The sequence below is a fragment of the Enhydra lutris genome, unplaced genomic scaffold (genome assembly GCF_002288905.1).
Source record: "Enhydra lutris kenyoni isolate GAN:26980312 unplaced genomic scaffold, ASM228890v2 scaffoldscaffold15, whole genome shotgun sequence".
In the NCBI taxonomy this organism is placed as follows: domain Eukaryota; kingdom Metazoa; phylum Chordata; class Mammalia; order Carnivora; family Mustelidae; genus Enhydra; species Enhydra lutris.
This window is the reverse complement of record NW_019154099.1, coordinates 50,151,971-50,224,059: the sequence shown is the minus strand read 5'-3', so window position 1 is coordinate 50,224,059 and position 72,089 is coordinate 50,151,971. Positions and strand designations below refer to the sequence as shown.

General features: G+C 40.8%; 1 protein-coding gene across 3 annotated transcripts; it reads right to left on the bottom strand.

The window, feature by feature from the left end:
* Window positions 1–32,103: 32,103 nt before the first annotated feature.
* On the bottom strand, window positions 32,104–66,779 carry LOC111147015 (RAP2A, member of RAS oncogene family). 3 transcript variants are annotated; one of them, XM_022502860.1, is made up of 3 exons: window positions 66,614–66,779; window positions 66,435–66,562; window positions 32,104–35,082 (listed from the first exon to the last, which is right to left on the bottom strand). In XM_022502860.1, exons 1-3 carry the CDS (start codon window positions 66,746–66,748, stop codon window positions 34,845–34,847), a joined length of 501 nt encoding a protein of 166 aa, XP_022358568.1. In that variant the 5' UTR covers window positions 66,749–66,779; the 3' UTR covers window positions 32,104–34,844. The 3 variants fall into 3 exon arrangements, with proteins under 3 accessions (XP_022358568.1, XP_022358569.1, XP_022358567.1); XM_022502861.1 differs by having other exon boundaries at window positions 66,689–66,779; XM_022502859.1 differs by having other exon boundaries at window positions 66,435–66,779.
* Between the last annotated feature and the right edge of the window lie 5,310 nt (window positions 66,780–72,089).

The following is a 72,089-nucleotide window of genomic DNA, read 5'->3' as shown; positions in this document are numbered from 1 at the left end:
AAATAAATAAATAAAAACCTTAAAAAAAAAAGAATTATATCTTCTCTTTAAAATATGGTTTCACTCGTATGAGGAATATAAGAACCAGCGCAGAGCACCACAGGGGAAGGAGGGAAAATGAAATGGGAAGAAATCCAAGAGGGAGACAAACCATGAGAGATTCTTAACTATGGGAAAGAAACTAAGGGTTGCTGGGGGGGTGGGGTGTGTGGTGGGGGACTGTGATAACAAAGTGATGGACATTAAGGAGGGCATGTGATGTGATAAGCCCTGGGTCTTATATGCAACTCATGAATCACTGAAATCCACCTCTGAAACTAATAATATAGTATTTGTTGTCTAATTGAATTTAAATAAAGAAATAGAAAAAAATACATGCCCTCACCTGTCCCACTTCTTTTAGTGTTACTTTGTTTAGGGCTATACTTTTTCTACAGGGAGATATTGAAGGGTATTTATCATAAATTGGAATTTCATGAAATTATTGATGATCAACCATTTTTTAACCTACAAAAATGGCAGTTTCACATTGTTTTATCCAATTCTTTTTGGTTTTATGTATTTATTTAATTTATTTAAATTCAGTTAATTAACATACAGCATATTATTATTTTCAGAGGTAGAGTTCAGTGGTTCCTCAGTTGCATACAACACCCAGTGCCCATTACATCACGTGCCCTCCTTAATGCCCATCACCCAGTTACCCTGTTCCCCTACTCCTCTGACCCCTCCAGCAACCCTCCGTTTGTTTACTATGAAAGAGTCTTTTATGGTTTGTCTCCCTCACTGATTTCGTCTTGTTTTATTTTTCCCTCCCTTCCCCTAAGCTCCTCTGTTTTGTTTCTTAAATTCCACATATGAGTGCAATCATATGATAATTGTCTTTCTCTGATTGACTTATTTCATTCAACCTAATACCCTCTCGTTCCATCCTGTATAATCCAAATCTTTAACGACATTGTTTCTTGCTTCTAAAATTGGGGTTCATCATTACTTTGTTTCTTAGCGATTTTCTCACTTTTAACTTCATGGTTAATCAAAATGAATTTTTACAAACTTCAAAATAGCTCCATTACCTTCTTCCATTTGACTGTTACTATAGGAATTTGAGCCCCCTTATCCTTTACCTTGACCTTTTGAAGTGTCTTCCTACCTGGCTTCCAGTCTCTTGAAAAATTTGACAGTTTTTCTTGTTGCCAGTTTACCTTCCATCATCACAAGGCTTGACCGCCTCTTAAGTCAAGACCAGGCATGGGAGGTTCACAAGACACACCAATTGTCTCTTCTCCCCTCTGTCCCTCTTCCTTTGACCACTGCTTACATCTTGAGTTAATTCCGAGTTCATTTTTTGGTTACTTACTTCCATCTTGTTACTGAACTTTCCTTGCTTGGTATCGTATTTGCTTCTAGAGCAATCTCTTCCTCCCCCAGACCACAAGCTCTTTGAGGCAGAGAGTGACCTCCTTTGAGTTTGAAACACCTGCAGCGTCTAGTATGATGGGTCAACATGGCCATGCAGGCTTTAGACAGCCCAGTCCCGGGATGGCTATTCTGAGACAGTGGTAAATGGCTCCCCAGGCATCCCGTAAAGAGATAACCGTGTTTAGCACAGTCACACACATGGGACAGATTCCCCATGTGTGTTCACAACATTTGGTTGAATCTAAATTGAGATTCAGCTATGAAAAGTGCTTCTGAAGCACTACATCTCCTACTTTCTAACCTGCACTCGCACTCTGGTCTTAAACAGAAGCCGACGGTCCCGGGAAACATGCTGAGGGCAACAGCTCCTCCCAGTTCAGCCAGCCTCGGAACAGCAGCAGGGTATGTTAACAATCTGTCCAAGATTTGGGCATGTCCCCAGCCTTTGGCTCCTCAGAATAAAGGGCTAACCTGCTGCTGTACTGTGTAGGGGTTATCTGTCCTGTGGATACATGGTACCATTTTCTGGCTCCTGGGACTGCCTATGATGACCCCGTGAAGCTCAGAATTTCAGCAGAGATACGTCTCACTGGCTTATTCTGATGGCTGTCAGGCAAGATATGAAATGGTTGGTTATATTTTCTTTTTTTTTAATATTTTATTTATTTATTTGACAGAGATCACAAGTAGGCAGAGAGGCAGGCAGAGAGAGAGGAGGAACCAGGCTCACCACGGAGCAGAGAGGCCGATGTGGGGCTCAATCCCAGGATCCTGGGATCACAACCTGAGCCGAAGGCAGAGGCTTTAACCCACTGAGCCACCCAGGCGCCCCATGGTTGGTTATATTTTCTGATGGGTACCCTCTTCCTTCAAAATAAAGAATAAATGCTGTGAACTGACCCCCTAGAGTGTTCTAACTGGAACCTTTCCCCATGGGCATCCTCCACTTCTGGTTTATCTTCATTGACTCCCTATTTCCTTTTGCCATGGTGCATCATGTGTAACTGGAAGAAGAAATCCTGCCAACAGTTATTGGCTTTGAGGGTTCCATGGGGTTTGGGTTCCATGGCCATCTCCACAGGGAGCCCTTAGAGCTGCAGTCAGGAGAAAACGATGAGTTTGAACCCAGGAAAGATGAACAAATAATGGGGTCCCCTTGGCTTTTGGAGATGCTGCTGCTGTATGAGGAGGAGCTCAGAACAAGGCAAAGAGCTAAGATTTACTGACCCAATCCGAGAACTGGCTGCCACGGGTCATGAAGCACAAAGGGAAGGGTCTTGCATCGCTATGGGGTGTCAGACTAGGAGAACCATCCATAATGGGCAGCCCAAGGATTTGCTCAAGAGAAAAACACAGGGGGGAGATGATCAATTCAGGAATGCACACTAACTGTAAAGTTTCCTGTGGGAAAAATAGGCAGATTATTTAAAACATCAGAAAGAAAATGCCCTAGGGAACTTCAGCCTCTCTTAAATGAAATATGTCTTGGCAGAGGTACCAGAAGGGGCTGGAGTTAATACTGTCCCCACACAGGGCAAATGTAGCCCAAATGGTCAACTCAGGCAGCTGGTCCCATCCAAACTCGCTCATGGGGAGAACAAAAGCAGTGATGCTGTTGATTTGTATCTTTGAAATTCTTAAGAACAATTTTAGTTGACTGGCATTCAAATTTGGAGTGAGGGTAAGAAGAAAAGAAGGCGAGAAGCTAGGGGTGAGAGGATTCTTTTTATGCCTCCAGTGTGGGAAAGGGCAACGATCAACGCAGGGGCCGTGCTGCGTATCTGGGGGGCTCCGAGGGCTGCTCTGTGGGACCAGCTGAGCTGGAGGAACCCGGAGTGCAGAGGCTGCAGGAAATCCTGATCTTTGCTCCTGTTAACTCTGGACTGCATCCCAGGTCTGGGAAACCCTAGTTCCCAGCACCACACTGCAGAGACTTGTTGGCTCCCAGGCGAATGGGGGAGGTAGAGAAGAGGCAGATCCGCTTAAGGCTGTAGGAACCAAATCTCCATCCAGCCCCCTGGAGAGATGCGGGAACCAGTCATCCTCAATGAGGCTGACGTGGGCCCCCAGACCATCACCGAGGCTGGACGACCCTTCTCTAATCTCAACTCCGCCCCTCCATTGGCTCGGTACCTGGGGTTCTTGGCTTGGAGAGTAGATCACGCAGCTCCTTCGCACCCTCTGAGAGGGGGCAGTTGAGATTTTGTTTTGGCCAGCAATGAAGGCCCTTCCATTGTTCAGGGCAGGAGAGATGGTGGCTAGGTGTCAATGCCAAGTTCTCAGTCTTGGTACCATGCTCCTGGAGTGGTTTTGCGAATGATTCAAGGAGCTTGGCCAAACCAATTAAATTTGCGGGTAGCTCACTTGTCATGGTTCCCAGTGTGCTCAGTGTCTGCCTCGAACCCAAGCCCCATCCCCAGGCCCGGCTTCCTTGCAGCGTTTTGCGCCGCTGGGTGTACCTTGACAAGGGCAAAAGATCATTTTCATGTGGGACCACTGAGCATTCTGATCAGAATTTCCAAAGCACTGGGTCTCTCCGTCTGTCTGGAAAATGCCAGGGGAGTAAAAGGAGTGTGAGAGGATCGTTGCCAGGCTCACACAGGTTTCTGGGCCTGCTGAGAAAAATGTCAATATTGGTTTGGCCAGCATCCGTCACCTTCTGTGTACTGTCTCTTGCGTTTCCACGTGGAGCACGTCACCACCTCCACTTGGCCCCGTGTATTACAGCAAAGGGGCCAACAAGAAGGCCGGGGGTGGATTGCCACTAGAGCAGTGCTAACCAGTTCAAGCCCCAGCAAAGCCGAGTTTTCCATAAATGACCTCTTTTCTGTTCCTCCCTGAGATGAGGATCAAAGAGCCAACGACTCTTCTAGGGCAATGGTGATGTTTCTTCTGATAATGTCGAATAGTAAGGAAAGAGCTCATTTCCACACCACCATGCCAGTCAACAGCTATATCAGATTTCAGGTATCAATAGATATTTCAAATGCATCAAGAGATATTCTGCTTGAAGTTCCCCCTCCCCACTCCACTCAGTCTAGCACACTCTCTTAGTTTCCCTTGCTTTATTTTCTCTATAGAACTTATCACTATCTATAGTGATATATGTTTACTTAGCATAAACAAAAACATTTGCCTCCCTCCCTCTCTTACACACACACACACACACACAACCAGAATGTTCATGAGGGCAAGAATTTTATTTTATTTTTGCCTGTTTTGTTCACTGCCACGTGGCCTGTACCCAGAAGAAGGCTTAGCACAGAATAGCCACTTAGTAAATGATTGTTGAATGAATGAAAGTCTTGGATGGTAGTGTTTTTTCTGCCCTGAGAATGTTTACCTCCTTTCCCTGCCCACACAGCAGGAAGCCAGGTCACCTGCCTGGGAGTGAGGTCTCACCCTTCGTAGAGCAAAGCCTAAGAGAGACCCGGCAAATAGCTCAGGGAAACAGTGACTCCTGAGGGTCAGAAGCACTGAGAGTTCTTTGGACAACTCTGGGGTCAGTCTTCATCGACCAAATCAGTATCCCAGACATGACTTGGGAAACAGATGCGGAGAGCAGCCTGACACGATATTCCGTGTTCGCCAGACACAATTGCCAAGTGCCTTTCCTTCTTCTTTCCCTCAAACAGTTCAAATCAGGATTTGCAGCTAACTGAAGGGAAAAGATAAAGAATAAAAACTCAAACAAAGCCAGTTGTGGACAAACGCTATACAAGTTTGCAGCAAACAAACATTTTGTGTGCCTTTAAAGGGAAATTTCCTTGCAGAATGATGGCATTGGGTCTAAGTCCTTCCCTAGGTGGATATATGTTTTGCACGCAAGCAAACGTTCCCTGGGCACCCATTCTGTTCTAAGCTCTGTGCTGTGCACAAAAGAACAGGACAGATGTGTTTGCTGCCTTTCCCAAGATTGAGTCATGATGTTACTGTACATCATCTTCCGCTGTAGAACCTGAATCTAATTCAGGTGCTGGCAAACATTCTTGTAAAGGGCCAGAGAGTGACTAAACACTTGGGGTTTGTCAGCCATATGCTTTGTGGCACAACTAGTCAACTCTGCTGTTGTAGCATGAAAACAAATGATATGTTAATGCATGACCGGGCAGCATCCAAAGAAAACTTCATTTACAAAAATAGATGTAAGCAACACCCTTTGGTTGTTGCTTGCTGGGTTCTGCTCACTGCTGCCATATAGTCGGGTTCTAGAGATGGGATTCTGATAAAACTATTGTTTGGCTTCAAATTCCCATGCCATTTGTATACAAAAATTTAGGAAAGTACAGGTTGGTCAAGGAGGACCAACTCCCAGTTTTAAGATGGGTAAGTTCTGGGGATCTACGGTATAGCATGGTGATTATAGTTAATAATACGGTAGTAGGTACTTGAAAGTTGCTAAGAGAGTAGATCTTAAAAATGTTCTCACCACAAAGAAGAAAGGGTAGTCAAGTGAGAGGATGGAGGTGTTAGCCAAGGCTATGGCGGCAATCGTTTCGCCATATATAAGAATACCAAGTCAGTGCGTTGCGCAACGTTCTATGTCAATTATGTGGCACTAATGCTGAAATAAAGTCAAGAAAATTAAATATTTGTTTTCAGAGTTTATAGGTGTTGTCCGTGGGAAGGTCAGTCTAGTAAAAGTTAGTAAAATATCTTTTTTTTTAATAATTTTTTTAAAGATTTTATTTATTTATTTGACAGACAGAAATCACAAGTAGGCAGAGAGGAGGCAGAGAGAGAGAGAGGAGGAAAAAACATCTTTTAAAAAAGAAAAAGTACAGGCTTATAAATGCACTCACCCTCACTTACAGCTTTTCAGCAGGCATTTCAGTCAGGATGAAGGATTCAGGTCATACTGCCACTTTGCCTCTGTGACCATAACTGTCACATCTGTGGGGTTGTCCCTGGGTCCCAATGGAGATGGTTTCGTTTTCTCTCTAGATGTTTCCTACACATTGTTTAGTGCAATAACCAGGGAATAAAATGACCCACTGGTCCCTAGCCACAGGTTGTATTTATATCTTGAGGCTGCAAGGCTACTTTCCGACCCTCACCTTGCCCTGATTATGGCATAAAGAGAACAAGACTATCTGGTGTTGGTTCTTTGTTCACGGGTCATTGTTCTGACATCCCCATCTCCCGTGCTCCATCTCTGTCCACTGGTGTGAGCTCTCCTTCATCTTCCATCTATTAGCAGTCTGGTTGACCCCTGTGTTAGCCATTTGTCTTCAAATACCCCTCTCCAGATCCACTTTCCTCTTTCCCCACTGTTCTCAGCCCCAGAAGCCTGACTTATGGATGATATCAAAGCCATCTCAAACTTCTTGCTCACTTTTGGGTCCAGCCAAAAAGGATTCCTAAGAGATCTGGGGAAGGAAAGAGTGGGAGGATGGGGTATTAATAAATACCCCCAATTCTCTTCCTATAAGGTCACCTTGGGAAGGCCCATTCCTTTATTGAAGATGAGAGATCCTCTTAAAGCAACCAAGAGCCTTGAGCCTTCTGGATGCTGTTAGCCACTTCCTCTCATCTCTGCCCAGGTCTAGGGGCTGGCACAGGGCTGTCGTTATGAGCTCAGGTGCCTGCCCTCTGTCTGTGCTTCCCTTACACCCCACCCACACCTTTGTACCTCTCACCTTATAAATAAATCTTCTTGGATAATCTTCATTGGTTGGTACCATCTGTTTCTGTGCAGACACTGATTGATGAAAACAGATGCGGACTGTTGGCTGCACCATTACTGTGCTCTCTGGCCGAGAGCCCAAAGTCTCTGGAGAGACTTCTAGAAGCTTCTTACAAAAGCATCTCTAATTGTTGAGTCATCCAAACACTGAATCCCCCTGAATACAGTGTTCTCCCGACAAGAGTAGACACGCATAAGCCTCAAATAGATGACATGTTGATTTGCAGGGTGTGACACGTGTTGGCCAGTCTACAGGGCCATGAGTATGACTAAACCAAACGGTCCCAGAAGCTCTCACTTGTGAGGCAGAACTCACAGAGCCTTAGCAACTCAACACCACTGACTCTCAAGCCAAGCACAGCTCTAAAGCAGCTTTGTAGACCCCAAGGGAGAAGGTAGACTCTAGAATAGTTTCTAGAAACAACTTGCAGCGTTTAGTTTAGCTGGCAGATCTCAGCATCAGGGGCTCCTTAAAGAGGTGGTTTGCATGGTGGTGAAGGACAGACTCTGGAGCCAGCTGTGTGTTCCATCCCAGCTGTGTGTGATGTGACCTTCAGAACATACCATGGTATGACCTTAAGCAAAATGGCTTAACTATCGTCAGTCTGTTTCCTCATTTCTGAAATAGGGGCTGCTGTGAGAATTAAATTGGTTAATATTTGCAAAATATTTGGAATAGTACCTGATACATAGCAAGTACAATAGGCATTAACTATTACTGTTATTGAATGAGAAACTTTCCTTACCATCTTTTGTGTTGAAATCCTCTTGGTTATGCTTGGAAGACCTCTTACTCCCAGATGAACCCTCTTTTTTTTTTTTTTTTTTTTTTAATTAAAGGACCTCTAGGTCCTTTACGGCATCATAACCTGGTATGCTCTGCAGAGATTTTCATATTGTGTCATAATTCCTGGTTTAATTCAACAGTCAGCAAGGGTAGAAAGTGCCCATACTCACTCTGTGTCTTATGCTAGAGAAGGCACCTGTGAACAAAAAAGGCCCAGTGCTGACCTTCATGACAGTGGAAAAACACAGCTTGAGCTGGAAGTCAAATGTCTTCACAACTACGTTTAATTTAAAATCAAGCCACTTGAGAAAATTCAGCTGTAAGCTTGGCCTTCTTTTATCAACCTGAGCACAGGGCAGCTAGCTGCAATCAAGCTGTGACTAACTCAGACTTTTCCCATCAAGACCCTTATGTTCTCTCTGTAGGTTCCCTTGATATGAGAGTAAATAGACTATCACAGGTCCTTAGCACCTCTACTCTGGGAGAGTCTTCTAGAAGCATGAATGTGTTTTCAGTTTAATGTGCTTAGAATCAGGAGAAAACGACTTTGGATTACTTTTTCTATAATGAGCATATACTGGTTTTCTTGGGAGAGCTAAAGATTTTTTGATTTAAAACAAGTTTACAGTTGCAATAGAGAGCATCCTTAGTTGGCACTAATCACACTCAAATAATGTGTCAAAAAACAAATGGGAAAATTCTTCTGGGTCCATGCTTTCTTTTTCAACTTTGAGAACTCAGAGCCTCCAGGATGAAGGGGTAGACAACTGAAGGTCATTCAGGCAGGTACAGGTGAGAAGTAAGAACATGTACAGGGAAGTTGAAGATGTCAGCAAAAATACTTTGACCATAAACCAAACCATAAGATCTGCAAAAAAAAAAAAAAAAAAACATTTATAATGGCACAACATTTCTTCACTTGCTTGGTTTGGAACATCTTGTAGAAAGTTGAAGTCAACACTTAAAATCTAACTAAACCCATCCATACCCCTTCCACTCTCATTCTCTAGCAGAAAAGAAGATACCTGCTTCTACCAAAAGGATCAATGGAGGGTAATGCTTGATTTACCTGGGTCTCCCAGATCAGCCTTTTTTTCTCTTGTCTGAAGTCTGGAAAGCAGAGAAGGTATTCTCCTTATCTTTATGTCCAGAGAGCCATGCATGTGTCTTTACATAGTCATTGTGGAATAATTGTGATGGGTAAATGGATAGATGATAAAATTTGGGATGAAGGAGGCACCAACTTCCAGTTACAAGACAAGTAAGCCACAGAGGTGAAAAATACAGCATAGGGAATAGAGTCAATAATATTATAATAACGTTCTAAGGTGACTACACTTACAGCGGTGAACACTGAGTAATGTAGAGTATTGTCAAAGTACTGTTGAACATCTGAAACTCACATGACATTGTATGTCAACAATACTTCAATAATAAAAATCTGAAAGCCACTAATGTATGCAATATGTTACAGGAATTTAGAGATAAAGCTCAAAATTTATTTATTTTTTATTTTAAAAATTCGAGATTTAGGAATAGAGTTAAGACAACTGAAAGAATGCTTTCACTATTATTTACAATAAAGGGTATAAGAAAAGGAACACATTTTCTGTACCTAAGTGAGCTCTATTTAGGACATAAAGCTTTTGAGGCTCAGGGGGAACATCTATGAGTCCTGGGCAGTTATATACTTCTGGGCTCATGGGTAAAACTGAGGTTTTGGACTAGGTGAGCTCCAGGTTAACTTCAAGTTCTGTGATACTAAGTATAATGATTAAGGGTGAAGCAGACTAGAATTTTCCAAGGTCCAACAATAGTTTAAAATCTGGGAATGCTCAGTGTGCCTGGATAGCTCAGTGAGTTAGGCATGGGACTCCTATCCTCAGCTCGGGTCTTGATCTCAGGGTCATGAGTTCGAGTCCTGAACTGGGCAACATGCTGGGCAAGGAGCCTTCTTAAAACAAATAAAACGTGGGAATGGTCAGTCGTCAACAAGCGAGAAGGCAACTGGGTTTTGATTTATTAAAATATCTAGTTTTCTGATGCCTTCTTCCACTCTACAAAATGGTGTGTGCCATTTATGCTTAAATTGAAATGAATAAATTGATTTATCTTTAGCAGATTGGTCTTTCGATTCTAGTCCAACATATTGCAAAACTGAGCTGGATGTTATTCTTTTAGTATCTGCAGCTGGATTCTAAGAGAGCCTGGGAATGACTACTAAGAAATTTTTCAACTAGGGCAGGCCTGGTGGGTTGATGACCTCATTTACCTCTAAGAGATAAACAAGATTTCTCAAGTCTCTTTCAACCCTTGGATTCTTTGGTGTTTTAGTTTCCACCTTCCACCTTTGAGCCAATGTTTCCACTGTCCAGGCCCTCCACTTTGCAAACTCTATAGCTCTCTCTGCCAAAACCAAATGCTATCATTTTCCTCCCTCTGGACGATTAACTCCCACAATCTTGGACCAAAATATACATCTAGATGCCAGCAGTGAATGCTTTAGCTCCTCCTTTATCAACATTGTCTCTCTGCCCAGGGCTAAAAAAAAAGTCAGAAAGATCACTGCCAAATAATACTGAGCTTTTCATTTTGGTTCTTCTTCTTAAAATTAATTTTGTTACAGACTTATGAATATTTTATGTGTATTGTCTCCTTTTTTTCTTCCCCTTGAGTTCCCTAACTACTTTCTATCTTCTCTAACCCTGTAAAGACAAAGGGTGTGGATTTAGGATTTGTTCTGCCATCTTCTATTTATTTGCCCAAGCCCAGGAGATTTCTGACTTTCTAAAGGTCAGTGTGTACATTTACAACACAAATACCCAAAATAAAAACACCACAGCATTTGACTTTTATTCACTTTTCAAGGCAACTGTTCAAAACAGGGTCATTTAAAATATCCAAGTCCTTTTGTATATCCACACAGTCACCGGGCCCCGCAAAATCTGCCCCAATTTTTTTCTGATCCAGTACAGAAGATTCCCAAAGTATTGTAATTTATGTTTCTTCAATAGCTGTCATTATAACATTTGTTGTCACAAAGTCTTACTCCAAAAGGATACAGAGAGCCATAAAATGAAAACAACCGGGCTTTCATTCACTGTTTAATGCCAGCGGTGTTCAGTGGACAAGCTGAGACCCCGTGAGACCTTGAGCTACCATTGGAATCTACAGAGATTCAGGTACGTTCTGTGATTCACAATCTGAGATTACGTTCAGAGCACTTTCAGATAAGGAACATTTTATTAAGAGATTTGAGTTAGTTGGGAGATGTGTCCACTGTCTTTGGTATTTATGGTAATATTGGTGTATCAGAATATCCAGTTTACCAGAAAACTCCATTTCTCACTCTCCTGGGGAGGAAGGAGGAATGCGGTGGGGCCAGCAGGGCGGGGCAGGAAAACCCCAAAGGAGCCAAACCAGCAAGTCAAGCTTTGAACACACTCCCTGGTCTGTAAATTCCAATTTTAGCCATTTGGGGTTTTTTTGTTTGTTTGTTTGTTCTTGTGTTTGTTTGTTTTTTAAGATTTTGTTTATTTATTTGACAGAGAGAGAGATAGCGAGAGAGGGAACACAACAGGGGGAGTGGGAAAGGGAGAAGCAGTCTTGCTGGGGAACAGGGAGCCTGATGCGGGGCTCAATCCCAGGACCCCGGGATCATGACCTGAGTTGAAGGCAGACACTTAAGGACTGAGCCACCCAGGCACCCCTCGCTATTTGTTTTTTCTCTATCATAAACCTAGTTTTATTTGTGCAGCTGCGAGAGTATATTTTATCTTCTAAATACGACACATCTTTAAATTGCACATTGCTTTCTATCTTTCCAAAATTTTGTCCCCTAAATTTAGTTCTCTGGGGGCAAAGCCTGGGTTTTCCAGTGCTAGCCACAGGTATTCCAGGAATTACTCAAAACAACTCTTAACAATTGTCCTCATTGTTTAGTTGAGATAACCAAGGTTAGTAGAGGTGAACTAATGTGGGCAAAGTCAAGATCTACAGTTACCAAGCGAGTAAATTGGATTTTTCACCAAGACCTGACATATCCTGAGGGCCATGTTCAATGCCTCAGTAGTATAGGAAATTATTATATACAGGTACTCTCTAATTTTCATTTGATAGAATTTTCATTAACAAGAATCCAGATAACTATGACTCCCAATTATTTTTTTAATTGAATTTCTTTTTTAAGAGAGAGAGAAAAATTACAGGAGTGATAACTTTGTTAATAGCAATTAAAACATAAACATGTATATATACAATTTCAGGGAATATTCTGTCATTCCCCAGAAACATATTAGGTCTAACATTCTAGTCTCTAATATTATAAGTATTATAGAATGATTAATATTTTCAGAGAATTCAGAGATAACCCCAAGCCTTTTAAATAACTCAAATCAATGTCAAAACATTAATTAAACTAAAAATATTAACACAGGGAAGTAGTCTTCTCTATTTCAATTCATTTAAAGAAGGTTGAGATTTCATGCTTTTCTTTAATTTCTTGATTTTAGACTAATTGTTAGTCTATAAATGTTACTTTTGTAACATTTTCTATTGTAAACAAATAATTACTTGTAGAATATTTAGAAAACATAGAGAAACAGAAATTCAACAAACCACAGATACATTTATGTTTTCTTCCTGTCATAAATAGATATAGGTACCTACATGATTTTAACTTACAAAATTGAGATTATACAGTATATATATTCTTTATTCTACTGTGATTATGTTATCATGTCATTTGTAATTCTTCACTTGCATGAGTAGAGATAGCCTAAAAATTCTCATGTGGGTATATTTTACTTAGTAGTTTCTTTTTTTTAATATTCGAGTTGATAACAACTGTGATAACACAGCAATTAATATATTTATTCTTATTTTTTTTCTAGGTTAGATTCCTAAAAACAGAATTATCGAGTCAGAGACAGAAGCTTTTTTTGAGGATCCCCACGGGGATTTTTAAATTACTCTCCAGTAATGTCGCACTATTTTTCACCTCACCACACCATTACTGGCAATGGGTATTATCGTAGTCTGTGAAGAGTCACAGTCTGGCTTTGTTGTAAATTATTTGCTTTATCATGTTTGAAAGCGATTCTTTTTTGTTTCATGGAATATTTCCCTAAAGGTTCTGTTGTCTAATGTAATAACAGGGAACATGTGGTAGCTATTATGCTAAGAGATAAAATAATCTCTTAACTCTAACCACCTTTTGTGTGTGTGTGTGTGTGTGTGTGTGTATACATACAATATATATATGTATACATATATATACAAATATAAAATAATATATTATATTACAATATTATTGTATATTTATAATTATAACATATATTATATATTGTATATATAGATATATAAAATATATTATATTTAGATATATAATATATAATTATAATATAGTTTATATTATAAATGATAATATAATAATACATGTATACATATATAAAATAATGATTTTGAAGATGAAAAAAATTATCTCAGAAAAGTTAAGCCACTTGTCCAAGATAACCCAGCTAGTAGTTGGTACGGTTTCAGCCAGGTCTGAGTCCAAAACATATAACATTTTATTTATGTATTTTTCATCAGATTCTTTAAGATCAGGTACCCAAGATTCACACCTTCCAACATTTCTCTTCATTTTTAAAAGGTTCTGATCTCTTCCTTTCCATTTGTTTTCCAGATGAACTATATCATCATCTTATGAATTCCTTCAACCTTGGCATTTGACTGATGTTGCATTAAGGGCATAGATTACATTTAAGAAACGTGACGTCTTCATAGTACTGGCTTTTTCAGCAACGTCATGTCAAGACATCTCTCAGTCACCTTATTTAGTTTGTGGCTTCCTTCTGCATATCTTTATGACCGTCCCTGTTTAGGTGCTTTGTTTTGCTTGCTTTTTTTTTTTCACCCCAGTAATGAGTGGGATCTTTTCTTTGTTGTATTTTGATAGACTATAGTTAACATTGAATTGTGTACATTTGTGTTCCTTTTTATTATAATTAGTTATAATAGTTTTCTAATTAATTTTCTAAGGTTTCCAAATAGACGATGTGCACTTGCAATGTTTTTTTTTTCCCCCTAGGTTCTATTTCTTTCTTTCTTTCTTTGATTTTAAAAATGTATTTATTTTGAGGGGGGAGCATCAGAGGGAGAGGGAGAGAGAATTTCAAGCAGCCTCCGAGCCAAGTGCAGAGCTAGTCACAAGGCTTGATCTCACGACCCTGAGATCATGACCTGAGCTGAAATCAAGGGTCAGAGGCTTCACTGATAGAGCCACCCAGGCACCCCCTCCTAATTTCTCCTTCTCATCTATCTTTCTCTATGTCATTGAATAAAACTTCCAGAACAGTATTAAATATTGATGATACGGTAATTATAAGAAACATCTCTCTTTTTTTTTCCTTTACTGTCATGGAATTATTTCTAGTATTTTGCCTTCAGGTTAATGTGTGTGTGTGTGTGTGTGTGTGTGTGTTTAACTGTGGTAAAATATAGAGATAATGCAGTTGGTAGAAATCCCACCTTGACTTTGGCACTTTTTTCTTAATTTTTAATTTTATTTTTTTGACTTTGGCACTTTGTCAGTTTTAGTTTTCAGTATTTTCATGGCCAATTTAATGGGGAATTAAAAACAGGTATATGGATGTAAAAACTTGCTGCTATTGTAACTCTGAAATTGAACACATAAATTTTAGAAAGATTCTCAGCAAATGGTACAATACATTATTGCCTAATTAACTTAAAAACTCAATTCACTTCCCTAAGCATCTCAGTCTTCTGAGGTAAAATTATAATTGGCTTTTCCTAATTAAATTTATCCCACACTCCATTATTTTTCATTATACATGCTATTTCCACCTCCCACTAGAATGTATAGTTTTCTAGACCTGGACTAGAGGAAGTCAGATTTGGAGTTAATCAGAAAAAAGCTCTTGAACTGAAAGCCCACCATCTATCCCATTCCAGTGCTTTAGAGAACCCACTGATTTCTACTATACAGCAAGAGGACTTGTTTCTGGCTGTTCTCGTATCCTGAGCTTTTGATAACATTGTAGTAAATTCTAGCCACAGGACTATAAGGAACCGTGATATTTTATATATATGTGTGTATATAAATAAATAAATAAAGTTTATATATATTTATATTTCTATATCATATATTATAAAAATAATATAAATATAAATATATATAGTTTAATATAGTTATTTAATATAATAGATTATATTATATATTAAAATATATATTGCTTAAAAAATTTTTAAAAGACTTTATTTGCCAGAGAGAGAGAGGAAGAGCACAATTAGGGAGAGGGAGGAGCAGGCTCCCAGCTGAGCAAGGAGCCTATTGTGGGAATCGATCCCTGGACCCTGGGATTATGACCTGAGCCAAAGGCAGACACTTAACCATCTGAGCCACCCAGGCATGAAATCACAGAAAACTGTGACTTTCTGAAGATAAAAATATATAGGCTTGTCTATCAATGGATGAATGGGTAAAGAAAATCTGATGTATGTATATGTATGTGTGGAATAGTTATATGTTACACACATATGTGTGTGTGTGTGTGTGTGTATAACATATATATATAATGGAATATTATTCAGGCATAAAAAGAATGCAATCTTGTCATTTGTGACCACACACATGGACTTTGAAGGCATTATGCTAAGTGAGATTAGTCAGAGAAAGACAGATACCATATGGTATTACTTATATGTGGCATCTTAAAAACACCGATAAATACAGAGAACAGATTTTTGGTCGCCCGACAGAGGCGGAGGGTGGGGGTGGATGAAATGGGTGAAGGCGCTGAAAGATACAAACTCCCAGTTATAACATAAATAAGTCAGTCGTGTACAGCACTTGGTTGCAGTTAACGATACTGTATTACATATTTGAATGTTATTTAGTCGATTTTGAAAGTTCTCACCATGAAAACAAAAATTTTGTAACTCTGTGTGCTGACAAATGTCAACTAGTTATTGTGATGATCCCTTTGCAATAAATGCAAATATTGGATCATTATGTTATACAGCTGGGACTGATAGGGCGTTATGTGCCAATTATACCTCAATTAAAAAAATATAGGCTTATAGTGGTGGATATATTTCATTATACATTTGTCAAAACCCATAGGATGTGCAACATCAAGGATGAACCCAACTGTGAACTATGGATGCTAGGTGATAATGACGTGTAACATAGGTTCATTGATTGTAACAAATGCAACACTCAGGTGTGGGATGTTGATCCTAGGGGACGCCGTGCATGCGCGGGGGGCAAGGAGTATATGCGAACTCTCTATACCTCTGCTTATTTTTTCTGTGAACCCAAAACTGCTCTAAAAAATTAAGTCTCTTACAAAAATGCAAGAAACATACAATGTTATATATCAATTATATCTAAATAATAAAGAAAGAAAAGAAAACACACACACAGTCCATCTAGACTTAATAACCAGCAAGCACTACCCCGATATCATGCCCAGAGAGCCCATGGACTCCAGCTTGCCTCTGCTGAATGTCTAGCATCTTCTCAGGGACGTCCTCCGCGTTGTGGTGTACGTCTTGGAACCCAATGGGGCTAATTCTTCGTGACAGTTGTCTGCTCCCTCATCGGTCTTGCTGCCTCTCCTTCTGTTTCTTCTATTCCTGCACTTTCATCACACACATTTTCCCTGCACTGAGAGATCTGAGGAGGATCTTTCTGTGAAACAGCCTAACCCCTATAGTCTGAAGCACCTCATGAGGGTCCTTTCTTCATGGCTTCCATTTTTTTTTAAAGCTCCTTGCCATCCGTCGGTAATATTGCTGTGCCTGAAACTAACAAAAACCCTCATTTTCCTGTGATACTCTACATAGGATTATTTGAAAACCTTCCCTTTTGCCGAAGATCCAGAAATTTATCATATAAACATTAAGCATTGAAAAGAAGAAGTGAGTGGTGGGGATCACAAGACTAACCACAGAACAGCCCCTGCTATGTGGTTGATGGTAACATTTGGTATGCCACACAGTGTGTCCTGTATGGGAATCTACAGAAGCTCTCTGGAGCTTAACTTAAGGATGTTTTGAATCCTATAGTTTTCTTTTCCTCTTGACTTTGCCCCCCAGGGACCTCAACATCAAGTATGAAGAGCTCAGCTTTTAGAAACATAGGAGTATCTGGTATTCATTGTGAATAATAACAGTACCCTTGTTTTTTTTCTAATTTTTTTTTTTTAATATTCCCTTTGCTTTTATTTCCTAGTCAGTTTATTTGGTATGATTCCTGCAAGACACCCCCCCACCCCCAGGACATCGAAGGAGAGTGTATTACTTTTTAAAGTGACGGTTCAATTCTCAGCATGAGTGTCTCTGGCTTTGCAAAAATTTTTTCGGACAGTTTCATTACCTACTGTCTTCCCTCTGCCTTTTGGTACATACCTGGGTCATATCAGCTCCCGAAATGCAACACCAATGCAAAGTTAGTTTAACTCAAGCATAATCAGGAATCAAAGTTTTCAGAAAAGCATGTCATGAGGTGAATTCCAGAAGCAAGTGAAAATGACTTGGTTATTTACCACTAACACTGTTATTACCTATGCTATTTTTTCATTTTCTGGTAAGTACATATTTTTGAGAAAAAATAATCCGATGATGAATTTTTTCTGGAAGAAAAACTTCATAAGACAGTACATGAATCAGTCTGAATGTTGCTACACTCATCCTGTTTTTAACTGTTTTTGTTTTAAGGTGACCATGGAAACATGGAACAGCTAATAAATCCTGGATATCCTCCTATCTCTCTCTGCCTGCTTCTCTGCCTACTTGTGATCTCTGTCAAATAAATAAATAAATAAATAAATAAATAAATAAATAAATAAATCTAAAAAAAAAAAAAAAGGGGGCGCCTGGGTGGCTCAGTGGGTTAAAGCCTCTGCCTTCGGCTCAGGTCATGATCCCAGGGTCCTGGGATCGAGCCCCACATCGGGCTCTCTGCTCAGCAGAGAGTCTGCTTCCTCCTATCTCTCTCTGCTTCTCTGCCTACTTGTGATCTCTGTCAAATAAAAAAAAAAAAAAATCCTGGATAATACTCAGGCTGCATTTGATTTTGCTGTCGTCTGTTACCTGCTGTTAATGGGTGATCGCAGTACATAATTTACTGGATGGCAACAGTAGGTCCATGTCCTATAATTTTTTTTTTCAGATCTGTAACAGTGTCTCATATATAATAGATGCTTCACAGTTGTTGAATGAATGAGTGTGAGAATAAAGGAATGAGTGGCTGAGGAGGCTCAAGCTTCAACAGGAGCATTGGCAAGGCTGTTGAAGGGAAGGACGTTCCACTGTGGGCAACTCCGAATCCATATTAGAAAACATCTGTTCAAAAGAGCACCCAGCTTTCTCTTAATGTTGGAGGTGCTGGGACAGAGCTTTAGGCTTTCTGGCATTCCTGTGAACAGATATATTTAAAGCTGAATCCCTGGGGCACCTAGCTGGCTCAGTCAGTAGCTCATGTAACTCTTGACCTTGAGGTTGTGAGTTCAAGTCCCACAGTTCGGTGTAGAGATAACCTAAAAATAGAATCTTAAACAAAACAAAACAAACAAACAAACAAAAAGGCTGAATCTATGGCCTAAATGTTTGCAGGCACCTGAATTTTACCTGATGGGCCAGCTGATCCCCCTCACTCTCCAAGGACCAGAGGAGAGGATGCGGAAATGAACCAATCTGCAGGGAAGGGAAACAACTCAATATTCAAGCTCCATGTCATAGATGCAGGACTGGCTGTATAGCTGAGAAGCCTAGTGGGTAAGTGTCGAGACCCTTTTTCAAAAGTATTAAGAACTGCGAGATTGTGGAAACACAGTAAACCAAGCATGGAGTCCTTCTTAAGTGCAAGTCCCTTTAGGACTACGCAGATTGCAAGCCCATGAAACTAGCCTTGCATATGTGTTCTTAGACTCTTATTATTTCTGAACAAAGAAAATTGAACAAACGATTGTTATTTTATTGCAGTGTCGTTGAATAGAAATTTCTGCTATCTATCTATCCAGCCCAATACATAGTCATCTATCGGGTTCCCCAATAATGGGTCTGTGATTAAAGGAGCGAGACTGATACAAAGCAAAGGTCAAGCAAAGCTTTATTTCATGCCAAGCATCGAGAATCAAACCGACCGTCAAACAGACTGGTTGGGGCCGCCTCTTACAGAGAGGGTGACCCCTCCCTGCCTCACAGGCTAACTTTTATAGAGCAAAGGCCATGTGGTTGGGCCTGGCCACACACAGGTGGCCAATGAGATTGCAACACACAGAGAAAGCTGCACAGCCATGCTAGGTCACACACAGGTGGCCAATTGAACTACAATTTACCCCATAGTAGCTATTTGAACTAGCCTATCACCTTGGTCAGAATTGGCACCCAAAACGCGCCCAAAAGGCGGGACCCACACTCCTTGGTAGCTAGGGAGACAGTATGCTCGCTCCACTGATTGGATGTCTCCACCTGGCCCGACTCATCCCTGCATCCGGGCTCTGTTATCCCTACCTGACCTGACCCACCCTTGTATTTGGGCTTTGTTACCTGGGACTGGTTTCCCAGACTTGCTTTTAAGTAAGTTCCCCGGGGGGGGGGGGGGGGGGGGCAGGGTCAGTTTAAGTTTTGCTGCATAAACAACAAAATCACTGTTTAACCCAGGATGGGGCCGCTCTGGCTAAATAAGTCCTTACACATGGACTACGTACGACTATTGAGCACTGAAAATGTGGCCAACGTGACTTGAAATTCAAGTAGTTCTACTTGCACTTTAAAGAGTTGTACTTTAACTTTATTTAATTTTAGTTAACATAAATTTAAACAGCTACATGCAGATGTGACTAATGGCCGCCATACTGGACACAGAAGTTTAATGAATCAACCAACCTCTACACATAAAGAAAATAGTTCCATATAGAAAGAATTTGTAACACTTTACAACAATGAGAAACAAACAATGCCATTTATACGAACTGTTTTGAGCAATGACAACAGCTAACTTCGCGTGATATCCCAGTGGATGGTGGCAACATAGCTTCTAAACTTCTAAACAGAACAAGAAATTTCTGTAAGATCCAGAACTGTGAAACTTGGAGCAGATCCCTGCCTCCAAAATTTCCCAAGGAGAGAGTTTCCATGGCAACGGAGGATCCATCCAAATGTAATTAAAAGTGAGTGACTAGGGGAACTATACTGTTCAGTTCTAGTACATTTTACCTTTAATTATATTTTTCTAAGCCACTGATGTGCTAAAATGTCAGATGGTATTTGTTCAGAACTGAGGCTGATAAGTCATTGTAGGAAGACAGAAAAGAGGGCACAGTCATCTTGGAGAAGCATTAGGAATTCTGCAGATACAATAAAACAAAAAGAAAAGACGTATTGTTTTGCTGCTCGTTGGAATTCCTTCAAGGAGTGGTGAGAAGGCTGGCCACTACGTTAGGGTTTCCCACTTCTTAGTATGACATTTCCCCATCGAGGGCTCCTACCAGTCCTTATACTCCAAAGACCCTCCTCCCTTGAGTCCTAGGAAGCATCTGCCCTCCTTCCCCAGCCAGGTTCCAGCATCCCAGCCAATCCTGCCCATGGGCTGTGGGTTTCTTCCCGCCCTTCCCTCCTCCATCCAAGGCCATGGCCATGGCAGCTGCAGGAGACCACGACAGAGGAGTCCCGACAGGCACCAGGACAAACATTAATTACCAGTCCTGGTTTAAAGTTAACGACGAGAAATCCCTTCTGTTGCATATGATATTTGTGGCAACAATGAAAAAAGGTTTGGCATTTAACACTATTATACAACAAAATACTACTTGTATGAGTGAAAGAAAGAAGTGTAGAAGATTTTCAGTTTGTTTTGTTTTAATTGTAAATCACATGTCCCTGAGTGATGAATGAAAACGCCCGGAGTTGCTAAAGTGAACTCATTTATTACGAAAAAGCAACTAGAGCAACCACCGGACCAAAATCATTCTCAAGAGGGAATACTGTTCATGACTTAAATAGCAATCGTCTGGATATAGGAGGTGGGACAAAGCCAGCTGCATGGGTCCAGGGAAGATACGGGTGGTGACTGTAGGAAGGACTTTAGGGTTTGAAGCCTGCAGCCAAGAAAGAATTCTTGAGGTGTCTTTGGTGCAAAAATGTGATTTTATTAAAGCACAGGGACAGGACCTGTGGGCAGAAAAGAACTGCCCTGGAGTGGCCCATTATATTCTTTCAAGTTGGGAGGGGATTAGGGATAATGTAAGCCTCCCAGGTGTTCCAGAAACAAGGTTTCCAGGATCCTGAAGAGGCTAGCTATTTTTAGGAAAGGTCGTTTATCACTGCTTAGTAGAAACCCAGTCATGAGATCCTTTCAGATGTATATCGGTAGGGCATATGCCTTGGGGGTCATTGCCAACATGTATCTTGGGGGATTTAGAGATAAAGGAAGTTTCCAAAGGAATTTTTATATGTTAAGTAGACACCAGATCTTGGGGGAAGGGGGGAGCCTCAGGCTAAGATTGCCTGTTGCCCTTAGCAAATGTTAACATTGAGGCAGTTGCATCCCCAGAAGAATGTCACTCTGCCTGTTTCAAGGACTTGTCAGTGGGCTGTAGGTAGTAAAGACATTTCATAAGTTTTCTTCTGCCTTTGTTTCCCACATCAGTGGCAAATGAGACAAAAGGGTGGGGGGGAGGGAAGTAGGGAAGTGGGAGGGGAGGGAAAAGAGCAAGGGAGGGAGGAGGAGGGAAGGGAGGGAGGAAGGATAATGAAATTTGGAGTTGGTTTAGGGGGACAGTTGATTATCTCTCTTAAATAGTTTACTGGGGTTCACAGGGTATAAACTCTGTAAATCGTATATGCTCTCTCTTTTGCCACTGGGCAGTAGTACCCTGGGACATATTTAGTTTGTACTGTTCAGCCATAAGGGTGGCAAAAGTTGGACAATTCGAGCAGGGAATGTTACAGGAGCATCACTTACGTTAAAGGAAAAGCCCTGACTCAATTCAGTGATTCTCAGCAGGAATGGGGTGGAGGGGAAGAAGGTTTCTGAATTTCCAGATCAGGGGAAAGACCAGCTTTTTCTATACATATCCACACATACATTCTGCTGCATTCCTTAGGGGATGGAGCTCCACATTCCTTCTTTTTTTTTTTTTTTTTTGCCCAGACTTCCTGTATGCAATACATTTTTGCTAATGAGATCACATTGTACCAGTGAAGAACAAGGAGCCAGGGAAAATGTTGAGGCACTGTTTCCATTCTTTTCTTCTTAAAGATGTCTCTCTAGTCTTCTTAAATGTAGCATCTCATTCTCACTCTACTATTTTTGTCTTTTGCGAGGAATGTTTCTGAAGCCTCCAGACCTATTCTTGTGGAATGTCTCACAATGTGGATTTGCCTGATTGCTTTCCCATGATTAGGTTCAGGATGTTTGTGGCAAGAACACCATACAGGTGAAACAGGGTGTTTCCCGTTGCTTCACAGTGGGGGCCCACAATGGGTTTCATCCCACTGTGGGGGGTGCTAAGTTTGATCGCTTGGTTCAGTTCCTGTCAGCTTGTATTTCCACTGAAAAGTGGATTCTTTCCCTTAACAATTAAGAAGTACTTTGTGGAATGAAACATTGAGACCGTTTGAAAGGCCCATTTCCCTATAACCTTTCTACCCAATGATCTTAGCATTTTTGATCCTTGCCTGGTTCCACTTTTTTTTTGAAAAATTGCAAAATGATGACTTCTTGATTCTATCAGTCTTTCTATATTTATTAATTAGATCCTCCTATTTAAAAAATGTCAACTCCCCCTTATTTTTAGTGATATTTTAATATATCACTATGGATTCGTGGATTTGGGGGGTTTTTTACCTCTTTTTTGTTGGCCATCATACCCTTTCTCTTAAATATATTTACTAATCTAGTGACCTGTGAAACACTAGTCCTGTGAAATGATCTGAGAAAAAAAAAGTCTATGATCAAATAATTTAGGGACATAATGAATCTAACATCTCTCTTTAAGTGATATAATATACATTAGGATATTAAAGACTCCAAGGAGTTCTATAGTAGAAAACCTGCTTCACTTATTTAACTGGGTATTTCTCAAACTTATTTGATCATGAAATTCTTTTTCTATCTAACACAGACTTAGTAACACAAACTTGGTAAAATACATTTGGGTATACACTGGCCAAGAGCCAAACCTGCCAATTAAATATTTCAATACTTCATCAATAATATGAAACAAAGACTAATTAATGATGGTAGCTCCATCTTTACTCGTTCAACAAACTCTGTATGTTTAAAGTAATTATTCTAGGGGCACCTAGGGATGGTGATTGACTCTTGATTTCAGCTCAGGTCTTGATCTCAGGATGGTGAGTTCAAGCCCCATGTTGGTCTCCGTGCTGGGTATGGAGCCTACTTAAAAAAAAAAGAAAAGTAATTATTCTATGGTGATTCTACACATAAGGTCAACTCAGCACACCAATGAGGAAACAGGTCAAAACAACCCTGAAGTAAAGAAAGATGTCTTTTAAAGAATAAAAATAGCTATACAAGAAAAGATCGGTACATTGCCTTCATTCAAATTAAGGATTTCTGTCAAGAGACTCCAATAAGAATGTGAAAAGGCAAACTTCAGACGAGGATGGTATATCTGCAGATACATATCCAAAAAATATAAAGAACAACAAATATACAAGGAAAAGACAAACAGCACATTTAAACAATGGGCGAAAGACCTAAACAGGTACTTCACAAAAAAAGATAACCAATGGCCAATAAGCACATGAGTATTATCGGCTTTCGAGAAAAGCAAAGTAAAAGCCACAATGACATACCGCTACACACCCACCAGAATGACTCAAATGAAAAACACTGACAGCACTAGGTATGTGTGTGGGTGTGTGGAGTTGGTAGATGCTGTGAGGCACCGCCTGGATTTCCTTCAATAAGGCGATTGTTGCCCCAGTTGCTGACAGTGCTAAAGGCCTCCATCTCCCAGTCCTTCAGAGACCATCTAGGCTGCATCTCATCCAAGGTCACTGTGTCTGGTGGATGGAGGGCATAAAGGATTAGCCAACTTGACCTAAGCTGGGACAATTCTGAGGGGCCATTCTAATTCCCCATCCTTCTCCCAGGTTGTTGTTAACCCTGCATGGCAGCTCGGCCTCTCCTTTTGTCCAATCTTATTTTCTCCTGTAGAAGTGAGAGATCCCAATGGCACTTCCTAATAAAGATTCCACACCCTGAGCTCTGTCACAGAACTTGCATCCCAACAAACCTATCCTGTGACATGTGCAACTGAAGTTGTCACCCATTGCTTGTTAACGTGTAAGTTGGTACAACCACTTGAGAAAATTGTCTATCCAAGCTAATTTACAAGCCTACCTGGGATCCAGGAGTTCCATTCCTAGGTATTTACCTGGGAGAAATAAGCACTCTGCCTCTCCACCAAAGGTTAAGTGTAAGAACGCTCATAGCAGTTTTACTCATTACAGATCCAAACTAGGAAAAACCCAAAGGTCCATTAACTGCAGATTTAATCAATAAAGTGTGTTCATAAACAAGAAAACTATACAATGATAAGATATAACAGACTACTGCTCCATGAACACCAAGACTTACTCTCATAGACATAATGTTGAGCAAAAGAACCTGGACACAGAAGAGTACATTCTATATGATTTAATTTATATGAAGTTCAAGAAGGCAAAAGTAGCCAAAGGTGAAAGAAGTCAGAACAGTAGTTACCTCTGGGCTGTGGGTATTGACTAAGAGGAACACGAAGGAGCCCTCAGGAGGGACAGAAATGTTCTATATCTTGATGTGGTTGGTGGTAACATACGTAAAATTCCATTGAGGTATAAGGACAAGTTTGGGTCATTTTACTATAGGTATGTTATGGGTCAGTTAAAAAACAAACACACCTCAAACTGTAAATTCTTTATTAGCCCATTGCAGAAACTATTTTGTAGACTATTTGGTTTGGGTAAGGTCCCACAGTGACCAGTGATATTGTCATCTCCTGGGATTAGTGGGGGTGGGAGCAGGGTTGGTAATGAAGTAGAACTGATTCGTGCATTGATTAGGTCCTCTGTGGCAGAAAAAATAAACTTTGGTGCTTCTGGTCTGGAGGGAAGAGAAGGACCCTCCAGTTCTAATGGTCCTAATTAGGACAGTTCCTCCCACTCAAATATCTACTACCAGATCTTATCAGCTGCTTCTTAATTACCAAGGCTCTCTGACAGAGAATCTCTGTAGGGAGGAAAATAATCTCATTTCATGGGCCTGTTAGGAGAATGCATAAACCAAACCAGTTAATCGGCAACTGGGTAAATGCAATGAATTGACAGTTAGACTTAACCTGCTTTGTTATTGACAATTACGAACCAAGTCTACAAAGAAAAAAAATCAGATATTGACAATTCTTAAAATTTATTATTTTGTCTATCAGTCTTGAGTAAGAGAGGTTAAAAGTAACAAGTTAAAACTCAACCCTCCCATCCCCTTACTGCAAATAGCAGAATAGCTTCTAAAGTCCACCAATGGAAGAATACTCTGTTGAAATGCTAGTTTATCATTTAATGAAGACCAGTCAATTTCCTTTGAAAACTGTACTGGTATGGTACACGAGGGAATTGTATTTGGGAATTGATTTGGAAATACAAGTTGATAAATATCTCAATGGGTATTTGGGAAATTATTTTACTTTAATCGGGAAAACTAAATTTAACTTATGTCTATGTAATATTACGTACTTAAACATAATTAGTTCCTGTCCTTCTAGTTGGCATTATGGTTGATAAGGGCTTCCTATATGTCTGTGGTGGACTGGAAGTTTTTCCTAGATATAGCAGTATACATGATGGTAGGGGAGGAATTGAAATCAAGAAAATTGGAAAAAAAAAAGAGCACACACTGAAATCCTTAGGATTATGGGTCATAATTTTCTAAGTAGGGTGATAATATGGAATGAAATTCATAATAATATGTAGTAGGCAGCCTTCTAAGGGGGCACCCAATGATCCTTGCCTCCTGATATTCACACCTGTGTTAGTCGTAGGTCTCCAAAGAAACAGACCAATAGGATGTATATACGTAGATATGTGTGTATGTATGTATCTACCACCTATTTATATAGAAACTTATTACATGGAATTGACTCATGAGATTATGAAGACGGGCAAGTCCCAAGACCTGCGTTTGAGTCAGCAAGCTGGAGACCAAGCAGAGAGCCAGTCTGAATCTGAAGGTCTGAGAACCAAGACAGCCAACGGTATGATTCCAGTCTGAAGGCTGGCAGACCCACGGCCTAGGAAGAGCCAATGTTTCAGTTTGAGTCTGAATGTAGGAAAAAGCTGATATCTTAGCTCAAAGCCTGTTAGGCAGGAAGAATTCATTTTTATTTGGAGGAAGGTCAGCTTTTTTTATACTGTTCAGGTCTTTAGTGTCTTGGAAGAAGTCCACACCCATTAGGGAGGGCAGTCTTGATTTATTCAGTCTACCAGTTTAAATGTTAATCTCATCCAAAGATGCCCTCCCAGAAACACCCAGAATGTTTGGCCAAGTATCTGGGTACCCCATGGCCCAGTCACAGTGACACATAAAATTAACCTCCCTGAGAATCTTGTGTGATGTCTTTCTCTTGAGTGTGGGCTGAACATAGACTCGGTTTGAACTAAGCAAATAGGGCAAAAGTGGCGAGGTATACCTTCTGAGATAACACACAAGACAGTGATTCTCTTTTGCTCATATGCCTCTCTTGCTCTTACCTCCCAACTAGGATGAAGCCAGCTGCCATGTTGTGAGCTTCTCAGTGGTGAGGCCCATATGGGCAGCCTCTGGCTGACAGCCAACAAGGACGTAAGGGCCTCAGCCCTAGAGAAACTGAGTCCTGCCAACAACCACTGAGAGATTATAGACGTTGATCTACCTTGAGTGAAGCCTCCAGATGCCTGAATGCCCAGCCCACAGCTTGACTCCTGGCTTGTGAGACCAGAGCCATGCCTAGACTCCCGCCTTACGGAAATTGCGAGATGACAAATGTTTGTTGTTTTAAGCTGCTAAGTTTTGGGGTCATTTGTTACACAGCTATAGGTAACTGATAGAGTATAAATGAACTGAAACGTAGTGAATAATGAAGCAAATGAAATAAATTGAGGGAAAATATATTTAAACTCTACTTACAATAAAGGGGTTACTGGGCTCTAGTGGAGAAAAAGCTGCCCCCTAACTCATGTTGGTTTTCACTTCCATCTCTGTTCCATGCCCAAAAGGAGGATGGCTGCTGGAGGACGTCAGATCAAGCCCCCTTTAGCCATGATGGCACCTCCAGGATAAAGCCCAGGGCCTCCCCGCTCTTCCTTGTTCTCCCTTTTGAAGTGAGAGGAGTCTGGAGGCAGTTCCCCCAGGGCGTCCTCCTCCTGTCTGCTGCCTCCCCTTCCCTCAGTCAGGCCCTGGTGGGGAGGGGATGGGCCAGGGCAGCACCGTGCTAGGTTCTGGACCAAACTTCTTTTCCTCTTTTGGTTCTTCTCACTAGCAGACATGTTCAGGATGTGGATTTGGGCTTCAAGATGGATGCTGAGAGGCCTTTGGTCTGCTTCTCCTTCTGGGCTCCTCTAGCGGACCTGAGTCTGTTGGCGTCCAGGCAGCGTACCAGAGCTCAGCACTGCAGCTTTATAAGGAAAGCTCCAGGAAGTAATTGTTGTTCCCTCCCCCGGTGTTTTATGGTGGGTGTGTGTGCATGCATATGTGTGTGCATTTGTGTGCCTGTGTCGCAGTTTGAGTGTGGTTTCACACGAACTTACACCTCCCCCTCAGGGATGATGTGGTGCGGATCGAGGACGGGATTCAAGGATTCCTGGATATTTTGGACAATGTTCTTTCAATGACACCCCTAACTCATCATTTCCTTATATGGGCCAAGGTCAACGACACTGGTGAGTTAGCATTTTTCAATGTAGTATCTGAACTACAGCTCCCTCTGCCCCTTTCTGTTTTGCTGGTGTCCCCAAACTAGCACAGTGCTTCCAAGGCCCACCTTCCTTGCAGATCCTGTTGGAAGCCTGAGCACTTCCTTAGGAAGTAGACACGCCATAAGAGCAGAGTCCCGGAATCCTGCCTACCGCCATCCACCCTCATCCATCACACTGACTCCTCAAAGTTCCCAGGATGGATTAGTTCAGGCTGGTCGCACAGGATTTGGGAAGAAAGAACGGAGCCAGCTACCGCCTCTGCGGGCTGTGCCCAGGACTGTGGCGTGGCCCAGGTTATTGGAGTTCCGGTATTTATAAGTAGGGAAATAAATTATTTCTTGCCAGGGAGCTCATTTGTATCTGCCTTGATGGAAAGGGAAAGGCCAGTAGACGAGACTGGTACTATAGACTGAATGTCCATGTTTCTGCAAAATTTGTTAGTTTAAACAGAATCCCCAAGGAGATGATATGAGGTGGGGAGGCCTTTTGAAGGGGCTGAGGGCGTAAGGGTGGAGCCCTCACGAATGGGATTGGTGCTCTAAGAGACCTCAGAGACCTGCCTTCCCCATTCCACTATGTGAGGCCACAGTGAGAAGTCAGCAGTCAGCTGGAAGCGGGTCCTCACCAGACACCAAACCTGCCAATCTTGATCTTGGATTCCCCAGCTGCCAGAACCAGAAGGAATAAACGTTGGTTGTACCAGTTACCTAGTTTATGACATTTTGTTGGAGCAGCCTGAATGGGATAAGACAATTAAGATGTCTTGGGTGTCAGGGATTAGATGTCTCTAAGTATCACTGCACCACATCTGATGTAAGAGTTACCCCCTGATGAACAACGGCTGAGTGAACTGGGGCGCCTGGGTGGCCCAGTTGGTTAGGTGTCTGCCTTTGGCTCAGAGCATGATCCCGGGGTCCTGGGATGGAGTGCTGCATTGGGCTCCCTGCTCAGTGGGGAGTCTGCTTCTCCCTCTCCCTCTGCCCCTGCTTATTCTCTCTTGCAAATGAATAAAATCTTAAAAGAAAAAAAATAGCTGAATGAACCTGAAATCAGTGGACACCATTCAAGATTAAGAATGAACAGCGGGAAAAAAATGATCTAAAGTTAGAACTTGGGTCTGCACCTCAACTCTGCCACTTTATCAGTGTAACTTTGGGTGATTCATTCTTAGTACTTAGCGCGTTTCTCAAAGTGACATGGAGTCATTTATCTCTCTACCTGTGTGTGTGTCTCCACATGTACGTATGCCCAGAAAGACATTTACACCAAATGTCAACATGGTTGTATTAGAGATTTAGAAATTGAGTGGCTTTTCCCCTTCTTCTTTGTATTTTTTAATAATATCTGTTTTTTTGGAAATATGTTTTTTTTTTAATTTTTTAAAATACTTTAAGATTTATTTATTTGACAGAGATCACAAGTGGGCAGAGACGCAGGCAGAGAGAGGGGGGCGGGGAAGCAGGCTCCCCGCTGAGCAGAAAGCCAGATTCGGGGCTCGGTCCCAGGACCCTGAGATCATGACCCGAGCTGAAGGCAGAGGCTTCACTGAGCCACCCAGGTGCCCCTGAAATATCTGGTTTTTAAAGATAAAAATGTAAACCATACCCTAAATACTGTCCATGTAAACATGTAATCATATGCTAGAACAATGAAATCTTTCATACTTCTGAGCCTTTGAAATGGGTATTTGTAAAAAAAATTCCCATAAACCAAACCAAGTAATCATTCCTTCAGTTTCTCTAATTCATGTGTACTAAATAGATCTTTGTATTTGCTCTTTTAAGCACATAGTCTTCTACCTTTTTCTTTACTAATAAGTCTTGGAGGAATCTGTAGAAGGTAATCTGAAGACCACTGTTTTAAGAAAACATCGAAAAAAAAAATATCACTTTACCTGGAGAAGCAGCAAATCTTTCGAAAACCTATTATTTCAAAAAAACAAAACAGGAGAAAAGTTAATATTACAAAATGTGAAACCAGCTTACCTAACAAATGAGGTGTCTCTATGTCCCATTAATTTTTTTTTTCTTTTGAGAGAGATAGAGTGCACATGCGGCAAACACAGCTTGGGGGGCTGGTGAGCGGGAGGAAAGGGCAGAGAGAGAGAGTGGGGTAGAATCTTAAGCATGTTCCACACCGAGGATGGAGTCTGACATGGGGCTTATCTCACAACCCTAAGATCGTAATCTGAGCTGAAATCAAGAGTCAAATGCTTAACCGACTGAGCCACCCAGGTATCCCTGTTTTATTAGCATTTACACGTAAAATTAGGAAAAAAGCTAGCAGCTTTTTTATGGAGTCTGCTTCACAAGTCCTGGGGGGTCAGACGGGTTCCAAATTGGGTGGCCCTTTAATTCTCCAGCTACCTATAGTTCCATTCACGGACCTCTAACAATCAATAAAGTGCCACTTGCTCCCAAGTACTTGCTTAAAATACTGCTTTGCAGCCATAAAGAAATTCTCCCAGTTGAAATTAGAATGCAATAGGTTTAAATACTTTACAAATGCTTCAAATGAGATTATGAAGCGAACTAGCATGTATTTATCATACCAAAGCATAGACACATTTTCCTTTAAATATTTGAGATTCTGTCTACAGTGCCCCTGTTATATTCATTCAAATTATTCTGATAGTCTAAAACAATGAAGGCTCTAAACTGGTGGAATGTTGCCAGAGGATTTCAACAGAGTTTGAAGGCGACCTAACCAAAAGGCATAGTTTAAATTGGCTTACGGAATGAATGGGCTCCTTATCAGAGCAGCTGAAGGCTGTCCATAATTAACAGCATCTGCCAACATTCACAGGGCCCCATATAGAACAGACAGGCCCTCCAGCCCCACAGGGAGCAACCTCCAGCTTCTGGCACCTTAAGATCCACCCGACCTCAACAAAAAGACAGTCCAGACCCATCACTGGACTGATACATTCTAGTGATACTAGCAGGACCACAGGGCAACGGCTAATTAATGTTAATTATCTAGAACAATTCTGTTCACAGTAGCACGGAGGCTTCAAATTAGCCAACTATCATAAAAACTATAAACCAGTGGTTATGGAGAGAAGGTTATATTAGTAATTTCTGATTTTAAAGTTTCTCTTGTGTTATTTTTAAGAGGCTTATTTTTAAGGGGTTAATGATCAGTTAAGCTCCCTTTTTATCTGTTGCATTCTTGATTTAATTCAGCGTGAATACTTCTGTATCAAGAGTATTAAATTTGTTCTATGGCAATTTTGGGTTGTTTCCTTACATTCTGAACACATTTCCCTCATGAACATGTACAAAATCAAACTGAATCACACAAGTCCAGAGGAAGTTTCATTAAATAAATTTATTTGTTAAAATAATTTAACTCCAAATACAACTGTTGAATTTGCATTGAGTTATAACTACAATTCATGTTTTAATCGAAATGTCAAGGTTTAACAACTGACATTGTTACAAAACAATAAACTGTTGTTCAATTTTAAATGGTCAGTTGTATTAGAGCTCAACAACTAACTGTGAACTATATCTCTGGGAAACCCCAAATCAATAATGATAAGTCTGTTTCCAAAACCCACTGCAGTCATTCTTGAAACCCTGATCAAGATTTAATAGATGCACAATGACACGTTAATTAAAAAAAAAAAAAAAGAAAAGAAAAGAAAGAAAAAGACCCCCACAGTCTTTAACATTTGATTGGCAAAGGAGACAAGTAAAGCTTAACAGTGCGAACACAAGACGAGTGAGAAGAACAACAACTAAAAAACAGAACAAACCAACAAGAAAACCAACAGCAACAAACAATACGCACTTTTCACATTCAGACATACGCTGACAACATTCCCACTGGAAAACTCCTGAAAACTAACAGCAGACATCCTTAGGCAACATTTCCTTATAAAGAAAAGCAAGTATCAGTAGTTTTACCACAGAAAAGTGATGGCAACTCCTAAGCGCTTAGTCAAAAGTTAAGTTCTACCTCTAAAAACCAAAGGAGAAAATCATCGAAGCACCTTTCAATAGTTTAAGGAAGATTTTATGTAATGCTTTTGATCAATGCTGGCTTGTTTGGTGTAAATGGAACGAAAGGAAAAGGCATCAGTTACCATCACTATCACAGCTTAAAAAACACCCCCCACCCCTCCCCCCAAAAAAGATGCATCATAAAAGGAAAAAAAAAAAAAACTTCTAAAAAACGCTGCCTTTGTCGGAAGTGAAACAAGACAAAATGAAAACAGAAGAAAAGCTTATCACAAACAGCTAAAGAAAAAGTGGGTCTTTGGATCAAACCATAACATTTTTTAAGGCATGTTAGAAAAACGTTCATGTAACTAGTTGCTCGTCTGATCAGGGCATAAAACCAACAGCGATGCAAGGTCACCGACTTTTCTCTGTAGCCACTGTGACGTCATGTCACTTGACCCCCTGTTCTTCAGCTTGTTAGTAACATCTCCACAAACACATTCCTTCAAACCCAGTTATATTCCTACCCGATGAAACACCAACAGGAAGAGCACAAGAGGGTTCCCATGTTTCTGAGGATCTTTGAGGCTCTGTCACTAAGCACGGAGGGCTGTGTAGAAACACTGATCAGGCAGCCAGACCGGTTCTTTGCAACATCTATACAGTAAAAGCCCGCCTTCTTGTCTGACACAAACACTTCCGAATGAAAATCCGAAGGGTTAGATAATCTTTTCCACTTTAAGTTTTTGACATTGCTTTCATATTAACTTCTTTTTCTTGTCTGCATAGCAATCCGTAATGTAAAACTGTAGTCCTTTAGATGTTTTTAATACGTAATCTTAGTTGTCATAAATTGCTGTTAAATATGGAATTCTTAAAAAAAAATCATTCTGAGAAGTTAGAGGCTTCAAATCTCAGCCGATTCACTAGCAAATATTTCTATTTCTGTGGACAAATCATACTTCTTGAATCTCGGATTTCTCTAAATGTTTTGAGTTGAATCAACTGTGACATACAGAGCTTGGTTCCAAGAAAACAGGTTGGAACTTTCTGTCCTGTAAATGAGGTGCTTCCCCGTTGGGGGTTGTAAGAAAACACTATGCTGAAGAATGCAAATATTCACAATTCAAAGCATCTTTCATGATCACGGCCTGGTTGTATCCACGAATCTGTTTTCTCATCTGTGAAAAGTACTATCTACCTTTCTGCCATCCTCTAAACTCAATGCCAGTTTACCAAACACTTGGGGGCCAGCAATGATTTCCATAATGTGTAAAAAAAAAAAAGAAACCCACACAAATAATTTAGAAGGAAAAAAAATGCTTGTGATACACTATATCCTGCAGTACGGAGTCTGAGTATAGGCAATTATCTCTGACTTGTGCCAAATTCTTAGGAACAATAAACACACATGCACACACAAACACACACTCTTCGCTCAGGTACACACGTAAGACCAGAGGTTACTTGCACAAGTGTGTGAAGCCAACAGAACGTGAGGCAAGGACGTGGATCGCAGGCTCAGTGACAGTGCAGTTCCGAAGGCCAAATTTCTCTCCAGAGGATTAAGCTCAAGGTACGCTCTTCAGCATTTACAACTCTGAAATTGGTTGAAAACCCTTCTATGCTTGATTGTAAAAACTTAGGAATAGGTTTTTCCTGTGCCATTAGTCATGCAAATGATAACTACTTCAGGGCTATGAAAACCGAGGCTTGGAGCACCTTTTCAAAACAAAATACTTACTCTAGCTTTATTGGCCACTTCAGTAATCAGGGCAAAACTGTTGTAAGAAAATCTTTATATAAATCCCCAGGAAAATTAAAGATAAAAGGTTTTTTTATGGGTTTTTTTTTGGGGGGGGTCCCTTGCCTTCCACCCTATAATTTATGTTCTACTTTTAAACCCAAATTATTTCACATGGTTATTCAATTTTTAGGTGCCTGCAGTAAAGCTCTGCTACAGGAAACTTGATTTTGAAAGCAGGTTAGCCAAGAATCACACCACAACCATAGCCCTTAAAGGCAAGAAGGAATTTGCTGCTTTGACGAATGTAAAAATGCAAGATATTTATACTGTCCTGTGAGGTTTCCGCAAATGGGAACGTGTGGATGCAACATGGCTTCATTTTCCTTACGCGATGGTACTAGTTCATCGACCAGAACACATCTTGCGAGTAAGGCTAGGCAATCTTCCCGTGATAGTTGCTTCCTTCTTGTTCAGTAAAGTGATTAAGACCACCCCTGCTTCGGGAACAGAGGGTGGGCTCGGGGTTTTAATGGGGATCAAACCCTCTTGAGAGCCTCCATCTTCTGTGGCCAAGCAGGTGGTTTTTACACATTCTAAAGCCAGACTCTGTCCTTCTACACAACCTGTTCTGACTTCTGCTCTGTCAAGGACTGATGCGCGGGTTAGTTCTGCGTCACAAATTAGGATAACATCTACAATTAAGCATCAATTTTGAGAAACGGGAATATGTCAGCTGAGGGAAGATTCACTCCCTGTAATGCTGTCGGCAGGCCAGCTGTTGTTATCTTACTTGACGGGATACATTGGTTAGAAGCACTATCTCCAGTCCTGAAATTCAGTACTCTCCTAGGAAAATATTTCTCCTTTACTTAATTTTTTTTTTTAAGAAGACAAAATATTTTAACTGTAAGCGGTCATAGGGATTCTTCCGGTTTCTCTCTCATGGTTACTTTTAATTTATACAATAGTTGCTTCTGTCAACCCAGCGACAATGCCATCACGGCTTCTGGAGGCAATCACCCTGTAGATCGATCGGCTATGCCTTAAAGTTGCAGGTGCACACAGGAGACGGAGGACTGTGGTGAAGACCGGAGTTCCTGAACCCAAATGTTACTCAGAGATATCAACTGACAATCACTGCTCGATGCTGAATGGGGGGGGGCTGTTTCACTGTGGATTCACACCACACATCCTACGTGCTCCGCAGTCAGGCAGATGAGGTGTGTGTCACCTGTGTGTCCTGTCCAGGACAGCCGTGTTCGAATGCTATTGTATGTTACATGCAGAACAGCACGGGTCGTCTTTGTCGGGCTGTGCCGCATAGTTCATCTGCCTCACGATTTCTGCGAAGAGTTCATCTACCATTGTTTTGCTCTTGGCGGAAGTCTCCATAAAGGGGCAGCCCCACTCTTCCGCGAGGGCTCTGCCTTCATTAGAGGACACTTCTCTCTCACTTTCCAGGTCCACCTTGTTCCCCACCAAGATGACTGGTACTTTCTCATACCTGCAAGACAGTAAACGACACACATGAAATGTGGAAGTTAGCAGGAAGTTCAGTGGCCAAACCACATTTTCTCTTTTGTCGTTCTATTCTACTACACATTATTCCCTTTCATTGAGTGAAAAATTATTTGCTTCACTTGGCTTGACATCTACCTGAGGGCATTCAGAAGCAGAAGTGGATTGTAAATGGGTTTTCTGAAAATGAGGTTAATTCATCAATTATACATCTTTTTTTTTTTTAATATTTTATTTATTTATTTGACAGAGAGAGAGATCACAGTAGACAGAGGCAGGCAGAGAGAGAGAGAGGGAAGCAGGCTCCCTGCTGAGCAGAGAGCCTGATGCGGGACTCGATCCCAGGACCCTGAGATCATGACCCGAGCCGAAGGCAGTGGCTTAACCCACTGAGCCACCCAGGCGCCCCAATTATACATCTTTTAAAATCAATTTACCTTTCCAGATATATTTGGAAAATTATTCTCAGAATCTCAGAATAAGTCCTGTTAGGTGGATTAATTTTAATTTTTTTCATTCTAAGAGAAGCTTACTCAAAATTCAGTTGATGAGGTAATAGCTCTACTGAGTAAACAAACAATTCATAATGGTCAGCCGTTTACTCTGGTCCATAGACATACTGGTCATGCGCAAATAGGTCCTGAATGTGAAAAAAGATAGGAGAACTCATTAGGAGAGAAACTATCAAATAAAACTCTACTCTATGCCTTTATAAAACTGTCATAGACTGGCCAGTTGAAAGACCATCATGAAAATCCTTTTCAGCCTGATAAGGATTAAACCTTTCAACCATTAGCTTTATTTGATGTTGTCTCTTCTTTTCCTTCCTGAACAGAATGGGTGGGTCATAGACAGGAGGTTTGTGTCACCTTCCTCCCTGTCAGATGTAGAAACCTAAGCCCCCCTGGACTGTATTTAAGAGTTCGGGCCTGACGTGGATGGAACTAGAGGGTATTATGCTGAGTGAAGTAAGTCAATCAGAAAAAGACAACTATCATATGATCTCCCTGATATGAGGAAGTTGAGAGGCAACATGGGGAGCTTGAAGGGTAGGAAAAGAATAAATGAAACAAGATGGGATCAGGAGGGAGACAAACCATACAAGACTCTTAAGGTCACAAAACAAACTGAGGGTTGCTGGGGGAGGGGGGTCGGGAGAGGGTGGTGGGGTTATGGACACTGGGGAAGGTATGTGCTATGGTGAGTGCTGTGAAGTGTGTAAACCTGGTGACTCACAGACCTGTACCCCTGGGGCTAATAATACATTATATGTTAATAAAAAAACAGAAAATTATTAAAAAAAAAAAAAGTTCGGGCCTTTGGGAGGTGATGAGGGCACAAATGGGACTCGTGCCCTTTTGTACCTAGAAGAGATAGGAGAGTACTCCTTTGTTCCTACTGCTGTGTGAGGACACAGCACAAAGATGAGTTTATGAACTAGGGACGCGGACCCTCATTGGACCTGGAATCTGCCAGAGGCTTGGTCTTGGACTTCCGGCCTCCAGAACCATGAGAAATGAATTCCTGTTCTTTAAGCCACACAGTCTATGGTACTTTTGTTATAGAGCCAGACAGACTAACATAAGGTGACTGTGAGTTACGACATGAAAAGGATCGACTATAATAAAGATAAGAAACGATATGAAAGGTTAAGCAAGAAGAAAGGCCCTACATCATATTGGTACCTAAAGATGATTCTCTTTTCGATGCTCACTCCCCGTTTAAAAATACATGGTGCTACGCTGCATGTTTATTTACTATTTTTGTTTACATTTTTTGTAAGAAATGTTGCTAATATATTTTCATAAGGCTATCGTTTTTACTCTAAACACCACTTTACAAGCTTCTTGTGATTTCACAGTGTAAATCAATGCATGCTAGTGTGTGTGTGTACTGTCCCCTAAGCAGGGTGCATTTCTAATTTATAAAGGAAGCAAACTGCAAAATTGCACACCAGTGATAACAAACGTGACTGGACACAGCAAATCGGCTGGAAAACCGTCAGGTGGTTGAGACTCAGAGTTTTATTTTTTTTATCATTCAGGAAACTGATTGAGGGCCGGTGGTTACGATTAGTGAGAATACTTGCACAACTCTACCATCCTGCTCAAACGGGTTTCTCCCCTCACTCTAACTTGTAAAGTAAACTATATTCCCGACAAAGGCTCACTTTCTTCTGGGCACTAGATGGAATGGAGAGCAGTTTCAACAAGAGGGCACGCTCCAGGCAGCGTGCCACGTGGCAATCTGGAACATAAAAACAACTGAAACGTGTGGGGATAACAGTATCGACAGTTAATCTAGAGCTTGGGTATCATTTCTGCAGGAAATAGATTTGGACAATTCCCATTTCTATCAGGGACTTTGTATGAATTTACGGGGCATCGACTGTGACGTCGTCCTATAGAGCGGTTCTGAAAACAGGACACAAGAGTCTTTCGCACCTTCCAGGACTCTTATCTACAAACATCTCTGCATAGCCTGTGGCCTTAGGAAGGACAAATGGCAGCAAGAGGGAGCCGCGTTACAGACCCCATGGCCACTCTGCACACAAGCCCTCCCGACCCGCTGTGCGGAGAAGCCTGGCAGGAGCTCCCAGCGCCAGTCCTAGCAGGACAATGTCACTCTCCTATTTGACTTGCAAAGATGTAACTGCGTTTCATTTCTCTCAGGAGTATAGATGCCACAGTATGTTTGACAACACTTGGTTTGGCAGTGAGGTTAACATAAATATTAACACAATTTGGTTAATGTATTAGTTGAATTTAATTAGGTTAAAAGTTAATTTCAACCTCTGTTTACAAGACATAACAAAACGGACAGTGAGAAGACATCCCTTTCTGTTATGAGGTAAGCAATACATACTTAAGAGAATATTTTTTAGTTTAAATACAGTAATATATCATGTTTTATTTGTAAAGAGGCATTTCTCACACTCATTAAAAAAAAACACAAATAGGGGCACCTGGGTGGCTCAGTGGGTTAGGGCCTCTGCCTTTGTTCGGCTCAGGTCATGATCCCAGGATCCTGGGATCGAGCCCCGCATTGGGCTCTCTGCTCGGAGGGGAGCCTGCTTCCCCCCTCTCTCTGCCTACTTGTGATCTCCTTCTGTCAAATAAATAAATGAAATATTAAACACACACACACACACACACACACACACACACAACCCCCCCAAATACGTGGGTTTTCAAAATTCGTAAAAATACCAAATCATTAACAGTTTTATGATACACAGTTTGAATCAAGAATCTTAATGTTCCCAACAGATTCTTCGAAGGTAAACCAGAACACTGCGAACATAGGTCCCTATGTAACGACATTTGATGACTGTCACATGAAGATGACAACTTAGTATCAGGGAGTCTGTCCATCATACCGCTGTTTGAATAGTCAGTGGTCTTTTCTAAGAGCCAACACGCTAAAAATGCTAGAGAGATCCAGACCGATATCCTCAGAAGACTTTCAAAGACTAAATAAGGTCTTCGGGGAAAGGTATTATGTACATTCCAGAAGAGCAGACGGTGAGAAATTTTTGTCTCTTTCTGTTAACATGAAAATATGACACCGGAGAAAAGATTCTAAAGCAGGATTTGGAGGCTCAGCTTCCAGCCCTGCTGCGGAGACTGCGAGACTGGGGAAACCATTCACTCTCCTCACCTGCATTTCCCTTGTCAGTAAAGATGGAGAAAGAGTATCTATTCCCACTCACCTCGAGGGCTGCTGTGAAGCTCACGAGACACCCTTGAAACTCGAGAGTACTCCACCCCTGCAGGGCGGCACTTCTCTCCCCTCCTCCCCCTGCTTCTCCTGGGGTCGGAACAAGAGAAGCTGATGGGCGTGAGGAGCTCCTAGGGACACACGGGCAGAATAGACTAACCCGGAGTCACAGATGGAAGCAGCCACCTGCCACCAGCCTTCCCCGTCTCTGGACCCCATGCCGAGCATGAGGGTAACCAGGGACAAGCAAAGCAGGAAAGCCTTCTCCAAATACGGGTATCCATAGGGGAAGGGAACATGAGTCTTTGGGTTGGGATGGGAGAATGGGTCCCACGTGTGGGGTGAGATTTAGAGAAACCTGGATCTGCGTGAAGGCAGGCAGGTGAGAAGGCAAAAGGAAAGCAGCAGAGCCTTGCGTTGACGGAGTAGAGGAGGGCGTGGAGAAACCGTCCCCACGGCTGGTGCCAAACGGTGTCCTAAAACACCAGGAAACGACGCCAGGCCAGGACTCAGTCCCAGAACTGCTTCCAACTAGCTCTGTAAGTTTAGAAAATTAACTTCATCTCGTGGTTCTCCAGTTTCTTGAACCATAACATGAGCTGGACTAGGTCATTTCTAAGGGGCTCTTGAGCTAAAAATCAGAACTTAGTGGGCCACTCCCATAATCACCCCATGTCATTTACCCAGCGATTGCTGAGAGCTCAGCACTCTTCTCACCATGACCCTGACAGGCCGATCTCTACAAGGGATGTGAAATGCATAGCAGGACTAAGGCCGAAATGTAGGGGAAACCTCAGATCTTGTTGGGGACAAGACCAAGCAGTAGAGGCTTCCAACTCTACCAGTGGAGCGACTCTGGCCAGTGAGCTGGGACTCGGGACTTCAGATGTGGGACAGTCTGAGCTGTGGGACTGTGGAAGGCCCTACTGAAAGCCGGCTGCAGCAGCGTCAAGAACTAGCGAGAAACAATCAAGGCATCATATACTGATGCATCCGCTTAACACACAATTATTTGATAAGAGCCTACTACGTGCCAGACGCTGTTCAAGACACTTAAGATACATCGAATGAGCAGAACAAAGATCTTTGCCCTCACAGTGATGACAACCTAGCCGAGAAGACAGACATATGACAATAAACACAGTAAATAATTCCTGAAAGGGGTGAAGTACATTGGAGGAAGGAAAATGTAGGTCCGGGCGGGGACTGGGGCACAGGTGCAATTTGAAATTAGATGATCAGGGTAAGCCTCGGGAAGATGGGAGCGAAGACGTGATAGGAGTCGGAAGTTTGCCTAGTGGCTGCTGGGAAAGAGCATTCCAGCATGGAAGCAACCCTCTACTGCAGGGAACTAGCTCACTGGAGGCTAAAGGGAACTTGGGAACCTGGGTGGCAGAAGTGGCCTTGGAAGACAAATGGGACATTTACGACAGGGTCAACTCTATTATTCAGGAAGCCGAGGTGGTGGGATAGCAGGTGACGGCAGTTCCTTTCGTTCTATGTTCTAGATTTGTTAACAGTCCTACAGGTCACCTTCGATCCCCCCCCGCCAACTAACATCATTTGGGAGTGAAACCAAAGATGCACAATTCCAACAAATATTCAGTGGTCATGTTGCTGTTAACCTGGTCATGAGGATAAGCTCCTTGTCCACGTCTTAAACATCAGCTGCTTTCTCTTCAACTCGAGCAGATCTTCTTTGACATCTTCTTTATGAGCACAACACGTTTTACCAACATGCCTTTTCATACCGCTTCTCGTATTCACGAGCAGTATTACGTAACGTACTGATAAGTAAAACTGGTTCTTTTAAGCAGGTCAGCTTGATGCGCTGAAGGGAACACCAGAAACACAGGCCCTGGCAGCACCTAGCTGTGGACAGGCTTCTCAGGGAGGCAACTCTGTAGACAGTTTGAAACATCTGATACCTTCCAATGGTCCTTATGTTTTCTCCTTTTTTTGGGATTTGGTAACTGCCCTGATATGTGTGTATGTGTGTATGTACCTAATTTGTGGTTGTGTTGAAACTTGGCCAATCACCAAAAGTACTTGAGAATGAACAAATACTGATCCCCAGGCTGTACTCCAGAGCTACTGAATCTGAATCCATGGGGTCAGGACCCGCAAAGAGCCTATTAAAAATATGTATCTATATGTGTAAGCTCTGAAGACTAATGGTGAGGTTCAGCAGGGTTGCGAAATCACTGGCCTGATCTGCTGCTTCGTGACCCCAAATAATATCGTACTTGTACAGTTGACGGTCTCCCACTGTGGCAAGTCCAGAATCAATTCCTCCTTCCCTTCACTGATTCACCAGTGAGAAGCTGCAGACAGAAAGCACTCGTGTCAGCCCCTTTAACTGTCTTCGCAGGGTGCTGTATTGTAGCATAGTCAAAGAAGGTCATGTTTCACGTGAATTTTATCATGCTTTCTTCTTAAGTCACTTTTTCACAAGCAGGTTAAAGCATAATTCTCTCTATATTCAGGAATGAACATCAGAAAGATTTTTATAGGTCCCCTTATTCAACCTTCTACCCGTGTTAAAAATCTCATCTATTGAGCAAGTCTCAAGGCAAAATGTCAAACCACTCGATGCTCCGATCACTTCCATGACAACCCCACCAAATGGTTATATTTGAACATCATTAGTGATGCGGAACTCCCATCTCAAACAACCCGTTCTGTCCTTTCTGTCAGCTCTGTGAAACGTTAGTGTTAAAAAGTCAATGTTAAAAACTTTATCCCGATCTCATGAGCCGTCATTTGTACCATCTTGGCCCTTCTGAGAGGTTCTAGTTTTTTTACCCTTTTGAATATAGAAATCTTTTCTTTTCTCCAAATGAAAATAGCTTTTCTTTCCCCTCTCCCTGGTCAGAGTCAGTAAGCACCGTTGACCCTGAACAATGCGGGAAGTGGGCTGCTGACCGCATAGAACTTCTAGCTCTTCCAAAGCTATGAGTTAGCCTACTGTTGACTGGAAGCTGTACCAAGGACAGAAACGGTTGTTTAACACGTATCTTGTATATGTATTATATGCCGTATCCTTACAATAGAGTAAGCCAGAGAAAAGAAAATGTTAAGGAAATCATAAAAAAGAAAATGCATTTATAGAACTACACTGTATTGAAAAAAATCTGCATGTAAGTGGACCCATACGGTTCAAACCTGTGTTGTTCAAGGGTGAACTGTAATACATAATGACAAAAATCTCTAGCAATATTTAAATAGGTAAAGAGGAAAATGAAAAACATTTTTAGTCTCATCTCCATGAGAACAATCTATTTTGGTCGACAGCCTTCCAGACTATCTTCCTATATGAATCTATATAAACATAGATATAAATTCTTGTAAAAGGCAATTATACAAAGTATATTCGGTAGCTTCACTGTTCACTGATATCATGAAAATTTCTACTTCAATAAATGATACACATTTTATTAAGGACTAAGAAGTATTACATTTTATAGGTTCTATACTACAGCTGTATTATAATTTAATTATTCCTTCCCTATTATTAGTATATACGAAGGGCTCCCATGCCCCATTTTTATTTTTAACTAACACAAACAGCCATCTGATGAACTACACCGAGAAGTGTGATTTCCGTCTCAACGGTATATATGTGTGTTTACGTGTGTGTATGGCATAATCTTTGAACCACAAAAATCTTATTTCTAAGTTAGCACATCAGACTGTTGTGTACACATACACAGTCTTAGCTGACATCCCCAAATTTTGGGGTTGTCAGTGCTTAATAGGGCTTAAATTAAGAGTGCCTATTTCCCCACCCTTGGGGTTGATATTTTTAATCTTTCTATAAAGTACTATGGCAGTCCTGAAGAAAAAGGATTGTTTTTGGCTAGGAGGTGATGGCTCCTACCACATCTTGCGAGCATGAAACATCAACACTTCTCGTAAGGATGGAAAACATGAGCTAAGTAAGGCTGCTCTCTTCTTCTAGACTGACTTGTTCTGAAGTGACTCAATATTTCATCTTAAAAGGGCATTTCTGGTAATTTAGTTTGAATAATGAAAGGAAACCACAATCCTCCTCTCTGACTTTCTCTTGGTTTCAGAATGCATGCTGAAGAAGAACGGAGAGAAATGTGTAAATGTGATAAAAAAAAAATGAAGCAAGGAGAGTAAAAAGATATCCAAAGCTATTGGGGATACTCCATACCAAGGTGAATGAAGATAATCTGCTTTCCAGGAAATCAAGAGCTGACACTGTATCAGAAGAATGGATTCCTAATAGTTTGTGAGGGACCAACCGATCATGACAAGGCAACTCAGGCATTTTAAATGTATTAAAAAGCCATTTGAAGGAGAAAATATTTTTACATCTGATAAAGACACATCTGATAAGGGATTATAACCCAAAATATATACAAAAGTCTTGAAACTCAACAAAAGGAAACAACCCAATAAAAAAAGGAGCCTAAGACCTTAACAGACACCTCATCAAAGAAGATACTCAGATGGCAGATGAGCGTATAAAAAGATGTTCCACCATCATCTGTCATCAGGGAGATGCAAATCAGAACAATGAATACCACCACACAGCTAAGAGAGTGGCCCAAATCCAGAACATTGCCGCCACCAAATATGCGGGTGAGGACGTGAAGCAACAGGAACTCTCATTCACTCCTGGTGAGAATATGAGCTGTTAAAACCATTCTGGTGGTTTCCTACAAAACGACACATACTCTTATCATACAATCCAGCAATCCTTAGTGTTTACCAAAGGAATTGAAAACTTACGTCACACAAAAACCTGCACGTGGATGTCTGCAGCAACTTTACTCCTAACTGCTAAAACCTGGAAGCAAACAAGGTGTCCTTCGGTAGGTGAACGGATAAACTGTGGTCTGTCCAGAAAATGGAATTTCATTCAGCATTAAAAAGAAATGAGCTATCAAGCCGTGAAAAGACAGGGAGGAATCCTAAATGCACATTACTAAGTGAAAGAAACCAATCTGAAAGGGCTACATACTGTATGATTTCACCTATATGACATTCTGGAAAATGCGAAACTATGGAGACAGTTAAAAGATCAGTGGTTGCCAGGAATTGGGATGGGGGAGGGAAGGGACAAATAGGTGGGACACAGTATTTTTAGGGCAGTGAAAATACTCTGTAGGATACCACAATGATGGATGCAAGTTACTAAGCATCTGACTCCACAGAATGTACAACACCAAGAGTAGACTTGAAGGTAAGAGTAAACTCTGATTATGATGTATCAATGTAGGTTTATCAATTGTAACAAATGTACCACTCTGGTGAGGGTTGTTGAAAAAGGGGGAGGCTATGCATGTGTGGGGTCTGGGGTTATATGGGAAATCTCTGTTTTTCCTTTTCTTTTCTCTCTGCCCACTTTGCCAGGAAGATGGCCACAGCTTTGAGTACCGTGTGGCAGAGCAAAAGGTTACTAGCCAACTTTATCTAATTAATGTTTATAGAATATTCCACTCAACAAAAGCGAAATACATTCTTCCCAAAGTGTGGGGAACATTCACTTGGATAGACTATATTCGGGCTACAAAAACCATAACAAATATCAAAGAATGGAAAGGATGCAAAATATGTTCTCAGACTGTAAGAGAATGAAATTAAAAATCAGTAACGGAAAGATATTAGAAAATCTACAAATATTTGGAAACTGAACCATCCACTTCTAAATAACCCATGGGTCAAAGAAGACATCATAAGGAAAACTAGGAAGAAAATGAAAATATAACACACCAAAATTTGTGGGATACAGTTAAAGCAGGTCAGAGAAAAAATCATAGCCCCTCTTCAAGGGCTGACACTAGCTTTCCACTGTTAACTATATCATACCTAAACCCTCTGTTTAGTTCTTCAGCTAGCAAACTCCTGTCCTTTATATCTAATTCAACCTTACTTCCCACAACTTTCCAGAGAGAATCTTCTGCTCCAAATTGTTTCCTTGGTCATGGCGGTCATTTGACTATAGTGGCCCCCACCAAATTGTTATTATTTTTATTATCTTTTAATTTTTTCAAATTTTTATTTAAATTCCAGTTAGTTAACATACAGTGTAATACTAGTTTCAGGTGCAAAATTTTGGAGTTCATCAGTTCCCACCAATCAGATTCTAACTACCATTCAAAGCTCATTTCATCTCTTTTAATAAAAATCTTCCCTTACTTTGGTAACAAATTAGCTCATTTGTCTGAATTCTTATTTATACTTCATATCATTAAGAATTTGGGATGCACAGATTTTCATTAATCTCTCTCTTGAGTATCCACGAGGCATTGTGTGAGGGACTGGGGCATGGGAGACAAATGAGGTCCCTGAAATTTAAATTCAAGTTAGAGGAAACACTATGAACAGACAGACAACATAACTAAAGATGGTGATGGCTGTTACAAAGAAAACCAACCCTGATTATTATGTAGTAACTTGGGCAGGCCAAAATTAATTCCACGGGGTGATCAAAGAAGGCATTTCCGGGAAGAAAAATCTAAGCACAAGCTTGAAGATTTGGAATGAACCATGGGGAAAACCAGGAATTAAACATTTTAGACAGAAGAGAATGTAAAAATATAGGCAGTAGGAAAGAAGCAGGCTTATTTAGGAACAAACAGGAGGCTGGTATGGTTACATCATAAAGAGCAAGAGGGAAGAGCATGAGGGAGAAAAAGGACTGATGGCCACTCTTCGAAGAACAGGAGAAAACCACTGAAGGCTTTTCCGCAGGAAGTTACAAGGCATATGTGTGCAGGAATCGGTATGGCCGAAATACAGAGAATGGGTTTTGGGGGCACAAGAGTAGCAGGATGACGGGACACACCTGCAGTGTTCTAGGCATGAGACAGACAAGGACTTGAACTGGGATGACGGCAGTGACAGTGAAAAGAACTTAAGATATAAAATATATTTGGAGTTTGTACCAACAAAACATACTAACAAATCAGTTGAAAGACAGTAGTTTTGACCAAAAAAAAAAAAAAAAAAAAAAAGAGAGAGAGATAGAGAGAGATAGAGAATTCAGAAATGATTCACAGGTATTTTTATAAGTATAGTTTCAATCTCACGACTAAGAATGGTAAGACCCCAAACGGAACTACCAAATGGCTTCTATTACCCTGTTTCTAATACACTTTCCCTGTGACCATGTTTAAAATGATCTTGGTTATCAAATCACTACTTCTTACTAAGAAGATTTTGGTTTATCGTAGAGTTCTTAATAAACATTAAAGACCATCTCCTCTTAGCTCCGAGTTTACAAAATGATGACTTTCGGCTACTTCTTTTTCCTATAAAATTTTTATTTTTAAAAAATTCTACCCAGGTTATTCACTTCATGTTTACCTTAACGTTATTCTGGATTTCCACCTATCATTTACTGACTATAAATGTGAGTCTCCTTAAAGACTTATGTTGTCTCCACATACAAACTTTTCTTTTACTGTGTAAGATAAAAATCATCTGCCAGTCAAATTTTACCTTCTCACAGATCTTCCAATATACTCTCAAATTACTATTACTAAAAAGAGAATGATATTTTAGCTTTCAACTTTTATCAAACACTTGGGACACTTTATTTTGGAAAGTTTGTGAATGAAAATTATGCAACAATATAAATGTACATTGTTTAGCTCTTTCTAAATTATTACTTTAATAAAGTCTTCAAGAGTCTTAGAAAACTATATTAAATGGGACACAAAAAAGAACCATAAAAGGAAAGGTTAATGAACTGGACTTCATTAAAATTAAGAATTGATGGGGCGCCTGGGTGGCTCCGTGGGTTAAAGCCTGTGCCTTCGGCTCAGGTCATGATCCCGGGGTCCTGGGGATCAAGTCCCACATCGGGCTCTCTGTTCCGAGGGGAGCCTGCTTCCTCTTCTCTCTCTCTCACTGCCTGCCTCTCTGCCTACTTGTGGTCTCTGTCAGCCAAGTAAATAAATAAAATCTTTTTTTTTTTTAAAAGATTTTTATTTATTTATTTGTCAGAGAGAGCGAGCGAGCACAGGCAGACAGAGTGGTAGGCAGAGGCAGAGGGAGAAGCAGGCTCTCTGCCGAGCAAGGAGCCTGATGTGGGACTCCATCCCAGGCCGCTGGGATCATGACCCGAGCTGAAGGCAGCCGCTTAATGAACTGAGCCACCCAGGCGTCCCAATAAATAAAATCTTAAAAAAAAAAAAAAATTAAGAATTGATGGTCATCAAAAGAAACTATTAAGCAAGTGAAAAGGTAAGCCAAAAATTGGGAAAAGGTATTTGCAATACATGTATCTAACAAAGGACTTCTATCAAGAATGTATAAAGAATTTCTACAAAAGAAAACAACAATACAATTTGTAAATGGACAAAGCACTTGTAGGTTTAAGTGCTTATACCTTGAAGTTTGAATATTGAGCTTTTAAAAAAAAAAAAAGAAGAATCAATTGGTTTAGTCAGGTAATTTTTTTTTTTAAGATTTTATTTATTTATTAGAGAGAGAGCAAGCACAAGCAGGGGGAGAGGCAGAGGGAGAGGGAGAAAAAAAAAATTAGAAAAAAAAAAATTAGAGGACAGCCAAATGGTAAGTGCATGAAAAGGCGTTCATCACCATTACACAGCAGGGAAACAAAACTAAAACCACAATGAGGTACCACCAGAATCTTACCAGATTAGCTAAAATTAAAGACTGCCAGGATCCATGGAAGAGGAAATTGGTACAGCTACTTTGGAAAACCACTGGGCAGTGTTTACTACTGCTGAACGTATGCATGTACAACCCAAGAATTCCACTCCTAGGTATATACCAAAAGTGTCCATGTATGCGGCCAAAGAGAGGGGCTAGAATGTTCACAGTGTCATTGACCATAACAGCCCCCGTCTGGGGACTACCCCAGAATGAAACCAGGGTGGATACCTACAAGGGGACGACCGCAGCTCAGGGAGGGATTAACTACTGTTCTTAATCAACATGAGTGAATCTCACAGGACGCCGAAGGACAGAAGCCGGCAGCTCGGGACTAGACACAGCTAAGCTGTTGGTCTGAGCACAGAAGTGACAGGGACGGAGCACGAGGGAAACTGCTGTGTTGCTGCAAATGTCTGTCCCGCACCTTCCTCCAGGAATTCGTCCCGCTGGACGCCCGAGATGGATGCATGCTACTGCCTAGAGGTGTTACCTCCATAAAAAAAGTAAATTGAGACTGGAAAAAAAATCAATAAATCAGATAATTATCCAAATGATTTCTGCATTAAAAGAGGAACAGAAGATAACCTTCAAGGTAGACTGAGCAAGCGTGTGTGTTAGCTTCGGGGTTTAAGGCACATCAAGCACCTGAGTCAGCCAATCAGTTAAGTTCATTACTCAGCTGAACGTGTTAATCAATTTTAAATTTTTGTCCAAGTTCTATGCTGTTTAATTTATATTCAGAATTGGCTAAAGACTGAAATGAAAGGAATACTAATACTGAAGTACATGTCATTGGAAATAAAAAATGGTAATTTTGAACATTTTCTTCACTCTCAGATCTATAAATTGGATCCATCTGACCACAGCTCTTTTCAGGCTTATCAAGATAACCACAGCACTTCAAATAACTCTATTAAAAAGAAAAAATACAGGGATGACTACACATTTTTTTAAATTTCTTAGAAATGGAGATTTTCTACCCCAGTAATGTGTTATTTGTAAAGGAATGTTTATGACAGAAGCCTAAAATCTTGTCACTTAAAAACCAAATGCAAAAAATTATCTGACTAGGGACACCTGGGTGGCTCAGTTGGTTGGGTGTCTGCCTTCAGCTCGGGTCACGATCCCAGGGTACTGGGTTCGAGTACGGCATCCAGCTCTCTGCTCAGTGGAGCGCCTGCTTCTCCCTCTCCCTCTGTCTCTCCCCGTTTGTGCTTGCTCTCTCTCTAATAAATACATAAAATCTTAAAAAAAAAATTACCTGACTCAACCAATTGATTCTGTTTTGTTTTGTTTTTTGTTTTTTGTTTTTTTAAAGATTTTGTTTATTTATTTGTCAGAGAAAGAGAGAGAGAGCAAGCACAGGCAGACAGAGAGGCAGGCAGAGGCAGAGAGAGAAGCAGGCTCCCTGCTGAGCAAGGAGCCCGATGCGGGACTCGATCCCAGGACGCTGGGATCATGACCTGAGCTGAAGGCAGCTGCCTAACCAACTGAGCCACCCAGGCGTCCCTTGTTTTGTTTTTTTTTAAAGCGCAACATTCAAGATACCCCAAGTAAGGTAGATGAAAGCAGTGATTGGTTTATATTTGATATTTTAATGTGTAACTAAATTTCAATATGTACTTTAATATATGTTCAGTCACCGAATCAAAATATATCATTTTTAAAATCTGTTAGCAAAATATGGGACTCCTACATAATTTAAATAGCGGGGAAAATTCAAGCTTGGATGCATATATGAACATACAGCTTTCATCCGTCAAAGGAACAAACATGTTCAGACATAAAACGTGCGTTTTACCTTTAGTCAGAGTTGCAACCTGAAATCTGTGCATTTAAAAACAGGTCTGACTATTGTACTTGAAGAGACTACACTGAGTCAACTGCTACAGAATATCAAGTTTTCTGAACTGTTACATACATTTATACCAGGTTAAATGATAGAATACGTCTTCTTAGCACCTCTTCCTTTCAGAACTTCCGGCAAAAATGTTTATGAATGAAAACTCATGTCTCTGGTACAGAGTTGAAGTTCAATTACACGTACTGTTTCAAAGCTACTTTTGAATAAAGAAGATCTAAAGACGCACCAAAGCTCCGAAGAGCTAAAATGAGGTTTTAAATGATGATTAAAGTTTTAAATGATGAACAGAGAAGTATCTGTCCTGGGAGATTGTTCTACTGTTGTAGTAGGATAGCAAAATATTTCTTACTTTCCAAATCACAATACAAACAGCACCCACTAAAACCGAAAGAAAAAGCTAACCCCCAAGTCCAACACATCAGATGTCTAGAAAGCTTGAGCTATCAGACCAATAGAGTTAGGATTTCTTCTCTCCAGTCACAAAGACCTCGGGGGAAGAACACATCAGACACTGATTCAAACCTGCAGTTAAAGAAATTAAAAACCGTTGTAAGAAGCTCTGTGGGAGCCAGCAAGGCAGAATGGCTGGTAAGCAAAAAACTTCCAAGTTTTCAACAGTAATCGGGTTTGGGATGAGGGGCTGGAACGGGTCGACTATGGGGTGTACAGAGGATGGGGAGAGCAAGGATTACTGGAGGTGAGAAAACTGGTCCCTTCATTTTCATTCCTGCTACAGAAACCCTCCCATTTCGACAATAACTCATGCCCGGACTACGCACCAGTCTCCTAGCTGATCCCACCTCCAGTTTCTCACCTCTGTATTCTAACCTTTAGGCCACTTCCACAATAATTATCTTAAAACACTGCACACAGTTTTCTCCCCATTTCCCTGAACTGCTCCATCAGAAAAAGATGTGTTAGCTCTGCAATGACTAGACAGAGCTTATCCCTAGGTTAAGAGTCAAGGTCAACCACAGTTTGCCCCCTGGCAAAGGGAGACAGAACTGCATTGGGGTTTAGAGGACCTAGAAAAAGCCCAGGACTGCTCCCTTGGATGTCAGGTGACCTTTCTGAGCTGGAGGATCCTTATTTGTGACACAGAAATATTAAGGATACTCAGATTATTATGTTGGGGAACACAATGGTGGTGATTTCACTAACGATAGCTGGCATCTGTACAAGGCTTAGGGGGTGCCAGACGCTGCTAGGCAGTTTCCATGAATTAGCCGTTAAAGTATTATGGATACTGTAAAACGCTATGGAAATGCTAATCATTCTTTTCTAAGCTCGCTCAAACCATCTGTTAGTTAAGTCAGTTCTGGAATCTTAACTGTGGTGAGAGATCTGTAAAAACGTACAAAAAATGTTCCACAGAATCTCATCTCCTCTATCTCGCACTCCTGTTCGCCTGTCCAGGACGACTACATCTAACCATCTATGGAAGACTGTTCGATTCTAGAAAAAAACAGGAGACATACAATTCCTTCTAGTATCAGAGGCTGGCAATTGCCCATCTTCTCCAAGCAGAAGTATCTTCTCCTATTCCAGTCATCCTCTCACTCCAAACACTGCTAAGTCATTAGATATGAGCCATGGCTCGGAAGCCCTAGTGAGGGAATGAAAGAAAACAGAAAACAATACAAAACAAAACTTCGGATAGAGCTAGGAGCTCTGAGCTCTGGGATAAAGTCTGGTTTCTGTTTTATACCAGCTGTGCGACCTCTGAAGTTACATCTGGGCCCTCAGGAAACAAGGGATAGGAATGTTTTATACATGTGAAGCTTTATTGCCAGGGCTGGAATCGATCTTTACAAACATACAAAACAGACAAGTACATGAACTGAAGATCTTCAGATATGACAGTCTGTGCATGCGGACCACAGTGGAAACGTCACAGAAATGATATCCCTGGTCACCAGTGTGAGAAAAGCATTTTTGGATGAACACTATCCAGAATATTTTATTTTTTATTCTTTATCATACCTTGTATTATTAGATACTGAAATGCTTAATCTGATTCGTGGTATGGGGGGAGGGGGTATCTCCAGATATTTGGGGGGAAAATGGCCAAAATGCAAAACAGAATGACCTGAACAGACCTGTATTCATTAATTCAACAAACTTTCTGTGTGCCAGGTGCCTGATACCAAGATCGAAGCAGTCTACCATCAAACGCACGCAGAGAAGGAAACTTTTTTGTTAAATTAGATGGCAGTCTATGTCAAATATACTTAGCTTTTCTGCTGAAACTAAACTTTAATATGTTATATTCTTTTCTTTTTTTTGGAGGGGGTTGGTTGTGGGGCAGGGGCAGAGAGGGAGAGAGAGCATCTCAAGCAGGCTCCACTCCCACTGTGGAACCTGGCTCAAGGCTCGATCTCACAACGCTGAGATCAGGACCTGAGCCGACACCAAGAGTCAGACACTTAACCGACTGTGCCACCCGGGAGCCCCCACCATGTCACATTCTCAATAAAATCAAATGTGATCTTCAAAGTTAATTATGTGTGGGTGGGAACAGTAAAATGACACAGGGCAGATAAATGTGAGGACAGGTGGCAGGTGCTCACGTCAATTTGCCACCTTTTAAGAGTTAAGATACATCAACTCATTCACTTATCATGTATCTTTAATAAATATTTTTTAAAGATCTTCACAGAGAAATCCAAAGGATCAACAGTACTCTTTTATCAAAATAATGTCTAAAGTAACCGGTGTACCTAAAAATGTTTTGCTGTTTCAGGTAACTTCTGCTGCATAAAAAACTACCCCAATGGCTTAACATAACCATTTTACGATTTTTCTTTTCTTTTTTTAAGCTTTTATTTATTCGACAGGGAGAGAGAGAGCACTCGAGCACAAGCAGGGGGAGCAGGAGAGGGAGAAGCAGACTGCGCTGAGCAGGGAGCCCCACGCAGGGTTCAATCTCAGGACCCTGGGATCATGACCTGAGCCGAAGGCAGATGCTCAACCGACAGAGCCACCCAGGTGCCCCCATTTAACTGTATTTCATGATGGTATGGGTCAGGAACTTAGGCAGAGCTCAGCTGGGCAATTCTGCTCCATGTGGCACTGATTGGGCTCAGTGGTGTTGTTAGGGCTGGGGTGAGCGGAGGGTCAAAGCTTTTCCAATGCATGTACCTCTGGGGGGTATCCTACCACAGGCCTGGAAGGCTGATGGGCTGGCTACTCTCCATCGTGGTCTCAGCCCTCTTCATGGGTTCTCCAGCATGGTAGCTGGACTTTTTTCATGGCAGCTCAGGGCTCCAAAAGACCATGGTGGAAGGTGCTTATTAGTCCTCTCAGTGATTGGGCCCAAAACTTGCTTCGCATCACCCTGCCATCCTCGGTTGATCAAAGTAGTCACGGGCCAGCCCAGACTCGGGGAGCGGGCGGGCAGAGCCTCCTCCTGATGGGAGCTGAGCTAAGACTCTGCAGCCATCTTTAACCCAGCGTGTTCAGAGAAAATGATGTCATCTTTAAAAACTGAATAAAAATTCCAGTTTACCAGGATTTGTTGATCCCCATCAACAAATGGAATACAAAAGGACGCTGGTCAAAGAAACTCTATGTAGACTAGATATCACAAAAATATATGTAAAAATGGGATTTAAATGGTGATGGATTCTAAAAACAGGGAATTTGAGGTAAGAATCTAGAATGACCACAGAATCTATTGCCCAGAGAGACTTCTGAGATGGAAATGGGCACTGCTAAAAAATGTGCCATGGCAACAGGCATGAACTGTCCCAGGTAAAGAGAGACACGAGGTCACCATGGGAGAAAAGGGATGAGATCAAAGCAGTGATATTTAATCAAAGGAACAGATAGATGAGATTGTTCAGAGCCAATCAGTATGGCCAAAAAGAAAAGCTTCCAGATTTGTTATTTTAATAGGGTGTGCTGATGAGAGTCCTGGACCAAATCTCCTTCCCCCAAACGATCCTTTCTTCCCTCCATCTCCAAGTGTTTCTTTCAGTGAAACCCGATGATCTGTTTGGGATGGCCTTAGGAATAAACACTGTCACAAAGAGCAGCCTTTCCAGTGCCTGGACCTCTGGCAGGCAGACTACCAAAATCAGGGTGCTGACTTGTTAGGTGTGGATGGGAACAGGCCACACCGGCTGCTTCCCCCAGGGTAACTGCTGCTGGTGGCCACAGCACTGTCCCCGCTGAGCCCACACCCTGCCGGAGGGTCCCTCCCGCCCAGCCACTGAGATGGACGCTCTGTGTAGATCCTTCCTCACTAAGGAATCAGCACGCTGAAACTGGCTCATGGCCATTTGAGAGCAAGAACATTACTGCCCCTCCATGCAAGACCACTGAACAAAAAGTTCTGTGTCGTATCATATTCGTCAGTACGCACGGACTGAATTAACCATGGAGAGACTCTTTTCTCATCTCTTGCTCTTCAAAATAAACTAAGGAAAGTTATCTGAATTTCCAGGCAGCTTTTATGACAGTACATCAATGTATTTAACTCCTTGTCCTACTGTGGGCATCCAGCCCCCCACTGTACCATCACCGGGGGCCAAAGTTTGTTTGAAATGTTGGTTCAAAAGCAGATAAAGGATGGTCTTGAGGGTATATGGATCATTTGGGTGGGGGGAATGATATTTTGGACAGTATAATTTTATTTATACTATATCTGGATATTTATTTTGCTAAATACTAAAACAATAACAAAAAGCTTATTTTTCATTTCTTAATCTATATTAGACTATCCTTGATAATCAACTTCTATCTTTAGTTAAGCTCCCAGCTATCCTCCCTGAAGACTAGCTATTCTACTGTTTTTTTCCTCAATTTTCCACAAATCAGCTTACTTTTCTAAAGCTTTCTAAAATAATAATTCTGCTCAAACCATTCTATAACCAAATACAAACAGAAACTAAGATTTCATTTCCAGGGAGGATCGACTAAACATAACAAAGTGAATACAAAATTGTTGGCATTACTCTTATAAATTTTTAATTTCTACCAGTTACAGTGCATGAAAAAGTCCTTCAAAAAGGTGGCCTAGTAAAAGCAATGTTTTCTGGTGGAAAAATATTTTGAAACTTAATGCATTTTGCTCCCCTCTCTATATACAATTCACTCAACACTGTCAAATATATATTCAATTACAGAACATTTTGGCATTCCAGAAGGATAGATACTATCTTGTACTGATTCTGCATAACACCCAGAGCAATGTTATGCAAAAAAGTGGGTTAAACCACAGCATTTAATGTTGACAGTGATGACTTTTATATAGAGAGATAAAACTTCTGAAATCAATTTATTTAAAAGCTGTCAACATATTTCTCTCTCTATACCAGCCATCTATCTACCTGTCTTCCTTCCTTCTTTCTTTCTATCTATTTATCTATCTAAACTGGCCAGAGAGTGTTAAAATTATCTTCACCCCATGTATAGTTTTTGGTATTTACAAAAAGGTCTATTATCATTATGAACTTAAAGACGTGGTATTTAACAAATACTATATGTCTCATCACTTTTTATAAAGTATTCCTCACACTTAAAATACATGTACTAAAAATTATCACAATTCTTTGTGAGTCACAAAAACATACTGTCACCATTTATAGCTAACATAGTCTCTAGTGGAAGGCAAAGACAAAACACTCAGGGTCTATGCTATAATTTCTGTAACATACTGTACTAGGAGCTTCAGACACAGATGAGAAAGCAGTGGAAAAAAATGGAAAAACACTACCAGATTGGCTAGCTTATCTAGATATGGCAAGGCAATTGAATCTAGTTTTTAAGAAATCATGTGGCACTATACTGTTTTATAAAGTCAGATAAATGCTGGAGTTGCATTCCTAGGTGCATGATTTTGGGGGAAACTTTACTATGGATATTTTAGGGTTACTACATAAAGAAACAGTACATCATTACCTCCTTAGCATTACACCCATATTACGGATGAGGAAGTTGAGGTGCAGATAACATTAACTTGCCCCAAATCATGTGACTACTAAGTACTGTGACTCAGCTTTAACCAGATTAACACTTACCGTCTTCATAATAAGATCAGTATGCACATAAAATACTAAATTAGAGCAATTATCATATATGCAGTATTTGTTACACTCACTGGAAACCTAACAGTGGCTGTATTTAGAGCTTAGACTAAAACAACAAAATTCTCCATCCCAGAACACAGGAAAAACACTCCAAGAGGTCACTGACAGAAAGCTGTAAAGACACTAGATAAAGAAGAAAATACTAATATGTACTGAATTATTAATATGATGTAGTATTTCCACATCTGAATTATTAGTTTTTAAGGGTTCCTCCTAGAAAAGAACAAGAAATACTCCTCAATGTTTTAAGTAAAGGTTTATGATCTTTCTCTTGGGTACTTCTACTAAGTGATATTAAGATACATATAATTAAGACTATCTTCACCTATTGCTACTGTCAAAGGCAGAGCTGAGTCAATGTCATCCTGGACAGATGTCGCAAAGCTCTAATAATTTAGTGATGGCTAATCCTGTAATAAGCCCACATCCCAGGCTGACTCCTACTACCTCTCTTCCTGTTTTAGGTTATCACAAGGCAGGAGCTCTCCTGCCTTATCAGAATGAATAAAATTCATTTTGAGAAATAGGTTCCCATATTTCTAATATGCACAACCAACAGAAATAAATGCTTCTTCAAAAGATTGACTTTACGTGTCTTTTTGTTTAGTGACTAAATGTTATATTTCTCTATAATGGAGAGAGGATTGACTAACTCATGTTAGGAAGCATTTCATTTTTGTAGCATTTATATAGGGTTGTTGGAAACTAGAAAGGCAGGAAGAAAAGATAAATGTTGTTTCTGACAATTACTGAGATAGTTCTATTTGTTTTTCTTAGAGTACAAATGTTCTAGGATAGCAGTTTTCAAATTGTGTGTGATGAGATCAATTGAGTGGATTAAGAGGAATGTTTAAAAACAATGAAATAAAATAAAAAGAATAAAATAGAAAATATAGTAGCAACATAACAAGTTTATTATTTCATGAAACTTGTATTTAGGCTGTGTGTACTGTGTCGCAACATAAAATTTAATTCTTACTGAGGGCCACGATTAAGAAAACGTGAAAGCCACTGCTAAGGGAATACACAGAAGTAGAGAGATGGGCTAGTTTTTTCAATTATCTTGGTTTTTTGACAGAAATAACAATTTAAAAAATTGTAAGATATGGATGAAAGAAATTAAAGAAGACACAACTAAGTGGGAAGATATTCTGTGCTTCTGGATTGGAAGAATACTCTTAAAATACCCGTACCACTCAAAGCAATCTACAGATTCAGCGCAATCCCTATCAAAATTCCAATGGCATTTTTCACAGAAATAGAACGAATCTGGAATTTGTGTGGAACCACAAAAGACGCTGAATAGCCAAAGCAACACTGAGAAAGGAGAACCAAGGTGGAGGCATCCCACTTCCTGATTTCAAACTATATTACGAAGCTACAGCAACCAAAATGGTAGGCACGGACATAAAAACAGACACACAGATCAATGGAACAGATGAGAACACCCAGAAATACATTTATGCATACATGGTCAACTAATTCACAACAACAAAGCCAAGACTATACAATGGGGAAAGGACAGTCTCTTCAGTGAACAGTACTGGAAAAACTGGATAGCCACGTGCCTAAGAATGACCCTGGACCCGTATCTCCACCATATGCAAAAATCAACTCAATGGGTTAGAGACTTGGACATAAGATCTGAAACCGTAAAACTCTGAAGAAAATAGAAGGGATAAACTCCCTGACACTGGTCTTGGCAATGATTTTCTGGATGTGATACCAAAACAAAGGTAACAAAAGCGAAAACAAACAAGCAGGATTATATCAAACTAAAAAGCTTCTACAAAGCAAAGGAAGCCATCAACAAAAATGAAAAGACAATGTATGAAATGGGAGAAAATATTTTCAAACATGGATCTGATTAATATCCAAAGTATATAAAGAACTCATACAACTCCACAGAAACAAAACAACAAACAACCCAATTAAAAAATGGGCAGAGGATCAGAAAAGACATTTTTACGAAGAGGACATATGGACAGACAACAGATACATGAAATGCTGCTTTAATCACCAAGGAAATGCATCTCAAAACCACAATGAGATAACACCTCACACCTATCAGAATCGTAATTATCAAAATGGCAAGAAACAAGTGTTGACAAGAATGTGGAGAAGAAGAATCCTTGTGCATTGTTGGTACGAATGTAAACTGGTACAGCCACCATGCAAAACAGTATGGAGTTTCCTCAAAAAGTGAAAAGTAGAACTACATATGATCTAGCAATTCTACCTTTGGGTATTTATTCGAACAAAATCATTATCTCTAAAAACTATCTGCAGCCCATGTTCACTGAGGTATTACTTACAGTAGCCAAGACACGGAACCTACTGAAGTGTCCATGGAGGGATGAATGGATAAAGAAAACATGGTATGTCGGTCTGTATACACCCATATCCACACTGACACAAACAGAATTATTATTCAGCCATAAAAAAGAAGGAAATCCTGCCATTTGAGACAACATGGATAGACCCTGAGGACATTATGCTACGTGACATAAGTCAGAGAAAGACAAATACCGTATGAGCCCACTTACATGTGGAATCTTAAAACCAAAGAAAACAAAAACCTGAACTCACAAATACAGAAACAGATTAGTGGTTGGCAGGGTGCGCGCTCACGCGTGTGTTCTGAGAGAGCGAGCGAGAGAAAGAGAAATGGGTAAAGGTAGTAAAAAAGTACAGATTTCCAGTTAAGATAAGTAAGTCCTGGAGGTTTATTATACAGCATGGTGACTATAGTTACAGTACTATATATCTGAAACCTGGTAAGAGAAAATTGTAAAAATTGTCATCATACATACACACATACACACACACACACACACACACACACACACACACACACACACAATTGCAATGATGAATGGTGATGGATGTTAACTAAATGTATTGTAGTGATCATTTTCCAATATATATACATATCGAATTACATTTGATGAGTAACACTTCTAAACTTTTTAAATAAAAGTTCACAATGTTTCTCTCACATAATTCCAAGTGAAAAAACTTAGAACTAAATACGTTATATGTCAACTATATCTCAGTAAAAATGAATTTTTAAAAAACACAAAAATTATAAATCATTTTATTGTCCCTTAAAGTATCAATTTTGGTATGTACTGAAACCTTAAACATATTAAGAAAAGATATTAGAGAAAGTAAAAAAAAAACAGAACAAATTGAAAACAACAATCTACCCAATTCTGACCATGAATGTATTTGAGCATTTTGAGTAAAAAGAATGTATACTTTAAAGTGTACTTAATTTACACACTGTCATCTATTTTAAATAGCTTATTCAGACAGAGTTTTGAGCAATGTGCAGTATCTTCAACATTAAGTAATGAAATGAACCAGATTCCAAGACTCCCAATGTTGCTTTGTTACTGGACTTACCAAACTCTGATTTCAATTCAATATGCTGTTGCTATTGGATTCAGATACCCAATAATTTTATTCTGACTCACAGGCCTAAAATATTTTTATTTCACAGTTGTGACCTTCAATTTAAACTGAAATGTATTAAAAATCCGGCTAACACAGGTGTTTTATTAGGGTTTTCCTACAAGAATAAAAGGTGAAATAGTTGGAATATTGGGCCCAATAGTTTCAAAGAGGTTTCAACCTTTTGGAAGTATAAAGTTAAATCTATTGTTAAAATCATCGCAACTAGGGATCTGCTATTTTTAGATATTTTGATAACCTTAAACTTTACTAACATATTTACATTTTACTTACACACTTTATGGAAATGTAGATGTCTAAAATCATAGCATTACCATTATTGGTATTATTCTACTGAAAGGCACAGTTGGATCTGGTAAAGCGTAAAGGTATGTTTAAGAAACTTTTCTCTGTCAGGCTGAGAATAATTTTTAATATAATGCCCCACAACTGTGAAAGTAACAAAAAGGTAAATATATAGGGTGTATTTCTGCATGCTCTTAAAATTTCATGATGCATTTCCTACCCAAATAGTATCTCTACATTTATACTTGTTTTTCCATTTAAAAAAATTTATTTCATTTTTTAAAATTGAAATTCAATTAGCCAACATATAGTACATTTTTAGTGTTTGGTGTAGTGTTCAATAATTCATTAGTTGCATGACATTTTATTCTGTCTCTCTCGGTTTTATCTCATACTAGAATCTACTCATATCCAAACCCAGATATTTTTCCAAAAAAGTGTACTTACAATTCTTTTTATTCCATAGGCCAAAAAAAATATAAGTACCTAAGAAAATAGTACTTAAGAACAGAGAGAGAGAGAGAGAGAGAGAGAGAGAGAGAGAAACAGGTAACAAGGAAAAGTGAAAAGAGAAGCCAAAACAAACAAACAAAAACCAAATCCACCCACACACACAAAAAAACCTAGAGTAGAATCACACATCCTTCCCCAGAGGTTTAGGTTTGAAGACAATGGCTAAGAAAAAAACCATGTGACAAAAATTACCCTCAATTAAAAAACAAAAAACAAACAAAAAAAACCCTCACAAATTAAGTATGGTGTACATGCTTTTATGTAAAGTTCATTGCTGAGAAATATATATATATATATAAATGTATAATCTATGCATTTTAGTATGCCATATATAATTTCCTGGAAGAGGACACACAGAAAACACTCAAATGTATTACTAACTGGAAAACTTGATCAAACAAAGGATGCCAGCTTTGCTGAGTCTTCCTGTCGGCTGAGTCACCTAGAGACACTGTCAGTTCCTCCATCTCCTCCTAGTGTCTACCTGTTCGTGACTTGACCTTTTCCTAAAGGAGGGCTAGAAAGGCAACGCCATCCACTTGCCTGGCGACCTGAGTAGTTCCCATTGCATGGTCAGTGAGGTCACCTTCAAATCACCCATTTGTTCCTGTCGGAGGAGTTTATCCATATGCAGGGACAGGTGATATCTTGTTTGTGTACAGTGGAACGGTGGTCTATTTAAATTATTTTTGCTCCCTCTCCCTTTAAAAAAAAATATATATATATATAGTAATGATCCCTCTGATTACAGATTTCACGGACCCAATTATCACCAAATCTTAATCACCAAATCTTAACTAGACAAGATTTGCAGGTCACAGGCTGCTCACTCGTTAAGGCTCGCATTAAAGCCTACTGCTTCCCTCGTGGCTCCCACCAGGGAGAAGGACCGACAGCGTGCCGGAGCCGAAGGCAGAGCATCTGCTCTGTCTGCAGAGTGAACTTCATTCCAGTCTCGGGATGGCAAAGAGAAAAGCCCAGTATTGTAATGTTCTAATTTTATAATGCGGCAAATCTGAGTTTCCCCCTCAGGAAGACAACGTTTGGGGCTATAAAAAGTGACTCATGGCTTCTAGGGTCTCTGTATCTGTGAGGCCCAGCTTCCAACAACAATTCTGGCTCCTGGAGGTATCCAACTGGGGAAGGGGGCATTTGTGGAGGAAGGAGTGGTGGGAGACCCTAGAAATTTCACTTACTTGGGACAAACATTTGATATACTCCTGGGTTTCGGATCCACTGCACCAATCTGTTTGAGGGTCAAGATCTATGTGTAGCAAATGGCCACCTGCCTCTATTTTAGAGGTTTTTATGGCGACTTATCGTGAGGAGTAAAAGTGCAAATGATCAGTTTGGTCACTTAAAAGTGATCACTTAAACGATACAGAAAAATTAGTAATAAAAGTAAAAAAAAAAAAAGTTACTAATTTCGCTTTGGGTAGTGCAAATTAGCTGCCTCTTCCATTCTCTTTTTCCCAATCTTGAAATGCCCTACACCTTCTAGCCCATACAGTAATGCGTGAAGCCTCCTCTATATATCTTACAACTCTCAAGTTCTATCCTTGGCCATCCATATTCACCTACAATTTCTATTCTGGCCATATCCATTCATTTCTCGCTACATATTCTACCCATGAGGTCTTATATACTCTCCACATCTGAACTCTGGGGATGATCCTGAGTCCTTATATTCATATATAAAGTCACTGTTCAGGCTTTATTCAAATATTCTAATTACTTACTAGGTACATCTATGTGCATGATGACCATTGCCAAGGCAGAAAAAATGCCCCCCCACCCCTGCTATTTCTTCATAACCCTGCTCACTCATGTTCAAAGTGTCCAAGGTTACTTTTGACCCTTCCCCCTCCCTCTTCAACTAAGTTTAGTTCATTCTTTACAATATTATTTTGATAATAATTTACAATATTACCGCATCCCTTCTTCCCTTTCTGTTCCTACAGACACCATGCTAATTCAGAATCATTCTACTTCACCCAGAAACTAGATAGATGATCACAATATTGCATGATTATTCCCCCTGACTCTTGTCTGCTGCCACTAACCCTTCTATCACATCCTCCATGTTACCATTTCTATACCAATTTTGATCATGGTTCTTTACTACAAGATCAAGTCCAAAGTATTCAACCTTCTGTAACGTTAGCTTTACAATTTCTTAGCCTGACCTCCCTTCTCTCACACTTCTATATGAATCCCTAGTTTAGCCAATCTGGTCTATTGAACAGCCAACAAACACACTCTAGGAGTTTCCCATGCCACTTCCTCCATCTGGAAGACCTTGTAACTCCTGATGCTTTAAGATTCTTACAAACTTCACCCCTTTCCCTTGTCACCCCAACTGAGTACAAGTACTGTGACAGAATGTTAGAGCTGAAGGGACACCATCTACTCCATGTGCAAAAGGGACTTGGAAGAATCATCTCTCCATCTACAAAATTGAAATGTCTGGGGAAACTGAGGCCAAAGGACAATAAAAATAGTTAGCTTTCCAAACACTAGTTTTCTTTCAACACATTTTTCTTGAGCGTTTCCTCTGTGCCAGGAGCTGTGCTAGCGACATATGACTAGAGTTTAATGACAAAGACGGACTGCACGTCTGTCATCACACAAGTAATTCAAATTCGGTGTGTGCTACAAGACGAGGAAGTACAGGGTGGCAAGGATGTCTGGGGTATGCATGGTTCAGGGAAGGGGTGAGGGATGACATTAATCTAGTGTGGGAAGACATGAAGGAGTTAACTCAGTCTGGGAAGAGAAGAAGGCTTCCATGAGGAGGAAATCTTTTAAGTAGGGGAGACAGAGAGTAGGAATTGAGTGCAAAAGGTAAATGACTGCTCCATGTATAAGGAAAGCCCAGACAGGTACTTTCAAAGAACTAAAAGCAGGAGTGGGTGCTGGAACCTAAGGGAGGAGGAAGATTGCAAAAAGGTGAGGAGGAAAGGCAGAGAGGAGCAGGAGCCTGTTGGGCCTGGGAAGGTCATGCAGATTTCTGGGCTTTATTCTGAGAACAATAGGCCTTGGACAGCATGTTCCAAGATAACTTTAAGTCAGGACCTCAGCTTACCCTGGGAGGAATGGGAGCAGCAATTATGAAATCAGAAAAAGTTCTAGTTTTATTTCAATTGAAACATATTCTGTATCCTTATGACCCTTTGAGTGTGTGTTCTCATCTGAAGTCAGGTTGAACAAGGAAAGCATATGAATTCATAAATACAGCCTTTTTAGTTGGTCTGCTTGGCTTGGACAGGAGGTAGTGTATGTGTATGGACGCCTCTGCACCTGTAAACACTTGAGGGGGTACAGGCTTGTTCTGCATTTTCTAAAAGCACAACATTCCATACAAGAAAAAGCCAATAAAAAGTTCTGTTTTACTGTATGGCCATGAATTGGTGCTATACTTGAAGTTAAATCTTCAGTCTCCTCCCCTTTCCCATAAGGCCCTTAATAAGGGAAAATATTTTGAGAATATACGAGCGAAATTTTCCCAAGGGTTGTTTTAATCCCAGTTGCTTTTTATTCTCATCTTGTCTACACCAGGTAATGAATTTCAAAAGGCAGTCACAAATTTATCTCCTCGAAAATTATATTTATCTCAAGGATAAAATTTAAAGAAGGGAGGGTGACAAGGTTATTAATAAAAGGACAGCTGGAATTTTGGAGTAATTTCTGTGTTCAAGGTATTGTGTTGGACACCTTAAAACAAATTATCTCATTTAATCCTACTAGAGACTTTGAAAGGTGCATCTCTTTCGCAGATAAGGAAACTGAGTCTTACCGTTTCCCTGCAATACACCCATCTCAGACCTGTACTGCCCAATATGGTAGCCTGCAGCCACACGTGCCTTCTGAGCACCTGAAAATACGTTTGAATTAAGATGTGCTGAGTGTAAATGACACATCAGATTTTGAAAATTTAGAATAAAAAGCAAAGAAAGGTATCTCAATTTTTGAATATTGCTTACATGTTAAAATGGCAGTATCTTATATAGTGTGTTAAAAAGTGCATTATAAACTTGATCTGCTGTAATTAAAAGAAATAAGCTACTAGAAATTTTTAAATTACATGTGTGGCTCACATTATGCTTGTATTGAACAATGCCATCCTAGACCAAAAACCAGGTATTGAATTTGCCAGTAATAACAAGTTCAAAGGCAGCCTGGTATAGAAGAGTACATGGAGTGTAACAGATCTTGGTTTAAATCCTTCCATCAGTGGCCAGTCTTGGGTAAAATACCAAACCTCTCTGCACCTCTCTTTTGTCATTGACATTATGGTGATATTAAATAACCCCAAACAACTGTTGTCATATGTAAAGCAGCTAGTGTGCAGAGGGAGGGAATAATTACTGGATACTTCCTATAGCAACTGGTTAATTTAAAAACTGAGTCCCAGAAAGAGTAGAAAACTTCCTTATTTGAAAATCATGTTTTATTCTCCGTAAGTGGGAGGAGTTAAATTACTAGCACATTTAATGCCCACTTTAGTATCATATATGCATTATCTATTATCTTGTAATATATATGATATACACAGATCCTTTCTTTCTATGCAAGTTATTTATAATATGTTATAGGCTGTGAGGCCAGCTGATAAAGTTTGGGTGAGATATCAAATGTCAGGACACAGAAGGGCCCAATACAGAAGGGCCCATACAACAGATGAACTCCAGTGAAAAGAGTTTATGAACTTGACTTCAGCAGATCCATGTTTTGCTTTTTTTTACATCAAGAATTGAGACTAGCGAATAAAATGACACCTGGGAAAGTAGAATTTTACTTTTTTTTTCTTCTCTGGGTTGTGGTGCAAACAAATACATTTTTCAAGCTTTCCAAGTTCAGACTAGCCCACTATTAGTAATCTCCACTAAATCATAAAAGACTACAAAATCATGTGGACTCAACTATCTGAGGCTATTTTGCTATATTCTATCCCCTAGGCTTTTGTCAAGAGGTGTGCCCTTTTATCAATGTTTGAATTACATGTATACCTATAAAGTATGGAGTAGCTGGAGCATTCACTTTATTATTTGATGTATGTATATGGCTTCAGATTGATATGTGACAATGTATTAGATTGCCCTGTTCTGTATTTTTTTTTTTTTTTTTTTTTTTAGTGGTATGGGGGGACATACTAATTAAGGATTTGAGTTACTTCAGTGTAGCCCCTTAAGTACACATTTTTTAAATTTAGCACAAAAACTGTTCTTTTTTTTATCCATAGCAATTAACTTTAAGAAAATGAGACTGGAGAAGTAAAAAGCTATCAATCAAATTTACAGATCTTGGAACAGCAACAGAGACCATGAAAATATTCACTTCATTCTCGTTTGAAATTTAACAAGAAATAACATACAAAATCTTAGTTTAGCTATTAAAATACATGTGCAATGAGTTAAAAGGGGATGGGGACAGGGCCTCCCCTTTGATCTCATATGTTGCTTTAAAAATCCACCTCTTGTAATGAATTTTTGAGTACCTACTGAGTACACGTGACTTTGGTCTTTGCTCTTTAACATGAGTGACTCTGACTTACAATGTGCTTGTGTCTATAGTTCACTAACAACTATCTTTCAGTAAATGTCTTCAAATTTAGGGCTAAAGCTAGTATGAGGTAAGAAAAAAATTATACTAAATCAAAATTATTAGCAATTATTAGCTAATAATAAGAATCATACAGAACAATGTGTAGTAATTAGACAAATTTGCTAAAACTTTGAACTAAGATATTACATTTCTGATACCTGAAATTATAGGAAAATATAAACTCAGTTAATTTAAGAGAAAACAAGTATTTTAAGCCATTTAAGCTACTAGTTGTATTTTCAAAATGCACATTAAAAAAAAAGAGTTCATATTAGGAAAGAGCTTGTTTGCATTAACTTTAAATTAGCTAGTACTTAAGTTACACATTTGAAAAAACTTCTGTTTTGTTTCCAGGAACGCTTTTTTCCTCTTTCCTTCTTTTTTTTTTTTTTTTTTTTTTTTTAAGGGGGTAAGGCAGTTGGATTTTAAAAAGTTAAGCCACATTCCTTAATGCAAATGGAGTTATCAGTGCTCCTATATGCTTATAACTATCTCAATCTCATGGAACTGTTAGACTTCAAATAATTTTATAATGTCTTTAAACTTTCGTCTTAATTGCACAATTCATTTTTTTGTAAAACGCCTTGGCACCACTCAATCTTTTAAGAGAGGAGAAAGGTCTCTTTCCTCTGGACTTGACATTTTTACCATATACATGTGAGCAATTTTTGCTGTCAAATATTGCCAAGGTAGATTTTTTGTTGTTGTTCAATCTGAAAATGTCTCCACTATGCCTGCACAGCTCCCCTCTCCCCCAACACAAACCTACCAACCCTCTCCCCCACTGCAAGTTTTAAACTTTGTTTCCTTTGGGGTTCTGCACAAGTGCTACTAATAATATCCAAGAGACAAAGAGCTGTTCTGTAGGTTCACGGGATGCCAAATTTGAGTTGTGAAACAAAGCACTCAAATTTGAGATTCAAGAGGATGGTGGTGGTGATGCCGGCAAAAAAAAAAAAAGAAAGAAAGAAAGAAAAAAGATTACAGCGCATGAGACCCCAGAGCCATCTCCCCAGACAGCTCCCCCTGCCCACGGCCACCCAGAGCACGGGGAGTTCTGGCCCCGGGACGTCGGCCTCCGGCAGCACCGCGAAACCCCCTGCCCGCTCCCCCCGGCCCTCTCACCGCTTCACTCGGATGATCTGGTCCCGCATGGGCTTGATGTCCTGGAAGCTCTGCTGGTTGACGAGGCTATAGACCAGGATGAAGCCCTGGCCGTTCTTGATGTACAGGTCCCGCATGGACGCGAACTGCTCGGTGCCCGCCGTGTCCAGGATCTCCAGCACCGACGGCGACGAGTCCACCTCGATCTCTTTGCGGTAGAAGTCCTCGATGGTGGGGTCGTATTTCTCGATGAAGGTGCCGGTCACGAACTGCACGGTCAGGGCGGATTTGCCGACCCCGCCCGAGCCCAGCACCACCACTTTGTACTCGCGCATCGTCCCTCCGCGGCCGCCGCCGCCGCCGCCGCCCGCGACATAGACCTACGCCCGCCGCGCTGCGCCCCCGGACCCTGCGTCGGCCGCCGGCCCCGCCGCCTCCCGCGGCCGCCCCCACCTCACGGCCGCCGCGGCCCCCCGGGCGCCGGCGGAGGGAGCAGCAGCCCTGGGCATGGGCCGAGCCGGGCGGCAATGCGGCCCGCGGGCGCCGGCAGGCACTGAGCACGAGCAGCGAGCGGGAGCCGCCGGAGCCACCGGAGCCGCCCGAGCCGCGGGCCCGCAGTGCCACCCGCCCGCCCCGCCCCTCGCGCCTCCACGCCCAGCTCCCCGCCCGCTGCCGCCGCCGCCGCCACCGCCGCTTCCTCGGGTGCCGGAGCGCGCGCCCGAGCGGGAGCCGCAGCGCTGCCGGGGGCGGGGCCCGGCGGCAGGAGGCGGGGCTCTGCGGAGCAGCCCCGCCCCTGCTCCCTGTCGCCTAGGCGACCGGCCGCGCGCGCTCCCGGGAGACTGCGCCGTGCGGAAGCCTCCGCTCGCACTTAGATAAACAACCTCCTCTGCCACCCAGCAACAGCCTACCCCGCACGCCCCGTCGAACCCCAAGGCCTGCGTACTGAGCATGCGCAGTTCGTTTGCCTGAGCCCGGAACCTGGTCGACTTGAGAATCCCACGCTCGGCATCTGGGGGAGACAAGATGCTAGCGGGCCAGAGCAATCTAAACGGGCAAGGCCCAGAAGGAGATCTCGACGAGGAATTTTGCTTGACACACTACCCAGTCTCAGTACTCCTGAGCTTTGGTTTTATCTTGCATAAACATAATGAGAAGCTTTTTTGAGGGAACGAACATAAACACAGCGAAGTGAAGCTTTGTTTTCAGCGTCAGAACACTGAGGGAGGCGTTGCAGGGTCCCTTCTGCCCACTTCCCAAGGCGGCGAAGGCGAGTCCGCGGAAGCCAGGCCCACGCCCGGTGACGTCGCTGTAGGTCCTGCCCACCGCCCCCGGCCCCGCCCTGCTCCAGCCCGGGACTGGTGTCGAGCTCTTCCCACGCCCTCTCGGCTATGGGAGCTTGGAAAACCGGGAGAACGGAGCTCCAAGGCGCAACAGAAGGCCCAGAGCCACCTCATAGCAACAGCTAGCTGGGGCACCTAGTAGGAAGTTGGGATTCATTCCAACCAACCAGATCACGTTTCTATACCCCGTGGTACTGTTGTCGGCCAATAGAGAGGCACTTCGTACCACGTGACAACCACCCGTCAGCCAATGGGAAAAACTCTAGTCGCGGGATCAACCTACTCACCTCCCTTCGCCCGGCCAGCCTGGGCGTTTGCTCCTGCTCACGCTCTGCCAACCAATCGTAGGGGAGCTGACGAATGACGGAGGTTCGATATGAGCCAATCAGGACGCGCGATTCCCTTGCCACCTAGAGCCGGTGGTATGGAGACAGGGCTGCTGGTGGGGTCCGGGAGGGGCCGGAGCCTGAGGGGCCGGTCGCTGTGCCCTATGCTGGCAAAGAGCAAGGTGTTTTGCAGGCGAGAGTGATGAATTCTGCGTTTAACGTCGTCTCCTTGGCATGCTGCCTAAATGATGGGCATGGAAATGGTGCTGAGGGATGTGGGCTGAATCGTGGGCTGAATCGAGAAAACAGGGACTTTTGTCTTTAGGGTGAGAAATTTTCCGGTACTTAGGAGATCTACTGCAGCAGTTGGCGCGGGTCTTCCATGCGTGCCTCCCGAAACATTTTTTTTTTTTTTAACTACTTAGTTTTTAAACTTGCCAGTTCGGTCTCTGTAGCGTTATATGTTAGTTGCACTCTCGTACCCACAACGTCAAATTAGGAGAAGCTATATTTCCAAGTATTCCTGGATTATATGAATGATTGGTTATTGGATTTACCTTCCTTAAACTATGTCCTTCTCAGACTAGTCTATGCCAGTCTGTTACTAAATCACATTTCTCGTGAATAATAAATTTCTGCAGTTCTGTTTGGTCACGACATACCTCTTCGCCCTTTCTCTTCCCCACAAGGTCATCATGTAGAGAGGATGTTGGTCTGAGATCCTGGAAAGACCAGGTGTTCCCTTCCCAGCTTTTCTGTCAGTTATCAAACTACTACAGAGGTGTACTTAGATTCGCCAGTGTTCTGTTGCTGTTTGGCCCCTGTATTAGAACGGAGAACTTATTTTTGCATTATCTTGCTATAGTATATAGCACATACCAAGTTTTTGCTTAAAATAATTGAGGGCAAGCATCATGTCAAAATGTGTAATAAATTGACTCAGGCTTCATTTCTTGATGACATTTTGTGAAAGTGTGAAAGGTAATATCTGAGCCTCCAGAATCAGCAGTGAGGGCAGATTGCCAAAAAAAAAAAAAAAAAAAAAAAAAAAAAATATATATATATATATATATATATATATGAATCAGAAGAATGTTTTAAGATCATGGAAACCATAGATATCTGATTCTAAACTAGTATTATGAAAAAGTGAATTAAAGTGAAAGGAGCTCACATAGATTCATTGTATCTGAGCTTTCTTGGCAGGGATATTTCAAGAAGATGTTGTAGATGAGTGCGTTGTTCACCTAGCTTTTCATAGGTCTCATATTTTGTGTGAAATCTTAATGCGGGTTTGAGGTTTCTTTAGCTTTGTAACAGTCACACTTCTTTTCAGAAGACAGACTGTCTCTTTTAAGATCCATATTGTGCATCATGGTGTTAAAATTCCTAGGCTTCTTGAGAAGCATCAAACTTTCTTTGTATAGATCATTACAATCTGTGTAGTACGTTGCATTACAATGGAGCTGAAAAATCATTTATTTTGCAAGTAAACATTTAGTGACTTTTTTCTTTTGAAATTTGCATTGGGATTATGAATCCAGAATGTAACCTTAAGCAACTTTTCATTTCCTAGGTCCCCAGAAGCTGAGAAACTCTGAATTGCAGTGCATCTGATAGAAGTCACACAAAAAATACTGAATGGGCTCCCTAGTCTCCATTTAGCATAATAAAGAGTAGGAGATCTTTTGACATTTTTCAGGATGTTTTCTCTGACCTTGCATTACTGTTCGCTTTTCTTGATAAGGAGAAGTATACAGACTGCAGCCCTTAGGGTAGTTGGCTCATTTTATTTCTCATCTTGATATTTGATACTCGTTTTCGATGAATTCATATTCATTTGATATTCATTCTCAATGTTCATCCCAGCGTTGCCATAAGGGTAGATTTTTAACCACTAACAAGCAAAAGAAACATAGTAAGTAGGGCATATTTTCTTTCCTATTCTGTCTTATATGATGGTACTTACCTAATTTGACACTATGTGAAGTACTGGTGGAAGGATTAGCTGCCATAAGAAAGGATGTCAGAACGTGTAGAGAATTTTGAAGATTTGGTTGGGAGATGGGTGTCTGTCTCCTGATTCCTTAATCATGTTCTTTTTTATGCCAGCATGAACTATCTTTCTGAGAGTGATTTTAGAAATAAAAACTTATGTCTCCATTCATTTGTTCGTGGGCAAGACAAAATCACATGAAATAAAATGAAATTGAATTTTCTCTAAGAGCTGTAAATCTGTATGATAGTGAAAACTTAACACCGTGCACGGACACTGTAGAGTCTCTTTAGCTTCTGAAGGGCATTATTGGAAGAAAAAAGAAAAGAAAAGAAAAAAATCTTCATTTCTCCTCTCCCCACTAAATCTGAGAGTTATCTCACCTATGCCCAGATATCCTCAACTGTCACACGTGTGTTACTATGGAAACCCAGCTCCTTTCTTTGCTTTTGTGAAAGATGTTGGGTAAGGTGGGATGAAGTGGGAAATCCACTGTGTTTGGGGACTTTCTGACTAGAGCAGGAGGCAAGTATGCAAAGAATTTAATATAAACAGGTTAGGAGAGGATGTTTGTAATGTTAGCAGTGCTTCTTGTCTATGAAACCCTGATTTCTGTTGCTTCCTATTAAAGTCTACATATGTGTGATTAACCATAAAGGGGAAGGGCAAGTCAAGTACATTGAGAGCAGAAAACATTTTCTTGGCCTCTGAGGCTCCTGATACAGTCGAGAAATGAAAGTATATATAAGCAGTGGAAAGGAAGGGGCAAAATAAGCTTGTATCTTTTTTGAAAATGCAATATGTGTCAGCACTTTGGAAAAGAAAAAGAATGCAGAAATGAAGTGATTATGTAAACAAGTCAATGAAAGAAAACTTTTGGTTGAAAAAGTAAATGTCGCTGAAGGAAAAGGCTTAATGATTAAGATATAGGAAATAGAAAAACGCCTGAAGAAATCTTGAAAGCTTGAATGTTCAGAGGAAACTAGAGCTCCAGTGTGGTTTGTTTAAGGTGCCTGAAGAGAAAACACAGTGTTGCCGCATCCCCAGCAGTTTCCCTTTCTTCTAGCCCCAAAATATGGGATGAATCAGAATTAATCATTAATGGCAGTCCTTTCCTCTCTCCCCAGTTAGTCCCGCAGTAGGTACATGACCCAGTTCTCATCACTGGAACTGGGAGAAGCCACTGAGACTGGGGGAGTCCTAGGATTCTGACAAGAATGAGTAAATATTGCCATTGTTTTGGTGCCATTCCGCTTGCTTCCTGCTTTGTGCATTGAAATAAGAGAATGTGGCCACCATCTTTGGGCTGGTATGCCTTATGGCTGAGGTTGCAAACCAGCGACCTTCAGATGGCTAAGAAGGAGGAAAAGAATCCAGGTCCTGGAAAACAGTATTGAATTGTCATGCCAGTACTGGAAAGGCCCGCCTTTGGACTACTAAGTAAATGACTAGCCTCCTTTGGTTTAAGGCTGTGTTAGTTTAAGTCCATGAAGTTTTCTGCGTCTTCGAGTAAAATACACCCTAATTGCTATAGAAAGTGTGAGAGATTCGAGACAAAATGGTATTTTTAAAAAATCAGCGAGCATTTGTGATATTCTGTTGGGTATCCTACTGATATCCTGAATGGCATTCCAAAGACATTATGGTATTAATTGAGCACTTACTATGTATATTATTCTAGGCTCTGGGGATACAAAAATAGACAGCCAGAAGAGCTTGTAGTTATAGACATTATAAACAGAAGAGACTGATGTTAAACAACTGATTGCACTTTACGTTATATAATAACAGCTTATAATTCATGCTAACAAGAAAAAATCAAAGATTGTAAGGATGTAATAATAATAAAGTAAAATATTACAAAATATATAACCAAAATATATAACTGAATAAAATGATAAAAACAAACACTTTCAAGGATGTGATATTATGTGTACTTTATACATGAGTTCTTAGATGTTAAGAGAAACAGAATAAACTGAAGTGCGTTTACTAAAGGAAAGCTGTCTGAAGG

What these genes read in the sequence shown, in the direction of transcription:
- LOC111147015 (XM_022502859.1), bottom strand. Translation starts at nt 66,748, where the DNA reads ATGCGCGAGTACAAAGTGGTGGTGCTGGGCTCGGGCGGGGTCGGCAAA. An exon ending in CAGATCATCCGAGTGAAGCG is followed by an intron (nt 35,083 to 66,434) that starts GTGAGAGGGCCG and finishes ACTGTCTTGCAG; the next exon opens with GTATGAGAAAGTACCAGTCA.